At 39.4% G+C, this 70,191-nt stretch overlaps 6 protein-coding genes across 9 annotated transcripts; 2 read left to right on the top strand and 4 right to left on the bottom strand.

Moving 5' to 3' along the window:
- Positions 1–17,140: 17,140 nt before the first annotated feature.
- LOC122026498 lies at positions 17,141–20,193 on the bottom strand. Its single transcript, XM_042585237.1, has 4 exons — positions 19,876–20,193; positions 19,384–19,755; positions 17,784–18,104; positions 17,141–17,653 (listed from the first exon to the last, which is right to left on the bottom strand). The coding sequence occupies exons 1-4, from the start codon at positions 20,191–20,193 to the stop codon at positions 17,270–17,272; spliced, it is 1,395 nt and encodes a 464-aa protein (XP_042441171.1). The 3' UTR covers positions 17,141–17,269.
- A 4,382-nt stretch (positions 20,194–24,575) lies between these two features.
- LOC122026266 lies at positions 24,576–40,177 on the top strand. Of its 3 annotated transcripts, none has more exons than XM_042584933.1 (16): positions 24,576–25,147; positions 26,266–26,380; positions 26,485–26,522; positions 28,187–28,289; positions 30,351–31,990; positions 32,102–32,233; positions 32,362–32,434; positions 32,709–32,748; positions 33,197–33,269; positions 34,299–34,364; positions 36,596–36,673; positions 38,074–38,246; positions 38,805–38,851; positions 38,953–39,187; positions 39,272–39,672; positions 39,798–40,177. In XM_042584933.1, exons 1-15 carry the CDS (start codon positions 24,903–24,905, stop codon positions 39,586–39,588), a joined length of 3,375 nt encoding a protein of 1,124 aa, XP_042440867.1. In that variant the 5' UTR covers positions 24,576–24,902; the 3' UTR covers positions 39,589–39,672; positions 39,798–40,177. The 3 variants fall into 3 exon arrangements, with proteins under 3 accessions (XP_042440867.1, XP_042440866.1, XP_042440868.1); XM_042584932.1 differs by having other exon boundaries at positions 32,099–32,233; XM_042584934.1 differs by lacking the exon at positions 24,576–25,147 and having other exon boundaries at positions 26,279–26,380; positions 28,187–28,284; positions 32,099–32,233.
- A 231-nt stretch (positions 40,178–40,408) lies between these two features.
- LOC122026900 (peroxidase 72-like) lies at positions 40,409–41,860 on the bottom strand. 2 transcript variants are annotated; one of them, XM_042585629.1, is made up of 4 exons: positions 41,588–41,860; positions 41,320–41,511; positions 41,061–41,226; positions 40,409–40,952 (listed from the first exon to the last, which is right to left on the bottom strand). In XM_042585629.1, exons 1-4 carry the CDS (start codon positions 41,804–41,806, stop codon positions 40,540–40,542), a joined length of 990 nt encoding a protein of 329 aa, XP_042441563.1. In that variant the 5' UTR covers positions 41,807–41,860; the 3' UTR covers positions 40,409–40,539. The 2 variants fall into 2 exon arrangements, with proteins under 2 accessions (XP_042441563.1, XP_042441562.1); XM_042585628.1 differs by having other exon boundaries at positions 40,421–40,948; positions 41,057–41,226; positions 41,588–41,853.
- Positions 41,861–42,477: 617 nt separating this feature from the next.
- On the bottom strand, positions 42,478–48,887 carry LOC122026898 (DNA replication licensing factor MCM4-like). Its single transcript, XM_042585625.1, has 18 exons — positions 48,760–48,887; positions 47,948–48,649; positions 47,718–47,846; positions 46,148–46,229; positions 45,922–46,054; positions 45,769–45,840; positions 45,512–45,640; positions 45,284–45,397; positions 44,964–45,176; positions 44,798–44,896; positions 44,506–44,666; positions 44,330–44,426; positions 44,004–44,165; positions 43,495–43,575; positions 43,338–43,416; positions 43,108–43,244; positions 42,981–43,031; positions 42,478–42,866 (listed from the first exon to the last, which is right to left on the bottom strand). The coding sequence occupies exons 1-18, from the start codon at positions 48,785–48,787 to the stop codon at positions 42,792–42,794; spliced, it is 2,544 nt and encodes an 847-aa protein (XP_042441559.1). The 5' UTR covers positions 48,788–48,887; the 3' UTR covers positions 42,478–42,791.
- Positions 48,888–49,187: 300 nt separating this feature from the next.
- On the top strand, positions 49,188–54,154 carry LOC122026899 (AP-1 complex subunit mu-2-like). Its single transcript, XM_042585627.1, has 11 exons — positions 49,188–49,613; positions 49,744–49,890; positions 49,981–50,043; positions 50,119–50,295; positions 50,389–50,492; positions 52,720–52,827; positions 52,975–53,071; positions 53,181–53,278; positions 53,405–53,546; positions 53,663–53,785; positions 53,863–54,154. Exons 1-11 carry the CDS (start codon positions 49,485–49,487, stop codon positions 53,959–53,961), a joined length of 1,287 nt encoding a protein of 428 aa, XP_042441561.1. The 5' UTR covers positions 49,188–49,484; the 3' UTR covers positions 53,962–54,154.
- Positions 54,155–54,313: 159 nt separating this feature from the next.
- On the bottom strand, positions 54,314–55,530 carry LOC122026497 (mitogen-activated protein kinase 4-like). The gene is made up of 2 exons (XM_042585236.1): positions 55,102–55,530; positions 54,314–54,994 (listed from the first exon to the last, which is right to left on the bottom strand). Exons 1-2 carry the CDS (start codon positions 55,528–55,530, stop codon positions 54,314–54,316), a joined length of 1,110 nt encoding a protein of 369 aa, XP_042441170.1.
- Between the last annotated feature and the right edge of the window lie 14,661 nt (positions 55,531–70,191).

Here is a 70,191-nt window from a genome sequence, read left to right as displayed (position 1 = left end):
TACTTTGATATTTGTTTTGGCGTTTTGTCGTGTCTATATATTGTGCCTTGTGTTGCTTTAGTGCTACGCATGTATGTTGACATCAGAAGTGTTAGACATGTCTGTTGTTTATACTGTATAACTTTTTTTTTTATTGGGAGCTTGGAACTAAACTAGGGAAGAGGAGGTTTTAGGTCAAGCATGTAATTGCTGAAATAGATTTGATACCTATCTAGTTATCTGAATTCAAGATAGTATTAGATGATCACGTAGCCCTTGATGCATTGCTAAGTCTATATGCTGTAAAATCTAATGTTATAATGTTTTTACTGAATGTAGCTGAAACATAAGCATGTAACAAATATAGGAACAAAGTTTATAACTTACAACCGTTGTATTCGTTGTGCTACTGTTGTTTCTGTAATATGCATGTTTAGTTATGTAACAATATTGTATATGAATTTATTTCACTTAGTGGCATATTTTATGTGAAAAATATAATATGCTTTATATCTAGTCTTAATTCTTGCATACATTATTTGCTCAAGCTTAATTGATTATTTGCATACATTAATTCTCGCAGATCATAATTGATGATTCGCATTGATGAACCAAACTTGGAGTTTTAGATTGCTACCTCATGTAATGCGATGCTGTAATGGGATGCTGATTTTGTTCTGATTTTAGGCATAATTGTATTTTAATTCGTGTAAGAAAGATGTACATAAGTTGTTTGGCTACACTGGCAGAACCTTGTTTTCTTTCTTCTAGTTGTGATGAAATGATGCTGTTTTCTTGCATTAATTATATTAATCACGAGACTTTTGATTTTATTTTGCTACATTAGTTAGTTAAAGCTCCTAAAGAACTTTAACCGGAAAACTTTTAGATGACATTTTGCTACATTTTGCTATTTTCTTCTAGTTGTGTCAAATATTGTGTACATTTATCATTTCAAACGTTACAAATTTTTATTATGAAGTTTGCTATCTTGCATAAATGTTATTCGAACCTATTGCTTGAATATTTTGGATGACTGTGAACAATGGTCCTTCATTCATGATTCTAGTGGTCCGATTCTAGTGAAACAAACGACAGCAGATGATTTGATCAGGTGAATCATAATGAATCAGGAAAATCAGAGAAACAGCAGAAACAAACGACAAGTTGTGGATCGGTCAACCGACCGATCCATAGCTCTCTGGACCGATCAGGACTCATCCTGATTGGTTTGGGAAGAGTCTGATCGGTCTGTGGACCGATCAGACTATGGGTGGATCGGTCCACAGACCGATCCCCCTCTCGCTTTGAGTCCAGCGTCTTCTTTCTGATCGGTCTGTAGACCGATCAGATAACCCACAGAATGCTTCTGTGTGGTTACTGATCGGTCCACAGACCGATCAGATAACCCACAGAAACTTTCTGTGTGGTTCCTGATCGGTCACGAGACCGATCAGATGACTAATGTATCACTGGATCGGTCTGCCGACCGATCCAGACAACTAGAGTATCACTGGATCGGTCAACAGACCGATCCAATGTCCTTATGTTAGTTTTAGAGCCTCCCAGCCCTAAACCCTAACGTCTTCCTGGTCCAGAGAACGAGCTACCAAACCCTCTCTGACCTAGTCCGGAGAACGAACTGCCGAGCCCTCTCCGACTTCGTCCGGTCCAGAGAACGAGCTACCGAGCCCTCTCTGACCTAGTCCGGAGAACGAGCTGCCGAGCCATCTCCGACTTCGTCCGGTCCAGAGAACGAGCTACCGAGCCCTCTCTGACCTAGTCCGGAGAACGAGCTACCGAGCCCTCTCCGACTTCGTCCGGTCCAGAGAACGAGCTACCGAGCCCTCTCTGGCCTAGTCCGGAGAACGAGCTGTCGAGCCCTCTCCGACTTCGTCCGGTCCAGAGAACGAGCTACCGAGCCCTCTCTGACTTGCGTGCCAAGTATCCGTACTTGGACTTCTCCTCTCCTCATGATCAACCTTGATCATTAATCAGTCTGAGTTTAATTACTATCTGATACAAACTTAAATCAGTGTCAATATCAAAACAACAGCCAGGTCAGACTGTATCAACAAAGCCATCGGAAACATACTTTTCTCCATTCATGGTCACCTTGTTAAGCATACAAATATAACAAAATTTAGGCAAACAAACAATCAACCTGTCCAATGGATTCGATCTGTTGATGACCTTTCAGGCAGCAGTGCTCATGTGTTTGACATAGATGGAAGTGCCTACTTGCGCAAGCGGATGAAATCTACTAGTTGGTCGTCAAGCTTGTCCATCACCTTCTGGAAGAATTGCTTAGTTAAACATGCAATTGTGTTGGCTAAAAACATGGTTGTAGCTGAACTTAGTCTTGTAGAAAGAGCAGCTTTGACATGTAAAGAGAAGAGTCAAATAATGGAGAAGACTCGAGCAACAATTGATGCCGCTATGATAGAAGGGATCCCAAGCAATATCGATCTTTTCGAGGTAATAGTTTCCGTCCAAAACCTATCAATAACTTGTGTTGGAGCTCATGTATTGCGATGCTGAGTTTTCTCATGCTCTATCATGTTCTGCCTTTGGATCCAGGAGCTTGTTCTTCCCTTGGTGGCCATTGGTAAAAATTTTAACAAATTTAGGCATTGGAATACTCTATTGTGACACATCTAAAGTTACATGACAATTTATATAATGGTCCTCCATTCATGGTCACCTTGTTTACTAGTTTAGCAGCAGAATAGTGGAGACAAAAGGGATTCATAACTTTACTTTGAAGTGTAAGTGTTTCTCTACAACCAGAATCAAATACATTCAAATACATTCATTCAATTAAATAAAAAAGTTTACTGTCAAATACATTCATCCAGCTAAATAAAAAAGTCTACCGTCAAATACATTCATCCAACTAAATAAAGTCTATTAATTAATCACTGATATGAACAGAGTCCAATTTTTTTTGAATCTCTTCACACATCTTGGCGATCTTAGCTGTATTACGACGATATTCATCAGCTAAATCTAGTTGATTTTTTATCAACTTCGCTAGTTCCTCTGTTTGCTTCATTTTTTCACCACAATTTGAAGATGCAGTTGAAGTTGAACTCGAAGTTGAGCTTGAACATTTTTGGACAGTAGGGGCAATGAAAGCATGTTGTTTCTCCTTGTATGAAATAAAAGCTCGAAATGCTTCCTCTTTACTGAGATATGATCTATGCAATGCACCGCTATATTTGTTAACTTGAGTATGAGTTTCTTCCCAACTATCATAAACACCGGGGTTTCGTCCAACAAATACCACATATGTTTTTCCCTACATTACAATAAATAAACATTAAAACATAAATTCTAATCTTAAAATATAGATTGTGAAATTCAAATAGGAAGCTAAAATCAAATCAAAGGGTTTACCATTTGAGTATTGAAATCCAGCTACAACACCGACCTGTTTTATTCGATATAAAAGTTACAAAATTTTGAATCAAACAACATGCAAACTGATGTGTATTATAAAAGATAAAAAAAGCAAGAAACAAATATAAAAAGGGCACACAATATGCAAACTTATCATAAAAGATCAAACAACATGCAAACTTATCATTCTCTCCGCATAACATGTATTATAAAAGGTAAAAAGAAAAAAAAGAAACAAATATAATTTGCATCTAATTATATTTATTCAATCTCTATGATATTATAATCCAAAAATGAAAAAGAGTATTACATGAGTTCATCTCTTTCAGGTATCATAGTTCTTAGTGCCATAAACGTAAGTATTTTTACCCCAAATTGAATTCATTTATCGAACAGATCTTAATTGTAAAAGTGATCTGAGTATCAAGATTGTACCCATTTGGATAGGCATGAAACATCTTTGTCACAAATAGATAATAGAAACTTGAAACAGGAAGAAGCTTTCTCAATTAAACATAAAAATTTAAAGAGGTAAGTGTGCGGAGAGTCAAACAGGAAGGTGATAGCCGATTCTGCTAAGGTTCGAGGAGAGGGAGGTGCCGGCGCCGCTTCTGCTAGGGTTCGCGGAGAGGGAGAGCTTGCAGCTGGAGATGGCTCGACAACCAAGAAGGAGGTGGCTCGCGAAGAGGAAGGTGGCGGAGAGGAAGGAGATGGCTCACAGAGAGGAGACGGCTTGCGGCAGGTTTCGAAGAGGGAGAGCTTGCGGCTAGAGACGGTTGAGCGGCGCCGCACTCTGTTAGGGTTCGCGGAGAGGAGACGTCTCGCGGAGAGGAAGGTGGCTGGCAGAGAGGAGGTGGCTCGCGGCAGGGAGCGCGAGGGGGTTCTCTTCGGCGGCTAGGGTTCGCGTGTTGAGGTGTTTTGAGACGAGGAGAGGAGGGCGGCTCTGCTTCGCGACGAGCTTCGGCGAGAGAGGAGGGGATTTGGAGAGGGAGGAGAGGCGCGACACGAGGAGAGGGAGGAAGGAGAAAAATCGCGGCGCCTCTTATGCTAGGGTTAGCGTAGAGGAAGGAAGGAGAAACGCTCGGCCGCGATTTTTTGTTTTGTTTGAAGGCTTTGACATGCCTTATTCTCGCGATGACGTGGAACTTGCCATGTCAGAGCCTGATCGGTCCACAGACCGATCAGGCTTCGAAGCCAACTCTGAGTTGGTTGATCGGTCTGGGGACCGATCAGCCTAGGGCCTGATCGGTCCACAGACCGATCAGGAGACTCCCAGACCGATCAGGTTGGAGCCTGATCGGTCCAGGCCGATCAGGAGGAGAGCAGCGTTGATTTTTTTTGTGTTTTCTCGCTGACGTGGCAAGTACCGCAGCAACCGCACCGCAGGGTAAAATTTCTCTCTCTCTCTCTCTCTCTCTCTCTATATATATATATATCCCTTTGCGAGTAAAATTTTTTATTATTCTTGATAAAAATTAGATTCACTATTTTAATAGTCCCCTAATATTTTAGTATTGAACCTATTATAAATTTTTTTATTAAAATACTTAACCTATTATAGAATAGATATTGTGTCTATTTTGATAACAAAGTTGTTATCAAGAAAAATAGAGAAGTTATATATTCTGGTATATTGGTTGACAATTTATAATCCAATAACTCCCACGATGCAATAAATGGAAATTATAACACATCTTCTAACTTTAAGAAAAAACAACCTTCGGAAATGAACCAATTATATCTTTGACATCTAAGGCTAGGTTATATTAACTTGAGTATGATTCATTGGTAGCTGATGAACTTTTGGGTTCATTGGTAGTGGAAATCTTTCCAACCTGCGAGTCTTACTTGGAAGGAAAAATAACCAAGAAGCTTTTAAGTCTAAGGGGTATGGAGCCAAAGATATGTTGGAATTGTTTCATTCTGATTTGTGTGATCCTATGACTATCCAGACAAGAGGTAGTATCGAATATTTCATCTATTTTATAGATAACTATTCAAGATACAAATACATTTACTTAATGTGCCGCAAGACTAAGTGCTTTGATTAGTTCAAAGAGTACAAGGCTGATGCGGAGAAACGTCAAAGTAAAAGTATCAAGACACTACGGTGAGATCGTAGTGGCAAGTACCTCTTGGGAGAATTTAGGAGTCACTTATCAAAAGTAGGGATTCAATCCCAACTAACTGCACCTGGCACACCCCTACAGAATGATGTAGAAAAAGGAAGGTATAGGACTCTGATGGAAATAAGTAGATTGATGATGAGTTATTTGGAAAATTACCAAATTCATTTTAAGGATATATTCTGGAAACGGAAGTGAACATAGTACCTTCCAAAGTCAGAACTCTCTACTCATATAGAATTGCTAAATAGGCATAAGTATATTTTGAAGCATATTCGGATTCGGGTAGTCCAGCACATATGCTGAAGAGAGACAATGATAAGTTGGACAGGAATTTACTTGTTTGTAAGTTATCCTAGAGAAATGAAAGCAGATTTATAGTCTTAAAAATCAGAAGGTCATTGTTAGCATCAAAGATCGATTTTTAGAAAAGGACTATGTAATAAACCACAAGCTCATAAGTAAATTTGTTCTTAAAAAAATTATAAAGGACATGTCAAATCCAGTACCAACTGTACAAGATGAAATATCACAAGAAACTGCAACATGTATCACAATTGATACACAATTATAGACAGTACATCATCATAGTGGGAGGGTTGTCAAACAACCAAAAGGATTCATGTTTTGGGAGAGTTTTTGGACTTGATCCCAAATGAACATGAGTCTGATCCCGGAAATATGATGAAACACTCCAAAATAAAGATGCAGCATCTTGGCAAAAAGCAATGAATACAGAATTAGAATATATGTATTCTAATCAAATCTGGAAGCTTGTAGAACCACCAGATGGTGTAAAAGCCATTGGGTGAAAATATGTCTACAATAGGAAAAGATGGATAGACAGGAAGGTGGAAACTTTCAAAGCAAGGCTTGATGAAAAAGGAAACTTTTTCACTGGTAGTCATGCTTAAGTCTATCCGGATTCTTTTATCTATTTAGCAAGTGGACGTCAAGACAGCATTCCTTAATGGAAGTCTTGAAAAAAAGCATCCATACAAAGCAACCAGAAGGGTTCATTGCAAAGGGCAAAGAGCATTTTTGTGTGCAAGCTCAATCAATCTATGGACTGAGGCAAAGCTTCAAGGTCTTGGAACATCCGGTTTATCAAAGGAATCCAGACCTATGGATTCATTTAGTAACTGGATAAGTCTTGTGTATACAAAAGGTGTGATGGAAACGTGGTGATATTTCTTGTACTATACGTAGATAACATTTTTTGTAGTTGGAAACAATATCAAAATGTTGTCAGAAGTAAGGGTATGGTTGTCCAAACAATTCGATATGAAGGACTTGAGAGAATGAATATATTCTTGGGATCAAAGTAATAAGGGATCGCAAGAAAAGAATATTTTAATTATCCCAAGCTTCATATATCGAAAAAAATCCTTGCTCATTTTAAGCATGCAAAACTCCAAGAAAGGTTTCTTACCTTTTTAGCATGGAGTAATTTTATCTAAAGAAATGTCTCCGTAGACATCAAAGGAGATAAAGGACATGAAGTCAGTTCCTTATGCTTCGGCTGTGGGAAGCCTAATGTATGCAATGCTGTGTACGAGACTGGATATCTATTTTGCCGTGGTCTTTATAAAAGGTATAACTAGTATTTTTCCTTTCCGCATCATACTAGTTATTTTTCGAAATAATATCAAATACAAGAGGCATGCGATTCTAGTATTTCAAATTTATTTTCGATGTTGTGTTCTTTTATTTTTTTTTTCCTTGTGATTTGATTGTTCTTTTCGGTTGACCTAAAGTTATTTAAGGAAATTAAATATTAACTTTCCTTAAAAGGCTTTGTCTAGTTGGTGGTGGTTGTTCCCATATCCAAGAAGGTCATGTGCCTCGCCACGTCAGTACTGGAAGCCAATTTTGGAAATTAATATTTAATGAAATTAATAACCTAGGTGATTTGGATCGAACGTGTTAAGTTCCGCAGGAGATCCGAGTCTAAACCTAAAAGAACAAATAGATTAAACTTTGGATCAAACGTGTTAAGTTCCGCAGGCGATCCAAGTTTAATTTAAAAGAACACATGGTAGCTAGGAAAAGGTTCAGACCTTTGTACAAAATTTTTGTACAGTGGAACCATTAGGTTTTCCTAGTAGCAACCAACATTATTACCACACTACCGCACCAATCCCAAATTATATTATGGGCTCCTTCTTATCATGAGTGTGTTAGTCTCCCTGTGTTTAAGATTACGAATGTCCACTAATTAAGTAAGTTACTGACAACTTACTTAATTAATATCTAGCTCCAAGAGTAGTACCACTCAATTTTATTGTCATGTCGGACTAGGTCCACCTGCAGGGTTTAACATGGCAATCCTTACGAGTTCCTCTTAGGGACATTCTCAACCTACATAACTAGGACACAGATTTCTTCTATAATCAACAATATACACTATAAGTAATAACATTTCCCAACTTATCGGGCATATTGATTTATCGAGCTAAACCTCACCCTTTGATAAGTTAAAGAAATAAATATTAAATATATGTGCTTGTTATTATATTAGGATTAAGAGCACACACTTCCATAATAACTAAGGTCTAGTTTTTTTTCTAAGTCAGTACAAAAAGAACATACCTAAATGATCCTACTCAATACACTTAAAGTGTATCAGTGTAATTTATTAGTCAAGATAAACTAATACTTAATTACACTACGACTATTCTGATGGTTTGTTTCTTTCCATTTTAATCGCGAGCAACTGTTTATAATTTATAGAGAACCGACAACATGATCTTCTGAGTGTAACACCACACTCCATGTTATCTACTATATAAATTAATTGAACAATTACATTTAACAAATAAATGTAAATATTGACCAATGTGATTCTTTTATTTCAACAAATAAATGTTTACAAAAGCTAGGCTTTTAGTATACACTCTAACAACACATTCGTAAATCCAATCACATAATTAGTGGGGAAAACCATAACAAATAATAGTTGCTATAAGAAAATCCCAATCTACCGTATCAAAAGACTTCTTCAAGTCCATCTTAATCATGCATCCAGGAGAGATCTACTTGCGTACATATTTTCAAAGTAACTCTTGAGCTAGATGAATGTTTTCACCTATGGAACGATCTTAGATAAAAGTTGATTGTATCGGATCCAATAAACAATCCATGACTCCAGCTAGGGGCCTTGTTAGCACATTGGAGATCACTTTGTAGAAAATTGTATAACAAGATATTGGTCGATAATCACTATCATTGAATGCATGATTGAATTTTGGAACAAAGGCTATCAATGTATAGTTTCATTGTTTGAGTAGTTGCCCATGTAGAAAAAAAAAATCCTGCGCTACATCTATAACTTTAACACCCACTGTATCCCAAGCGGAGGTGTAGAACTTGACATTGTATCCATCTGGACATGGGGGCTTTGTCCCTCCCAATGCTAAAGACTGCAACTCGTATCGTACTAGACAGTTTGCAGCCTGGCAACCTCTCACTGTGCAGAAGTAAAATCTACTCACTTCTGCCTAATAGCTCCTGCAAATGTCCACAAACTCTGCTATGACCTCCCCAAGGCTGGTGGTCTGCTCTCCAGATTATTTGGTGATGATGACAATAGCATTCCGCTTGTTATTATGTTTCACTAAATTGTGGAAAAACTTGGTGCATCTATCACTATTCTTGAGATAATTCCTCTTCATCCTTTGTTAATAGAACTCTTCTCCATCTCTGTAAGCATAATAACACATCATCTTAGCAATACATAATCTGTTGGGCCCCTTGACAATAGTGTGTTGGGCCGCCTCCAAAGCTTGTTTGACCCTCAAAACTTGCTCCAAAATATGATGAAAGTGTAACTTATCAAGATAGCGCAGGCAACCTTAGCTTTGAGCCTTGTGAGCATGAATTGAACAGTGTTATAAACTAGCTCCCCTCATAAATCGACCACCAAGTTCTAGAAATCTCCATGCAAAGTCCACACGTTGTAGAATTTGAAAGGGTGTCGAAAGGTACAGGACAAGTCGAGCATAGAGACAATACCACAAGAATGGTCTGATAAACAACTAGGGGCGGTGAACTCCGTAAAACTATTATAATCCTTCAAAGCTAATATGAATTAACTAAAGCATGATCAAGTTTACAAGAAACCATAATATTTGACTATGTTAAGTGGTATCTGATCGAATGAAGGTCCACTAGTCCACAAGCTTAAATAAAAAGCTTCAAATCATGTAGCTTGTAATTCATAACCATCTGCCCTTCTTCTTTATCATTAGCTATTAATAACAAGTTCAAATCCCCCATAAGAAGCCATGATTCTGATATGCCCTCCCCAAGTATAGTAAGATCACTCTATAAAGGGCAAGGAGTGGTAATCGTGTGAAAACCATAAAGAAATGTGGTTGCATATCCTCCAAGAAATCTTGCCCCGTGATATGACACCGTATGTGACAATACATAAATTGTGTTATCATAATGAGAACCTCCAAGAAACCCCATTGCATATCCTAAAGAAGAAAAATGCGATAATGATTAGAAGAATGAAAATTATTTGCTGATCTGATACCTATGGATTGCCTTTAAACAATAGTATCTAGCTCACCTTTAGTGAGTTTCTTCTCTAAAAGCGTCGTCACTTGAATACTGTGGTGCTTGAGGAGGTGTTGCACCCCCCCTATGTTTTAGGGGAGTAACTTGGATACCATAGGTTTTGATATTTGGGCAAAGGTTTAAGTTAGATTTATTGTTGTATTTGATATGCATTGTGAGTGTGCAGGATACAAGTACAACAAGAAGAGTCTAAGTGTGATCTTGGCAAAGGAGGAAAGTCCAAGGGTGAGTCTTGTTAGTGTAAATCCAAGCATGCAGTCTTGGCAACGTAAGTCCGAGTGTGACTTGGCAATGTATAAAGTCCCGAAGGCTTAGCCTCTTGGCAAAGGAAGACCTGACAACAATGACAAGACCGATGGAAACTTTAAAAGGTAAGACATGAAGGATGGGGAGACATCCGAGGGACGCGAGGCTAATGGATGAGGCTAGAAGGCTAGGTCTAGGTTGTGTGGGCAAGGACGGGTGCATGAGAGAATTGTACTCATGGTAAAATCCTAGGTTTAAGATTTTATTATAGCAGTTACTGTAGTAATTATTATAGCAGTTGACTTGTGTTTTCATCAGTCGACTAGTAGCAAACAGAATGTCTCTGTTCGCTCAACCCATGTGGAGCAATCGAATGATACTTTCACCAGTCAACTGGTATCGAGCCATTGGCGTGTAACGATTGAATTTTACTTAAGACTAGTCGACTGGTGGTAGGGAAAACAGTAGGTGTTTTCCTCTCGAGGTCTATTCAATAGAGCTCAGAGTGCTTGGGTAAGGTTGAAAAAATAGAAGTGGTTAACCCCTATTAGTAGTCTTCTAAGTGCCCTAGATTCTGAAGAGTTCTTGTGAGAGTTGTGGTGAGATTTCTCCACCCACAAGGAGCTACGTGAGCTAACCGAAGTTTGCCGGAGAGTCATCCACCAATGGATCGAGATCGTCCACCTTATAAACAATCGTGGAATAGGAGATTTATCTCCGAACCATGTAAACAAGCATGTCTTTATGGTTTTCTTATCTTCATTCTTCTTGTTTTAGTTTAGTTTTCTATTTTTTAGTTTGTTTTGTATTCCACTGTGCACTAACATTATAGGAAGCAAACAATTTGGGTGAGATTCTATTCACCCCTCTAGCGATGTCAAGGTCCCAACAAGTGGTATCAGAGCTAGGTGAGCTCTTGTTGGACTAATCGCCAAGAGAACGGCTAGAGGAAGAAGAAGATGGAGTCGAAAGACTCGCTAGGATGGGATATTCGGATCCCACCTCCATATGATAGGAAGATTTTGGATATTGGAGGTCACTCTTGGAGACATGGTTCCAAATGGATTGGAATCATTGAATCGCATTGGAAGATCCTTTCAAAGCTCCAATGGACAAGAAAGGGAAATGCCTTCGACCTCGGTATTGGACCAAGGAATAAAGGGAGCAATCAGAGACAGATAAGAAGGTAACGAAAATTCTATTGAATTTATTATCTCCTAACATTTGGATGAGTGTAGGTAATTACGAGAATGCAAGTGATCTTTGGAAAAAGATCATTGCATTCCATGAAGATCCTGCAAAACTCCAAGGAGTGGAGAAGCCCAAGGAGAAGGGCTCATTGGCCCAAGAGGAGAAAATTAATCGGATGTTGACACATACTCAATATCTGAGGAGGAGAAGGAAGATGAGGAGGTATCATCCACATCTTCAAGGGAGGAAGAATGGAACCATCCACATCTTCAAATGAAGAGGAAGAAGGGCAATCCAAGGAAGAGGAGATCTTGGAAGCTCAACACTCCACCTCAACTACTAAGAAGAGCACAAATGATCACATCAAATGCTTTGAGTATGGTAAGATGGGGTACTATAAAAGTAGGTGTCCTTCGCTCAAAAGGTAAAGGAGGTAATCCCTAAATCTGGTAAAGTTGCTTTGAGAACTAACGTGAGTTATAGGAATGAAGTTAAGGAGAAGAAGCACACTAGGTGTTTCACATGTGGTGAGTAGGGACACTACCACACAAAATGCCCAAGGAGAGAAGAGCTCAAGAAATTGGTGCACTTGAAGAAATGGGAAGAGAAGAGGAGCTCAAGTCAAGTAGGAGCTTCAAAGGTAGAAGGGAAGATAATTCCTATTTTGAAGTTTAATCCAAGTTCAAATTCCTTGATTTTTATTAGGAATACTGAAAGTTATATACCAATGCATAATTATGGATTTAGATACAATGATAGGAATATAGTTAAGATAGTAGATAACTCTAGGAAATCATGTAAGGTTAGACCTAACAAGAAACAACCTACCTTATCTAAGGAGAGGAAGGTGGCTAAAAATCTAGGCATTAATCCCAAGAAGGGGAGACATATGACTAGGAAGGTGAGTAGGTCTAGGAATGTCCAAGGTGGACAAGCTGACTTTAGGGTTAGAACCCTAAAGTTGAAAAATCAAGCCTTGAAGTCAAGGCTTGAGGAAATGGAGAAAGTCCTAGATATATTCATTATTGGACCTAAAGGACTTGACATGTGTTTGGATGGTTAAAGACTCAAAAATATCAAATTTGGTCCCTCTAAAGTCAAGAGAAGGTCAAGTGCTAGGGTGACACATGACAATGACAAGGGATGAGTGACTAAGGGTAAGGGAGAATCATCCAAGGTCTATGATAAGAAATATGCAAGAGTTGCATATGATTATGGAAATGATGAGGTGTTCAAGGTTAAGAAAAAGAAGTCTACTAAGGTACACCATGTGGGTGTAGACATTGGTAGATGAATCACCTAGGGAGGTGATTAAGGTTAAGAGTCTTAAGGTTAGGAAGAGCCTTTGGAACCCATGGTAGATGGGCTATCAAATGTGCTAAGTGATTTAGAGATGAACTTGAGTATCAAATCTAAGAAATTGGCACGATTGGGTTGATTTTCATATATGAAAATATAAATTGGGTTCATATTGCATGAAAAATAACTTTTGATGTATAGATGCCATATAAATTAATACTATGGATGCATTATAATTTAGTATAGGCAGATACATCAAAAGGAAGTCAAAGCTAGGACTTTAGGCTAATGTTCAAATAAATCATTTAGCTAGTTTTAGATTTTGTATTAATCTTGGGATCCATGATCAATATATTTATATATATATTTTTTCCAAGTATACATTGGTAAAATAGACCTCTCCATAAATTTTGAAAATTTTTAGAGGTTTTTGAAAATTTTGGTGCATTTATGAAGTTGGGTCAGAAATATTGATTTTGGCTAAAATAGAGTGTCAGTCGACTGCAATATTTGTCAGTCGACTAATACTTTTATTAGTCGACTGGTAACACTGTTCACAAGTACAGAATGGTTCTGTGAGTTCATTTTGAAGCGGGCAGTCGACTGGGGTTAATGGCAGTCAACTGGGTTAATGGCAGTCGACTGATACAGTCTGAAAATATGTTTTAGCAATAGAAAATGACCAAAAAGATAGTGAACATGTATGTAATCTTATGGAAGATTAATATATAATGTTTATGGTCATTAGAGGTTAAAGAGTCCAATAATTGAGATATTGTTGGAGCTCTTTTTAAAGTATGGCAAAGGGGGAGAAGTGTTGGGTTTTAAGTGGGAAACTTATTCACCTTTACAAGAAATCCTAGCTTAAGGGGAAGGTTAGGTGAAGGGAGAGCAATTGTTCATTTATTGGCAAAGGGGAAGAAGTTAATCTTTGTGGGAAATCCTAGCTCAAGGGGGAGCTTAAGTGAAGGGGGAGTCTAGGGATTTAGGTTCCATTATTTATGCATGAATTGATTTGCATATTTATTTGCATTGTTATTACATCTATGTTTCCTTAACTTAAACGAGTTGCCAAACATCAAAAAGGGGAAGATTGTTGGAGCAATCTGGGTACCCTAGGTTTTGATGTTTGGGCAAAGGTTTAAGTTAGGTTTATTGTTATATTTGATATATATTGTGAGTGTGCAGGATATAGGTACAACAAGGAGAGTTTAAGTGTGATCTTGGCAAAGGAGGAAAGTCCAAGGGTGAGTCTTGGCGGTGTAAATCCAAGCATGTAGTCTTGGCAACGTAAGTCCAAGTGTGACTTTGCAATGGATGAAATCCTGGAGGCGCGACCTCTTGGTAAAGGAAGATCTCACAATAATGACAAAGCCGATAGAAGTTTCAGAAGGCAAGACATGAAGGATGGGGAAGCATCCGAGGAACGGGAGGCTGATGCAGGAGATTAGAAGGCTAGATCTAGGTTGTGCGGGGCAAGGACGAGTGCATGAGAGATTGTACTTAGGGTAAAATCCTAGGTTTAAGATTTTACTGTAGCAGTTAATGTAGTAATTACTGTAGCAATTGACTGTGTTGTCATCAGTCGACTAGTAGTGAACAAAATGTCTCTGTTCGCTCAACTGATACTTTCATCAGTAGATTGATATTGAGTCATTGACCTATAACAGTCAAATTTCGCTTAGGACCAATCGACTAGTATTTTTACCAGTCAACTGTTGACGGGGAAAATAGTATGTGTTTTCCTTCCGATGTCTATTTAATAGAGCTCGAGGTGCTTGGGGAAAGTTGACGAAATAGAGATGGTTAACCCCTATTAGTAGTCTTCCAAGTGCCCTACCTTCTCAAGAGTTCTTGTGAGAGTTGTGGTAAAGTTTCTCCACCCACAAGGAGCTACGTGAGTTAGTCAAAGTTTGTAAGACAGTCATCCACCGATGGGCCGGTATCGTCCATCTTACGGACAGCCGTGGAGTAGGAGCTTTATATCCGAACCATATAAACGAGCGTGTCTTGGTGGTTTGCTTGTCTTCATTCTTCTTATTTTAGTTTAGCTTTCTATTTGTTAGTTTGTTTTGTATTCTGCTGTGCACTAACATTATAGGAAGTGAACGATTTGGGTGAGACACTATTCACCCCCTCTAGCGGCATCAAGGTCCCAACACAATCTTCATGGAAGGGTGGCCTGGGTTGCTCACACCCGTCTTTGTCGTCCACTCACCCACACTGTTAGCTACTAATCCTCTGTATTTCTCTCAGTAGAGCCCGATGTGCTTGCTTCCGCATAGCCCATTCTTGCTAGTTGTGCTGAGGAAACCGTGGAAGAATAGCTCAAAGTCTAACTCCCGTCATCAGTGCTATCTTGCTATAAGTTCATTACCATAGAAGAGGCCCACGTCACAGTTGGCACTACTGAATCATCATGCATTATTGGGGCATCATGCACTGGTGGAGCAATGCCATGTGTAGATTGTTGCGGTACAACATCCAAAACCGTATCTTCCTCTTGTTGAGTTGTTTCCTTCACCACGCTCAGATTCATTGTGTCCGCCCCATGTGAGGTAACCTGAACATCTTGTGTAGACACTAAGGCAATCAGCTCTGGATTCTCAATTACTACCAAGATTATATCCTTTCCACCTGTAGTTGTCATTGTGTTGGGTGCATCATTCATATTAGTTTTCCTACTCGGTGCTCTAGTCCTCCGTCAGTACCTTGATCAAAACCATCGACGAACTGATTGGGAACGTCCGAGCCTCTCTCCTGCATGTGCAACCTCAGGGGAGTTTGTTTCCTATATCCTCCTTATTTATGACCAATCCGATTGCAAGTTTCACAAAAATCTGATGTAACTTCATCAGTGACCTTCAACTCAACTTGTGCTCTGGTAGGTAAAGCAATTGACATTTCAGACACCCTCTCCGTTTGGACATCGATCTCTACAAGAAGACGAGCATATGTGAGCTACTCTCGAATCAGTGCAATCTTGTCCGTATACAAGGGCTTATCAATTTTTGAACCGATCAAACTAACCACCCTCAGAGTCCAACCATCTAAAGGAAGACCATGGATTTGAACCCAAGCTTGAATATAACGACTATTTTCATCAAAGAGGAAATAACTTGACATTTGTTTCAATAATAGTGGAATACCAAAAACAAAGTAGGACCATTTAAGCAAAATACGATCCCTATCCTCTAATTTATCAAATTTGTAAACAACTCATCTGTTCTTATGTAGGAAAAAGCTACTAGGAACACCCCAACGATTCACAATGATTTCCACTCCTCCACGTTCTAGATGGCTCCCCATGAAACATCCCACCAAGCAATATCCCATCAAACGCTCCATGGTATTAATATCATCAATCTCGATTTGAATATGTTACGTCGATCGTTCAAATTGGTATAGAGAGGCAGCCATAATTGCTTTCTGATTATCTTTGAATAGATTATTAGCCCAAGATTTGTCACGTCCATGACCATGATTATCTATACTTATAGCTCCACCCGACATCGAGATCGCATCCTCATTCTGTCCAACAAGTTTTACATTATTTGGTCCAGTTGTGCCAACAACATCAGCAACCATTTCATTATCCCTTAAGTTGGGTACAACTACCTCAACAATATGTGGCATCTCAACATCCTTGTTGGCATCCACATCAGTTTGGTCAGCAACAGACTTGCCAAATAGCGGGGATGGATCAGCAGTAGACTGAGTCAGCAGTTCCTGATGGGATGTTAATTGATTCCGATATTAGGTCAAAACCTTTTGCCTTGCCATTTTGATAAGGAAATATTGGGAAAAGGATCTGAACAACATGCCAAAATTAGAAAGAATAGGTGCTTATTGCCTTGCACAAGATTACTATAAACACCTACCACCAAATTTAGTATACCTTTCTCTTTTGCTTTGCCTTCCTAAACGAGTGGCAAGAAAAACTCCTGTGATCATCGAAAAATCTTGAAAATAGAACCACAACGGCGTACACCTTTACAGACCTCCCAATAATTGCTCCTCCAACTTTGGCCACTATCCTCACTAGAAAAGACCGCCAGCTCAAGAGAAAGCAAACTGACAGTTGTGAGCAAAGTCCTCACCATCGATGGGAAAAAACAAACTTACACGACTGCTGATAGTATAACCCAAATCCTCCTAACAAACTTTCAAACTATCGTCCCTCTGGTAATCCTCTGAGTTGGAAGGGAGATGAATTTCCGCTAATACCTAGTGATTTGTCAAGAACATTCACGTAGAAAGGGAAAAAAATCCTAGATTTCTAAACTTTTAGCACAGTAGAACAGTTATGCGCCGAAATATTAAATTGTTTTTCAATACAGAAAATTCAAACAGACAATATTAATCAAAGCAAATTAAAAGGGCATGGATTGCCTTATTCATTGTCACCGAGATCACATTCTGTTTATATTCCTAAGTGTTATTTAATTCCTTGCGGCGGCAGCGTCCTTCTTCCACTTTGCCTGAAGAATCTTCAAGAACTCGAGCACCTTCCCGCTATCCGGCATCGACTCCTTCACCGCCTCGTGCTCGCGGAACCTCACCGCCCACCCGTGCAGTGCCGGCGTCGTCGCCTCATCCAGCAGCTCCACGCTCACCAACTCCTCCACCGCCTCGATCCAATTCGTAAAGCTCCCGAACATGATGTCCAGATACGCGACGCGATCGCCGCCGAAGAAGGCTTTCCCTTGGCTCAGCTTCACGAAGGCCTCCTCCAGAAGCAGAAGCCCTGCGCGGACCTGCTCCACCGCCTCCGCCTTGGCTTCCTCTGTTTCAGCCTTTCCTACGGCGAACAATGACGGGAACCACTGCAGGCGCAGAATCATCAATTTAGCAGACAGAATATAAGAGAAATTCATGGCAAAATCAACTATACGGGTCTTCTCTGTTTCTGTCTTTCCTCTGTTTCTAGCTGGTTGATGCATTTTGCTAGCTAACCTTGTCATCGACATAGAAGCTCCAGAAGCGGTGGAGAGCGCGGTGGTAGGCGTCAGCCGGAAGGATGGCGCCGCAGCCGGACTCTGGCCAGACCTCGTCGATGTACTCCACGATGATAGCCGACTCGCAGATGGGGCGGTCGTTGTGGATGAGGACGGGGATCTTCTTGTAGATGGGATTCGACTTGAGGAGCAGCTCGCTCTTCTCGCCGAACTTCTCTTGCAGAAACTCGTACTCCACCTTCTTCAGGCTCAGAGCAATTATCGCTCGTCGCACGTAGGGACATAGCGGTGTGCCGATGAGCTTCACGTCCGCCATTAACTGTTACTGGATATTCTCCCAATGCGTTCGAAGGAGGAATCAATGTGTCTTGATGAAAGGGAGCTCGTGGCCGGTGTCAAGTTATATAGTTGGCGATGGTATGAACGGGTCGCAGTTGAAGGCGGTGACGGAAGCGATGTCGTCGGTGGATCAGATATGAGGCAAGCAAAGACGTGTTCTCTAAAACCGAACCAGCGTTGAACGCTTTAAACGAAGTAGGAAAAAATCTCCCATCATAATTTAAATTTTACATATAATTCTCACTCATAAAAAAATTTTATTTCCACTTCCTGCATATAAAATTTTATTTGCTTAATTTTTTCATGCAAATATTGTGACATAATTACCCCCTCAGATTTTTTTAGGTATAAAAGGACCATAAATGAATATAATTCCTCTTAAATTCAGCACTTTACATTAGAATCGAGTATATTTTCTATTAAATTGAGCATATTTTTTTCCATTTTAATATAATTCCTCCTAAATTCAGCACCATGTAAAAAGAAAATCTAGTATATTTTATATCCAATTAAGTATCATTTAAAAAAAATCTAATATATTTTGTATCCAATTGAGTATCATTTAAAGAAAATCTAGTATATTCGAGTATGTCCTTCATATTTTTTTAGGTATAAATAGTCTAAAAATGAATATAATTCCTATTAAATTCAGCATTTTAAACTAGAATCAGTATATTTTCTATTAAATTTAGTAGGACTTTTTCCCTATTTAATATAATTCCTCCTAAATTCAGCACCATTTGAAAAAAAAAATTAGTATATTTTTCATCCAATAGTATCATTTAAAGAAAATCCAGTATATTTTCCATTCAATTGAGTATCATTTAAAAAAAATCTAGTATATTTTCCATCCAATTGAGGTGGAAAAAGAATCATACTCAATTTGATAGAAAATATACTAGATTCTAATTTAATGTACTAAATTTAAGAGGATTTATACTCATTTTTAGACTTTTTATACTTAAAATATCAGGAGTAATTAGGTAAGTAAATTAGACTAGGGAGTGAAAATAAAGAATTTTGTCAATGAAAAGTGCATATAAAATTATGTTTGTCAATAGGGATTGCATGTAAATTTTTCCATATTTAAACTTTTTCAAAAAATAGAACTTAAAGAGCCCAACTATTAAATTGTTCGAATACAGAAAATTCAAACAGACAAAATTTTCATATCAAGTTAAAAGGGCACGCCTTCGCCTTATTCATTCTCCCCGATCTCAAATGTTCTGTTCTATCCCGAGTGTTAATTAATTCTTTGCGTCAGCAGCTTCCTTCGCCCACATTGCATGAAGAAACTTAAAGAACTCGAGCACCGTCCCTCTGTCCGGCATCACCTCCTTCACGGCCTCGTGCTCGCGGAACCTCTCCGCCCACCCGTGCAGTGCCGGCGTCGTCGCCTCATCCAGCAGCTCCACGCTCAGAAACTCCTCCACCTCCTTGATCCAATTCACAAAACACCCGAACATGACGTCGAGATACGCGAGGCGATCGCCGCCAAAAAAGGCTTTCCCTTCGCTCAGCTCCACGAAGGCCTCCTCCAGAAGCAGATGCCCTGCGCGGACCCGCTCCACCGCCTCCGCCTTGCCTTCCGCTGTCGCAGCCCGTCCTATGGCGACCAACGACGGGAACAACTGTATAGCGCAGAATCATCAATTTAGCAGACAAAATATAAGAGAAATTCACGGCAAAATCAACTATGTATACGGGTCTTCTCTGTTTCTGGATTTTGCACATAACGATAGACGACAAACCTTGTCATCGACGTAGAAGGTCCAGAAGCGGTGGAGAGCGCGGTGGTAGGCGTCAGCCGGGAGGATGGCGCCGCAGCCGGACTCTGGCCAGACCTCGTCGATGTACTCCACGATGACGGCCGACTCGCAGATGGGGCGGTCGTGGTGGATGAAGACGGGGATCTTCTTGTAAACGGGATTCGACTTGAGGAGCAACTCGCTCTTCTCGCCGAACTTCTCTTGCAGAAACTCGTACTCCACCTTCTTCAGGCTCAGAGCAATCATCACTCGCAGCACGTAGGGACTTAGCGGTGAACCGATGAGCTTCACGTCCGCCATTACTAACTATTACTGGATATTCTCCGAATGCCTTCGAAGGAAGAATGGTCGTGGATCGATGAAAGGGAGATCGTGGTGGGCGTCTGAGTTATATAGTCGGCTATGGTGCGATGACGAAGAAATAACGTCATCGGATGAGATATCAGGCAAGCGACAACGTGTTCTCGAAAATTTGACTGGCATTGAACCGATTAAAATAGTTTCCAATGTTAGGTCATCTCCATGGTAGATTTTAAAAGAGATTTATAAAATGGAAAAAATATAAAAAAGGCATGAGATTTGTAATGTGAGCTAGTTATATTTCAAAACTATTTTTTAATTCAAAATTAATAATATGGATGGGGTTAGTAAGTAATTATGCAAAAATAAAAAATATAAGATTGATAAACTTTTATATTGATGTGCCATTAAAAAAAAAAAAGTCTATTGAAGATGTCTTAGAATTGATGGAGTCTAGTTCCGGCCCGGAAATGAATGGGCTCGGTTTAAATGGTTTAATGGTTTAATATTACTATGGAGTGTAATATAGAATAATGCAGATAATTAAATAAATATTATAAAAATATTGAAGAAAATAAATTGATAAATTTTCGATTAGATCATTGACAATAAAAGAAGGAATTTGAAAATCTTTAAAAAATAGGAAATATTTAAGATTGATATATTTATAATAAATGGAAATAAATTAAAAATCTTTAAAACTAGGAAATATCTAAGACAGGTGTATTTGTAATAAAAAAACTTTAAAAATATAAAATATTTAAGACTGATATATTTGTAATAAATGGAAATAAATTAGAAAATATTTAAGATTGTTGTAATAAATTAGAGATTTGATTATACAAATACCGCATTGCAATATGAAAAAAAAAATCAATTTAACTTAGTAAAAAAATATACATAAAACATTTTATATTGAAATATTTTCGCAACTCGTTTGATTTAAATAGTATCAAAACACTAACGTCACAAGAAACTCAGAAACTAGAACCCTAAACCCTTACCTTGCTTATCATGGTGAATATGAATCACTAAAGCCAAGCCAACTCGATTACATTCGTAGGGCATCAATTAATTCGTCATTAGCCATGGAGGAGGGGAAGCAATACAAGAGTTGAAGTGCTAGTAACTAAAAATAAATAAAAAAATTATCCTCAGGTCATGGTGTCGCAGTAAGACATCCATATTATCATCCAAATATTTACGATTTGAACCTCAACTATGATATATTTGTAAGAATTTTTCCTCCAAATGAAAGGTGTAATCAAAAGATGTTGCGCTTCTAAGCTGGCCACAGCACACACTTCTCGATTTATTCTAGTGGCTGGTGGAAAACTCGATTTACTCTGATGACGGATGGTAATCATAAAAATTTAAAGAAGATTTAAAGCATTTTTAAAAAATAATTTAAAGAATTACAATATAAAAAATAAAATATTTATTTCTGATTCTCCAAAAAAACAAGTCACTCTTTATTTATTTTTCCAAAAAAGTCACGATGTTTATTGTTAAAATTATAGGGGTCATTATTATCAAAGTTTCATCAAACTCGAATATACCATTATATACATTTTTTTAATCTTTTAAAATTGTTGATTAATTACTCTAATTCAAATGATAAATTGTTCTAATTTTTCAAATTGTTGATTATGTATTTATTTGTAGCTGACTATATATGTTAGTATTCTATTACATTGTGGGGGCGAAATACTTCTTTACTTTTCAATAATATATCTGTAACCTCCCCATAATTCACGCTTCCCATGGTAGGTAGTCATCATTATTTATTTATCAAAATAATTTCTATCTTTATTTATTCTTATCAATTTAATATTTGATATAAAAAATTAAATTAATTTTTTTACAAAGATGATTTTATTATCCTTACGTATTCATATATCACACACAATTAAAGACGGATCCATTTATATAGTTTTAATGGGATAGTTGTTCCATCTTAATTTTTTTTATAAGTACCCTTATAGATATAAAATTATAAAAATATTACAATTTTATCCTATAAAAAAATAAAAATAAAGTATACTTAAAAATTAAAAATATTTTCTATAGTTTAATTCTTATTCCTCTCTGCTCACGCAAAGTGTCTGCATAATCACTAATATTTAATAAATTTTTAGATGAACACAATACCATCAAGTTGATTTTATAATCATTTCTTCAAATCAAGAAAATAATTTCTTTGTGATTGAACAATGCTATATTGACACTTCTCAGTTTCTAATATATTTAAGGATTTTGATAAATTAAAGAATAAATTTTCTGTAATAAATAATTTAACTAAGACCACCAGATGGATAGATTATCCATTGCAAGTATGCGGATAAAATTTGCATGGAGGCTAATCGATATATAAAATAAAATTATATATCATATATTCTAACATAGGATTTCACATTGACAAAAATTTTATTCACCCAATAATTTATAATTATTCTTATTTATAAATATATATATATATATAATTTTTAAAAAAAAATTATTTTGACACGACCTATTTAATATAATACAATATTAACTTCTATTTATAATTCATATTGATTTTTATTTAATATATATATATATATATCTATTCTAAATTTGTTTTAAATTCCATCAATTTTAATATCATGTTTATTAAAAGAATGATTGTTAATTTCGTAATAAATCCATATTTATATAAATCTAAAATGGGCATTAGTTTTCTCTCAAAAATCCATCTTTAATTTATGGAACAAATTTTTTTATCAAGAATTTTATTATAAAATTGTAAAACTAAAATTTTATTGAAAATTAAATGAATAAATTAATTTTTATTTATTAGATAATATTTTTAAAATCTAAACGTATTTAATGAAGAGATTTTACGATTTTCATTAATTTTTTTTAATGATTGATTTTTATTGATTTTTTTATAGAATTGTATAAACTTGTGAAAAAAATTTATGGAGTTCTATATTTTTTTTTAGATTTTTATAGATATTTATAAATTTTTTCATGGAAATTTATAGATTTTAAAATTTAATAATATTACTTATTATCTAATACTCTCATCAAATGTGACTATCATGAAGAAAACTATTATTCTCATATGTTTTTTAATTTGAAAACTATAAAAAATAAATAACAAAAGACTAAATTAAAGTATAATTTCTCCATGATTACTTTTATCATTTTTTTTATTTCACACATTTTAATACTTTTTTGGCGGCAATGGGTCATTTACAAGAAGATAATAGACCATTTTTACAAGAGTTCTGTACCAATCAAATAACGACTTATAGTTATCTACTACATGACGTGAAGAAAAACTGATTATCCCATGTTGCACACTAAAAATTCATCCAATTGATAGAAAAAGAAAAATATGAGAAAGGATCAATTTCTGCTATCATATATACATACAAAATACGTCCACAAATAAAATATGCACGTATAAATTAGCGACCATGCAATAATCAAGGTAGTTGATGCTCATACGAGAGTGAATGCTACCAGCAGAAGATTCAAAAAAATATAAAATGCAATGATTTCTTCCAAACAAACCAAAACAACAAAGTCAAAAGGTGTAATCCTAATAGATATTCACCTGCTTGTGAGAGAGATCGAAGAAGAGCCAAGGAAACAGAAAGAGAGCGCTTGATTAGCAGATGAAACTCAGATTCAACGACAGAGGAGGTCAATCTAGGAGCAAGGAAAAGGCAAAACCGTGGAGAAAGGGAAAAGAGAGGCGATGGCGGGCGAAAAGTGAGAGACGTGTTAGGTCAAAGTCCATAGAACTCTCAAAAATGAATAGATGATTTTTTTAATTTTTTTTTTAAAGTTTACGAAGGGTTTAAAAAGATAGATCTGCTATCTTAGTGGTTCCCTAATGCCGCCCCCCACAAATATGGAGGAAGGTAAATGTAAATACACATACATAGACATATAACGAACTTCTCCTTTTAATTTAAAAAGCTGAGAAAAGTATGTTTTCTAACATTGTCGGTCTAAGGTATTTATAAAATCTTCTCTGCTTGTAGTGTTGCCAATTAAAAAAAATGTGAGATTAAGATAACTCTAGATTTTTAATTAATTCCTAAAAAAAATTCTCAATAATATGTTGCAGCTAAATCTTGAACTCTAGATCATTGATTGATTAATAATTTTTTTTAATAATATATCGAAATTGAGTCTTGAATTTTAGATACCTAATTGATATTGATGCGTTTATGAAAATTACTAATAAACTTTAAAATTTTATTTAGTGAGAAAAAAATATAATAAACATATAAAAAAATAAAATTACTACAGAAGTATAAATGATTTTATTTTAAAAATATAACAATATTTTAAAAATATATTAGTTATATATCTATATTTTTTCTGGTGATATAACTCTCTCGCTTCTCCCCTACCCGTCTCTTTGTCAAGGCAAGGATCAGGAAGGTAATACAAAACCTAACTTTTTGTTTGCACAACCGCGCGTCTCTCACGGTTGCCGCCGCGGTCGCCTTGCGCCGCCGCGGCCACCTCGCACGTCCGCCGCTGCGGCCACCTCGCACGTCCGCCGCTGCGGCAGCCTCGAGCATCCGCCACCGTCGCTCTGTTCCGCCTCGCTCCGTCCTCAGCTGTTGCCGTGCACCAAGGGAGGACTGAGTAGGCGTGACCAACGGGAACAGTTGCAGGAAGAAGAACCGTCAAGGGAAATAGAAGGGAGGAGAGAGGCGTAGATGGGCCAAGGTACGGAACCGAGGGATAGAAGCGCGGAGCATGTTGAGAAATCAGAGAGGAGGGAGTCTGTCGAGTGTATGGAGCAGATTTTGGATCCTCAGGTTGATGTCGCCGAATTCGATTACTCGGTTGAGAATTTCTTCGCAGCAATGGACAAAATTGGCGATCTATGTGGAACGTCTGCAAAGGAGAACTTTGACTCCAGAGAGATCGAGCGCTTCTCTCCCATGGTTACCTTCCTCAAGTGAGTGCCTTTTCATTCCCGCACTGGGTTTCAGGGCTTAGCTTCTCGACTGTTATAAGTCTTTGGAGAGATGGATTAAAGAAATGAGATGCATTGTGGTTATCGAATTTGATTTTGATACTCATAACTGATACTCCTTCAAAGTATTTTTTTTTTTTCACCATTTCTTGTTACTTTGTCAGGTAACTAATTATTGGGATCACAAATGTCTTTAGTACTTACTAAAATTCACCTTAAATGATTCTCTTATATATATATATATATATATATTCAAATATGGTGCTACTGGAGCAATGGTGCAATGGTTAGGCCCTTCAACAGATAACCATGGGATCTTAGGTTTGAGTCTCAACTGTGCAATGAGGATTTTCCCTTCAGTGAGAAGCGGGCCTAAGAACACTGCCCATCTAGATGGGCCTCTACGTCGAGTGCTTCCTGATTTACCCGGCTCCAACTAAAAAAAATATATGATGCCTTTGGAATGCTTAATAATCTCTACCGTAAGCTTATGTGGTGAAAATTTTGTATTCTTTGATAGAAAAACACAAACTAATAAAGAAAATCATAAACAATATAACATGATTTAACATAGCCTATGCCTACAAACAGAATCTAAGTCAAAAGCAAAATATAAAAAATAATTTAGAGAAATGGACGTCCACCCCTTATACAAGAGGTCTCTCAACCCTACCTACACTTGTCTCTCAACAATGATGGTGAAAAATAGAAAGCTTCACCTCTAAAGTTCCCTTGATATAGAAGCCTCTGCTCGAGTAGAATTTAGAAAACTATCCCTTCAACAAATATTTTAGTGTCCTACAGCGTTCAAACGCACTCCCACGGTGTCTCATAGCTCCAAAATGCTCCACTGATGAGAAATTCGGAGCTCTAACATCACTATGCAAAACCATATTAAAAGCCATCCCAAATATCCTAAATAGTATTTATTTGACATAGGTTCATAGCTGGGTCTGTTAGGTCAGTATGTGGCCAAATCCATCACTAGTAACATCTCTAATATTTGAATAGGCATTAGCCTTCGTTGTTATTTTTGACTTCAATTTCAATTGAACATGCTAATCTTTGGCAATGACACCATTAGTGTTTATTTATCACAGAGAGTGGAAGTATTTCTACTACGATCCAAAAATCATCAATTTTACAAGTGAACAAGTTAAAGATTTACCTAAAGATATAAGATTGCCTCAATTTTCAGCTGCTTCCGTTCCAAAGGTTGGTATAATCAGTCCTGTTCCATTTCTTTAATTCACTATCTTGTAGCAATTTAGTTCACTGAACTCAGGCATCTCTCTTACTCATGGATTAATTTTGTGCAGATGACAAGATTACCTGAGGAGACTAAGCAGTCTGACAGGTAGTCTCAGTGTTTGTCTTTAATTATTTGCCGATTTTGTTGCATTTTCTGTATGTTAATGGTGACATCTTTTTCTATGTATTTGTTAATTAATTGATCAGTAATATCTGTCACGTTTGATCTAAAGCGATATATGGGTCACTTACTAAAATGATATATTCAGAATTTTTAATTTGTCTGTATATATGAGTCACTTATAGAAGGTTAGAATCATTGTGTATTCTCTTCGCTTGGACATACAATTGCTTAATGAATTTTAGTCACAAGCAAGGAACTTATTGTATATACCATAACAGTTAGTGATTTGATTGGTATGAGATTTGTGCTAATTCATGCTGACAGACTGTATGAACCAGCATCAGGATGCCATGTTACAGACTCTGAGCTCTTTTCCTATTTTTGCTAGCAAAAATAAATTTATTAATAGTTAATATGGGTTACTATTGACAAAAGCAAGATAAAACACAAGAAAATCAGCTACTGTACCTTACTTTGATTGTAGCCCCATAGCTTCTATTAATAAGTGTGTTTTTTTTGGAGGGTGATAACTTGCAAAGTTGTGTGTACACTCCTGTGCTAAGTTCAATGAAAATTTAGTTTTATATGGACTACAGCATACAGGTTTTCCTCCGGTGCAATGTCATATGGTTCATATCTGAACTTTTTCCTATTCTCTTCACATATAGTGATTAGTGGCTCTGGTTTCCTAGCAGTTTGCCTTCTTATGGGAGTTATCTTATTGATCTTTATAGGTTTTAATATTGTTCTATTTTTAAATGTATTTTTTAACCATTACTTTTGGTTACACACTGTTTCTTGATATTAGATTGGAGGACATTTATTAAGTTTCCCTAATAGATCTCTTGGTCAACAGCCTTGGCGCAACGGTAAAGTTGTTGCCTGTGACCTAGAGGTCATAGGTTCGAGTCTCGGAAATAATTTATAGCTTGGTAAGATTGCGTACAATAGACCCTTCCTCGGACCCTGCATTGGCAGGAGTTTCGTGCACGGGGTTGCCTTTTATTTGCTAGAATTTTAGTACCAAACATTGATCTATAAACCCTTGAATTTATTCAATTCTCAATATGACTTTGAGCTATTAGTTTTTGTCATCTCCATATCTAGCTTTTCTTTCCATCAATGAAAGACAATTATTTTGCAGCAATGAATTCATTTTGCATGTTGGTGGACTTGTTTGGGCTCTTGACTAGTGTCCTCGTGTTCATATCTGAACTTTTCCCATTTTCTTTGCATATAGTTGTTCTGGTTTCCTAGCAGTTTGCCTTCTTATGGGAGTTTTCTTATTGATCTCTGTAGGTTTTAATATTCTTCTATTTTTAAGCCTAATTTTTAACCATTACTTTTGGTGGGATCTATTAAGTTTCCCTGGTAGATCTCTTGGCTGGAAGTCTTGGCGCAACGGTAAAGTTGTTGCTGTGTCGAGTCTCAATAACAACCTCTTGCAAAGCTAGACTCTTTCCCGGACCTACATTGGCGGAAGCTTCGTGCACTGAGTTGCCCTTTATTTGCTGGAATTTTATTACCATACATTGATCTATAAACCCTTGAATTTAATCAATTCTCAATATGACTTTTAGCTATTAGTTTTTGTCATCTCCATATCCCACTTTTCTTTCCATTAATGAAAGACAATTATTTTGCAGCAATGACTTCATTTTGCATGCTGGTGGACTTGTTTGGGCTCTTGACTGGTGTCCCCGTAATCAGGAACAACAAGGACAGGAGGACTGCAAAATTAAATGTGAGGTATCCTTTTTATGCTTGTTCTTTTTATGACTTTATATATTTAGTTCAGTTGTTAATGACTTCATTCTGCACTCATGTTAATTGGATTAATGGTTCTTCATTATTTTGCTATCATTTTAATGAAAAAAATGATTTTGGATTAGTATTATAGTGAATTACATTGCCATCCATCATCTCAGTTATTCCTTCCCTTCAATGTGTTGCCTTTTCTTGGCAGCTGAGAAAACGCTGATTATATCCGAGTTATTGTTCCCTGTTCAGTTTCTTGTATTTCATTTTAACTAATCTCATATGAGCTATACCACATATGCACTTATGAACTCTTGAGATCCTTCCCTTTGCAAGCTCAATTCTTGTTAATCACCAATTGCTTTCATGGATTTCTCTTGTTTGCACAACTATTATGGCATTAAATTTCCCATGATACTTTACAATAGTAACAACAAATTTATGGTGAAGCTACATCTCACATATTTTAGTTTTACTAAAATATCTGTAAGAGGCTTCTCTACTTAATGAATAGTAAATTTAAGATACTAAAACTTTTAGTTATAAAAAATCACGTCCATCAATCTTAACTATCATTCCTTTATTATGGTGTAGCTACATCTCACATATTTTAGTTTTACTTAACACCTAATTTAATGTCTCTTGCACAATTTAAACTTCAAATTTAATCTATTCACACTCATGAACTAGCATAATATCACAGGCAACTAACATACACTTTGAGATTTTTCTTGGAATATGATTAGTGTTCATCTAGTAATGTAAAAGGATAGAGAGCTAGAACTTTGTTATATGAAAATCATTTGTCACTCTCCTAAAAATAGTAACACTAGTAACTACACTATGATACATATTGTTTAGCATATTAATATGATCACTAGATATTTTTTTTTTCCTAAAATCATATGCAAATTCTGTTTCTTTCTCTGTATTTTTTCATTAGTTGTTTATCAAATAAATAGCATCTTTTATAAATGATTTTGTGGACCTTTTATTTAACAAATTGAAATAATTTTTCTAAAGTGATGAATGATGATCACATAAATACACTTTATATATTCCTGCATAACACATGTACTATGCGGTGATTCCACTACATACAAACTACTTGCACAAGTTTCAAAATATTGACGCTAGTAAAAGTCATAGAGCGAGTTTGAAGTCTGAATTTCAGTGTGTCAAGATGGCCTTTTTTATGTGTAGAATTCCTATCAATATTATTACTTAGATTCAAACATTAAACAACAAACAACCAAGGAAATTAATAAAAATCATAGGATTTGTTTTACTTTCTTTTACACAACTCCCATTATTGTATGTTTCAAGGATTGAAACAATATTTTTAAGGTTTATTATGAAAATTATTATATATTTTGAAATTCACTCTAGCAGCTTTGAACATTCAAGACTCTCCAGATTGATTTACCTAAGCCAACTCAATAAGAAGGCCATAATGGTAATTGGACTATGATAAAAAAATACAAGTGCATCACCAAGTAAAAACAAACTGTGACGGGCTAAATCGGAAAGCATTTTGGTATATTTTGCATCTTTTTTATGACTTGAAGAAATGCACACTAGTAGTCTGATTCTTGAGTAGCACAAATGACTCAAGTTTACAAAGCTAGGTTGACTAATGGGGGCCTTCTTCTAAAATAAAATTGAACAACTATGGGCAAGGTTAGCTCCAGTAGCTTCCTAGGGTGCTATTGTTGATGGCAACTTTGGGGGTCAAATTAAAGTTTAGCAAGTTTGTTGAATATTGACTAACTCTGATAAATGGGATCTTCCAGTTGACCAGTATATCAGGGGGTATGTAATGTGATACTAATTGATCATTGTTTTTTCCTGTTTCTCTAGTATTCTACGGATTTCCTGTCAAATGGCTTGAAGCTGTCAGGTCATGAGTAGATTAGGAGCAGGAATGCTAATGTAAAAAAGAGAATATATTTGATACTACTAATTAATGATTATGTGGTTCAAGATGCATATAAATTTTATTCTATATTTATGCATGACAGATTACAGATCTTTTTTTTCTTTGTCAAGCAGTATCTTGCTGTTGCTGCTCACCCTTCTACTTCTGCCTATCACAAGATAGGTGCTCCTTTGCTTGGTAGAGGTGTGATTCAAATTTGGTGTCTCTTCAATTGTGATGAAGATATTGAGATCCCCTTAATGAGAACCCAAGGTCGGGGAAGACCAAGAAAGGAACCTGTCAAGCCAAAGTCAGGCACAGGCAAACCTCGAGGAAGACCTCGAAAGAAACCTGTTGAAGAAAAGCCAACCGCTCCGAGACCCCGGGGGAGACCTAGGAAAAGACCGGTTTCTTCAAGTGATGAAGAATATACTTTCACAGGATCCAAGAAGTTGCTAGGTACACTTGATCAGAATGGTTTGAAGGACTTATCTCTACTAAATCCTTTAGTGAGTCCAGAAAGAAGTTTAGCAGAAACTTCAATTAGTGAGACTGTAACATCTACTAGAAAGTCCAGAAGGGTACCTAAGAAAAACACTCTGGTCACAGTTGATCTAGATAGCGAGGAAGAACCATCTAGTATCTCGAATGGGAATGGGGGCACATCTGATTTGGTTGGGTATTCATGTGTTGATTCTAGATGCACTTCTTCAACAATGAACTTGTCTTTTTCATCTTCTATAAAGTGCACAGAACAACTTATGCAACCAAGGAGGAGAGGAAGGCCCAGAAAGAAACCAATGCTAAGTGCATCTGTTTCTGCAGCATCATGTCTTGCATTAAGTACTGGTGACACTGTACAGTGTTCTTCAAAGGAACCTAGCGCTGTAGATGGGAAGGAATTATCTGCATCCTGCAACAATGTTATTATGACACAGGATAATGCACTGTCGTTGACTGGGCCACAAGTCAATTCATTATCTTTGCATGATTCTGTTCCTGAAAAATATAACGTGACAGATACTCAAGCAAAGCATCGGGGAAGACCTAGGAAGAAACTTGCTTTTAGTGTGCCAGAGCCTAGGGGAACATCTGGGGATAAACATGCCCATAATGACAATTTTGCTTCACCGTCTGTAGCTCCATCTGAAACTGAAGTCACTGTACTGCCGTACCTAAGTAGATTTGAAAGCTCCATGACAGTAGAGAATGCCTTATCTTCCTCTACTGAACCACATAACAAATCAGCAGATGCACAATGTAAAGGGGAAACTATCCAAGCAAAGAGTAGAGGAAGGACAAGGAAGAGACCAGTTTTGAAGTTGGATACATTTGATCTGGTAAAGTGTACTGAACTGACAAAAGATATAGATGAGACATGTAGAACTATTAATAAAGATCAAGAAGAGTTGAATTCTGTATCATTTGGTATCAAACAAAGCGGAGAAGATAACAAAAAGAATGAAGAAAGGTGTGGGTTTGAGAATCCGGTCTCGTCTGATTTTTGTAGAGACCAGAAGCTACCAGATGATTGTTCGCCGAACCAAGAAAATCATTCTGAAAATTCAATCCCCCTAGAAAAGACTATATCTAAAGAGGAAACAGTTTGCTCTTCTATTGCACAAGGCCTTACTTTGCCGAGGGTAGTGTTTTGTTTGGCACACAATGGAAAAGTTGCATGGGATGTGAAATGGAGGCCAACAAATGGGAATACCACTAGCAAAGAATGTATGGGATATCTAGCAGTATTGCTGGGAAATGGTTCTCTGGAAGTGTATGCCAATAATTTGACTTGATCATTTTTTTCATCATTTATCTTAAGTCAATATCTTATTGTCCTTCTCTCTCTTCTGATGTTCCTTTTTCATTTCTTCTTTTGAAGCAGGTGGGAAATTCCTCTGCCTGGGATGGTCAAAACTTTATTTACTTCTAAAAATGAGAAAGGTACAGATCCTCGTTTTTTAAAATTAACACCTTGGTTCAGATGCTCAACGGTGAAACGTGGAGATAAGCAAAGGTAGACTGTTATGACATCCCAACTAACCAAATATTTGTTGCTAATTTAAAAATATCAGTTTGATGCTTTATTAACTTTTGGGCTCTCTCTTCATGTCTAAGCATTGCATTTTATCTTTTCTTTTTCAGCATTCCTTTGTCCATGGAGTGGTCACCAGCTTTCCCTCACGATCTAATTTTAGCTGGATGCCATGATGGGACGGTAATAGGAATAACATTTTACTGCATGCATTTTTCCATTACATTTCATTTATAAATTGAACATTGAAATGGTAATCTATATTTGTGTTCAAACTTCAGTCTTCTTTGGTAGATTATCTTGAACCTTTAAGCTTAATTTACTTGGTAGTTAGTTCTGGTTTTATAGTGACACTACGTAAGTTGCATTTGAATCTTGAATTTTAAAACTTCTATAATGGTTATCTTCTTTTGCTTAACTGTTTCAATGGGAACTGAAGTAGCTATTATACTTTCAGGTCCTCGTATGGAAATTTTCCACACAATGTTCCACTCAAGGTATTAAACATGGTTATGTGATTTTAAGTTTTGTTCCATGTTACATGCTACAACAAGTTGGGTTATGTCTGCTAAAATATATCTGAAAAACTTACAAGGAGTATATAAATCATATTGGATTTGTGTCTTTTTTCTGGACAATTTTTTTTTTCTCCGAACAAATGACTAGCTATTGAGTTTAAAAATGACTTGTTAAATTCTGTTCTCTGCTCTGGAATTTTTTAAGATTCTCTCTGATTGCAGCATGATTGATAGTCCCTCAATCCAGCTTACATTATCTTGGAAATATCATAATGAGAATGAACATGAGGATTGTATTGTTCCTCTGTCCAAATACAAGAAATCTTAGTGCCTTTGATAAAATATTTTCCAAAAACTCTAAATTTTACCATTTTAATCTTTTAGCAGCAACAATATTTAGTTCCCAAACTCAAATATTTTTTGACAGATGCCAGGCCCTTGCTTTGTTTCGTGGCAGATTCTGCCCCTATAAGAGCTCTCGCTTGGGCTCCAGAGACAAGGTACTCAGTAGTTTAATTAGTTCTTTTAGATTCTATATTTCCCCAGCAGAACTCTGATCTCTTTAAACTTATGGAATTGTTTGTTATTTTAATTATCTTTGACAGGAAACACTACTCATGGTTAAAAAATTGATATTTGAAAGTTTCAAATGTTTTTTCATGCTGGCAACTTGGTCTTCTATTGTTTAAAGTTAGTGCAATAGATGGATATCTTTTATCACTACAGTACAACCTTAGAGAACTATGCCATATTGCTAGAGACTTAATGAGCGGAGATTTAACCTGGGCTGGAACAACATATGTATCATTCACTTTTGGAATTCAACATCTACCATGCTCATTTTTCATGCCTATTTAAGGTGGGATCATCTGATTCATTATTCACTACTTTTGTATCATTCATTATTCATCGGAATGCTAGTCACACTTCCCTTCTAGTGAGCTAGCTATCTACTGATGCTCTGCTCTGTTGAGCTCTCTAATCCAGCCCACTTTTGACTAACATTAAATAAAAGAAGAAAAGCTCCAGTGTAGCATAACTAAGCAAGTTTCCTCAGTAGAACCCTACCATTTCTTTCCCTCTTCTGATCAGGCTCCAAATTGGAAAGAATAGACATGTACAAGTGTGCACTTACCTCATAGTGTAGGTAGGTCAAACAGGAAGTCAAATGAGGAAGGTTGTGGGAGTAGGAGAATCCACCTACTAATGGACAATTGATCCTTGAGATTGATTATCCTTCTAACAATGTTGGAAACCCTCCTTTTAAGGTTATCATCATACCTTTGATTGCATTGTAATTGGAATGTCTATTGCTAATATATCTACTTAAGCTTTACACTGCAGAAGGATATCAAACCTAGTACAAGTTTTGACTCACGTAATGCATCTAATCACCTTTGACTACACATCCTTATACTGCAGAAGTAACTTTTAGTGCCAGAACAATGATTGATCAGTATCGTACTTATTGTTTCATCTTCTTTTTTTGCTAAGCGATATAGCCATTAATGCAGTTGCTTATTGTACAGTCATGCAAAGAGTGAGAATGTGTTTGTGACTGCTGGAAATGAAGGATTGAAGTTTTGGGATTTACGGTATGTTTGCTCATCATCTTTTAGTATTACATCTCTAGGTCTCTGGCCATTCTTTAGTTAAACTTCTTATTAAGATGATGGGATCACATGTAACTGATGATGATCATCTTATCTTTCATAAGCGTGTAGGAATGTTTATTGCACCTAAGAAAATTTCTCTTTTATGCCTTGGATGATGTTTTTAATCTATATGATAGTTTACTTTCAAGAGTATTTGTTGTAAACACACTTATGTACATTTCAAACTATTTTCTTTTATTGTGAATAATCATTGTATGGTAATTTAGTATTATAGTTGGTCTTAACTACTGGTTCTTAGTTGGTCAGACTTGTTTGAAGGGATTCTCATGTTACATAATGAAAATCGGTAAATGTTATAACGGTGCAATCTCACAAATGGTAGATGCATGCAAATATCTAAGTCTAATTTCATATTACTTAATTGATTAGTCTACTCTTTTCTTATATTTTTTATGATCTATGAAATGATATAAGCATCTAGATTTAGACCCAATCATAGTTCGGAACTACCGGTTCGATGGTTCTTGAACGTTAATCCTTAACCTTAATCCTCCAAGACGGTTACAGTTCGTGAACCGCCAGTTCATGGTTTGGTTCACGATTCACGATGGTCAAGACGGTTCAAGATTATTATTATTTTTTTAAAAAAATATTTTTAAATTATAAATTTATAAAAAATTCAATGGTTGGAAGCGACCTATTGACGGTTACAATTCTGGATCGAGTTTATATATATATATATTGTTAAATAAATTTTATCTCTTTTTCATAAAAAAATATTATTTAAGTTAAATAATTTTTATAAAAAATGTTATTTTTTTATAAATTCAATATTAAATAAATAAAATAATATCATTGAGTAATTAAGAAAGTTAAATAAGATTCATAAATTTAATAAGTTAAAGATAGAATAATCCTGCATAAATAAGTTGTGAATTAGCTTTAATACAAAGAATACTCCTACATCAAAACTTCAATGCAAATAGGTTAAAAAGTTAGTTTAAATAGATAGGTAGAATAGTCCCATATCAAAGAATTCAAGGCAAATGTGTAAAAAAAATAGTTTAAATAGAAAGGTAGAATAGCTTAATTGAACCACGCCATTAATACAACTTAAATATTATAAATATATTTTTAAAAATTAAAAAAACTTGCCAAACCGGCGGCCGCCGGTTCTGCAGTTTTTAATCGGCCCAGTGTTATGGTTCTGGCTAGCAACTAGGTCAACACATACCTGATGGGTACTCAACAACCGGGTCAACGGGTACCTGACAACCGGCTCAACGGGTATTGGGCCCGTTGTCTAGTTTGGATCCGGCATAATCCTTTGGATCCGGCCTGGGATTATGCGGTTCTTATTGGGCTGGAACCGTAACCGGCTCAGTCCCCTGCCTGGCTGGTTATGGTTCTGGCTTGGCAACTAGGTCAACATGTACCCTACGGGTACTTGGCAACCGAGTCAATGGGTATCCGGCCTGTTGTCCAGTTCGGACCTGGCCTGGGATCAGGCCTATCTGGCTTGACTGGTTTTTGAAGCAATATTCAATGACTTGGTACAAATTGAACATTTTGGCCTTCAATATTATTCTGGTATCAACAAGATTAATGCTTTATTGCACAATCTATAAACTATTGTGATTTCAAGTTATGCTTATAATTGAGAAAGATAACTGGTTAAGTTTGGGCAGTTATGAGGGCTTTCATCATATGAAAGTCATCAAATAGATGATCAGAGTTGACACTTATGTCCCACTAATGACAGGTAGTGCCATAAGGCTCATTAATGTACTTACAAAAATTCAAGTAAATTTTCTCATTTTATATAGTTGCATTGTTTCTAGGAATGACTGCTTTCCCAACTTATATGGTATAAAAAGAAGCTTCCCTTTTAATAAGCTTCAACTTCAATTTTTTGAATTAAAATGATTTCTCTGCCAATAGCATATGACGTGTGCAATGTTACATGTTAGTTGTGCCCCAAGTTTTTTTTTTTGCTCATAACTTTGAGTTATATATTTTTGTTGATTTACTTAAACATAGTTTGTCATGGTAAAAACATTTGTAACTGAGTATTGGTAATGCATATGAAAAAAGGTGCAATAAAAAAATAATTTTAGGGTGAAAATTACATTAATGTACCATGTATTTCTCTTTCTTACATCATATTAAGTTCTCTAACTCAAGTTCTGTTGAATGGTTGTCTCCTGTAGCGACCCATACCGTCCATTATGGGAACTTAATCCTATACAAAGAGCAGTACTCAGTCTTGATTGGGTAAAAGACCCGAGGTGATTTTTTATTTTTATGCAATGTAGTAATATAATTTTTAGATTTTCTGATGTTTTTCTCTTTATTGTAGCTGCCATGAATACTACTTATGATATCACATTTTTTTTTTCCATATTGTTTCAATCCATAGTGTAGCCAACATATATGGTTGATTCAGGAAATGTTACGTAGCATTTCTGTGCTTTGGGTAAAGCATAACTAGATCAGATAAGTGTTTAGGGACTACAGATTACCCAGATAAATGTTTGGGGACTACAGATTACCCTCTTGTGCATAGCACATGCATCATTTTTTAAAAGAAAATGAAGGAACAAACTGTAAAACTCATTTTGATTCTATGGAAGAAGCACAGGAAAATACTCCATCTTTACAGGCACATCTCCACATACTCGACCAGTATAGAAACAATTACATTAACACCAGTACAGAAACAATTTCATCACTGCCACCCTTGAGTCGCTACAACTACAGCACAATTCAAAACCTTATGCACAACCCAAGATTGCATAGTCTAAAGTTTCGCTACAGTCTAAAAATGGAAATTTGTATCAACAGAACATATGCCATGATACAACAATCAAGGAAAGATACAAGATCTGTAGGGTGCCCAGTGTTTGGAAGCTGAAAAGAGCAACATACAATGGACACACAATATTAATAAGGTGTAAATAGTACGCCAAATTTAAGATGAGCATTGGTTGTTATCTTCACTCCTACCAACCCAAGAAACATCAAAAAATGATTCTTTCCCTCACCCTCGCGTTATAGCACCACAGTTGTAATTGCTTATTATTCAGATGCAATATAGTATCAATACTAAAACTTGAGTCCTCAAAAATAACTCCACACATGGTCCTCCATAAAGAATAAAGTTACTTGGATGATGATGTTTTACAATAGACTAACTGATCTTGAAAGAATTAAGGAGAAGAAAATAACAAGCTTTTCATCCCAGTTATTTGAGGATGACTACTTGAATCTTATCTCACTCTTGAACTCTATGTTAGGTTACATCCCTAGTAATATTCAGATCTTTTAAATGATTCTTTGTTATGTTAAATACAGAATCTTAGTCCATCTCTAGCCCCTCACATCTTCAAGTCTAGTCTACTTTTTTTGGGAGATAATATAGTGATTCATACAACCAACAAAATACATTGAAGTCATATATAAGGTATTAAATTATTAACTGATTATTTTTACATTAGGTGCTATATGCAACAAATTTTCTATATATACCTTACTAGCAACATTGTGTTCTTTAAAATGAAATTAATTTGATTATTATTAATCATATATAAATATGCAGTATAATATTATTGATTCACATGTAACACAATGCCCAAGTGATTTAGTGGATAAATGTATTCTGAGTTCTGAGGCCATGCTTCTTTTGCAGATGTATAGTCATGGGGCTTGATGATGGAACTATGAGGATCCTCAGCTTGTGCAATGCAGCAAATGATGTTCCTGTTACTGGGCAACCCTTTGCTGGTTCAAAGTATCAGGGACTTCATAGCTTCTCATTCTCACTATTCGCAATTTGGAGTGTTCATGTCTCAGAATCTACTGGTATCAACAATAATTATGTTTTATAGATATGGATCCCAGTTACTAGCAACATTTGAGGCATAGATTTTTTTTTTTTGCATTTTATTTTTTTTTACATGGATATGAACTGAAAGTAACTCTTGGTAATGCCTTTTGGATTGGCCTCCAGCAAGATAACTATAACAACCTTCCTTTGTCTTTTGGTTCTAATGGGAACTTCTAGTTCCATCCATGTCAAACTGACTATTTACTTGCCTATGATTGTTGATGCTGTAATGATTATTTGTGAGATTATGGGGAAAGCTATGCTCTTGATATGATGATAATGTATAGACATGTTTTATATCCACCTATTTACTTTAGTTATCTGGTTTATAGAGACAATAATTAAAAAAATATACTCACTATTGGTTACTTTCATTCATTGTATGACCTAAATTAGCTACTATAAAGCATTGTGATTGGCATGTTTAGGCTCATTAACTGTTGAAGTCTCCTCTTCTCTGGATCTTCCATGTTTTTTTGTTCGAAGCATTTTCAAATTGTTTTAACTGTAACTTGCTTATCATTAATGTATAGGTTTTGTTGCTTACTGCTGTGCAGATGGTCGTACAATTCGCTTCCAGGTGACGTGCATTAACTGTGGAGCCTCACAGTTTATGCCTACATCTTGATTAAATGTGCAAAATAGTTTTTTAACATTTTTTGCTTTATTCTTCATCATTAGCTTACTACTAGGTTTGTGGACAAAGATCCTAGTCGAGGGCGTACACCACATTTTCTCTGTGGTTCACTCCTAGAAGAGAATGGTTCTCTTAAGATCTACACTCCGTCATCTGCGCCACTTCAACAGGTTCCAGTTCCACAAAAGAAATCTTCTAACGGCTTGGGGACTGCAAACAGCGGCGCCCAGTTAGTCTTTGATAATGAACAGACAGAACTAGCACTTTCTCAAATTTCAGGTACAAAGCAAAGAAAAAAATATATCTTCTGGTCGACTAGCTTTTTTGGTATTTATTCTCATTTTCAAGCATCATGTTCGTCAGGTGATGGTGCTGTTCTATCCATATGTAGCGCTGCTCAGGCTCCACAGATAAAGGCCACACAGAAATCCAGAGACAATAAAAAGAAAAACGAACCAGGCCAAATGACAAATCAGTTGACCATAGCTAATAAAGGGCGAGGGCTATCAGTTAAAAGCAAGACCAAAACTAAAGGATCCGAAGAAGAGTTTCAAGTATTCCCTCCAAAAATTTTGGCCATTCATAGAGTGAGGTGGAACAAGAACAAGGGGAGCCAAAGATGGTTGTGTTATGGAGGAACTGCTGGAATCCTCAGATGCCAACAGATTCCTTTGGTATAGCTTATTTTCACAAACAAGTCAACTTCAGAAGTTTATTTCTGGTGAGAAACCCTTGTTGCAAGACATCCGCCTCCCATTTCAAAGGTCTGTTTATTGTATTAGCCAACTCATTCTCAACTAGATGGTTGTCAGTTAATCCTTTTTAAAGCTTTATGTTCAATACATAATTAGATACAATCTAAAGTACTCACATAACTAGATGGTTGCAGCCTCTTGATTTGAACCTATGTGCGACTGTCATGGAATCTCCGATAATGAGGACTGAAGGGATAGCCTTCAAATTCACAGTTTCCTGGAAGATCAATTCAGCACGGTTCAAGGAACACCTTGGCACTGCTTTGTGTCAAAATAAGTGGTGCTGTCTAATCCTCCTAAGGAGGAGATTCTTGGTGTTACCTTTTGTCAAAGTTCCTGGACCCTCCTTTATCGTGGTTTTTCTACAGCTCACTGATGTTTATATCGTAGTCATAATTGTATTGGAATCTTAGTAAATTAATGAAAGTAGAGAGAAAAGCTAGCTATACTTCCTAGTCGTTGCTATCACTATCATCGTTAAATAAAGCTTTCAAGCTCTCAATTGAAAGAAATATGCGAGTTTGTCACTAGATATTTGATAAAATTGGATTATCCAATTCAAAATGAAAACAATTAGTTTGTGAATAAATGATTGTCTAATAATGAGCCATGGTTATTCGTCTTTCAGCTAAACGACATCTCGTTTACCAAAGTCAAAGTGTCGAAGGTTCCTTCGTTTTTCTCGTCTCTCTCTCACAAAGAAAGGAACTATCTTTCCCTCTCGGATAAATTGAAAGTCCTAACCCCTGTGCGTTCGTACGAGTAAACAAACCGGATAAATCGAAAGTCCTAACTCCCGGTGCATTCGGACGAGCAAACAAACAATAAGCAGTTATTAATCACCAAACAATTGTAGCTAACGGCGTTCTTAATTAATTATTTGTTAATCCTCCTGCAGTTCTTCCTGATCTCTCCTCTGCCCCCAGTCAGCGGCGCGATGTTGCCCATCCTCACCATCGACTCGGCGTACTGGTCGAAGAACGCCGCGTTGCTCCTCGCGAACTTCCTCACCAGCTGCGCGGTGGCGGCGCCGCCCGTGAAAAGGACCTCGTCTGAGCCGAGGAGGCCCTTGTTCGCCACCAGGTTCTTGAAGTACTGGTTGTCGAACCTGAACTGGGTGACCGGGTCCAGGGCGAAGAGCGTTTGGTCACCGCCCGACCTCGGGCAGCGGCCCCGCAGACCGGCGGCGTACGCCGGATCGAGGGTGGAGTCCGGCCGGCCGTCTACCGTCTGATTGTACAGTCTCTGCCGGAAGCTGGTGCACCGCGCATCTCCGATCGTGTGGCTACCTATAACCATCATCATTATCAACAACAACAACAATTTTCAAGATGACAGTTCTAACAGTCTCAGTTTATTATGAAAATAAAATACAAGAGAGAATTCTTTCAACCCACCCGAGAGCGCGACGAGATCGACGAGGTCGAGGCCTTTGAGCTTGAACTTGGTGATGATGGTTTGAAGGGTGTTATTGGGAGCCGGAATGTTGTTGTTAGAACCCTTGATACTTGCTCCCAAGGAATCCCTCCTCCCTAATGGAACCACCCAACTCGGCCCGCCAACCTTTTTTTTCCCAGAAAAAACACACACAAAAATACATTAAACTGAATTCAAAGAAATTTATTTGATATCCTCCAAATGGAAAGATCGATTCACCAAGACAGTAGAATCCCTCGCGGCAAGCGCTAATATGTCGGCGCAGGAGACAGTTGCCGGGCATTCCTTCTCCACTGCGTGCTTGATCTCATCGACGACCTCAAATCCCCTCGCGGAGTCGCGGTTCGGGTTCGACCTTTTCTCGCTGATTATGGTCCCGCTGCTGTCCAGCAAATTCGATGCGTCACACCCCTGCCAAATGAGCTCGATCGCAAACGAATGATCATGCATGCGCAGGCCATGGAAGTTAAAACTGAACCGATCGAACCTTAACGAAGCAGTCATGGAAGTGAAGGCGGAGCAGGGAAGCGGCCATTCGAGCCTCTTTTGCAACGGCTTTGGCTACAGCTGCCTCGACGATCGCCTGGACTTTCGGGCACGATCGGTCGTAGAACTGCGGGTGCAGCGACTGACCTGCAGCGAACGAGCAGAGGAGATACGCAGAGAGAAGGGAGGAGACGGTCAGGGAAGCCACCACAAGTGCCATGTTGTTGATGTTGTGGATTGCGTCGTCGTCGAGATGTTTTATTTACGGAGCTTAAAGATAGTGTTTTTAGGTGGTTTCCATATCTAATTTACATCTACTAATTCTTAATTTTACGATGACAACTATCAATCTAACATTCTTAGATCTTAATTCATCAAAATTAAGACTTATATTTAAATACCGAAAAACTAAAGGCGTCATTTTAATAATTGAATCATGCATCTAATGCGTAGACCAAATTATGTACCTTCAATAAATTACAGATAACCGACATTTTGTTTTTGGTAGTGACAGTTTTCATGCTGTAAATATCCAGGCTGCAAATTTGGATTTGAAATGTAGCTATCTGAAAAACAATAGATTCTCATTGAATGAGTTCAATGCCATTCTAGTCTTCTTGGACAAGTACACTCTAAGAATCGATTACACACAAGAATAGGAAATTGAATTGTAGTTGGCTGAAAAAGCAAGAAACTATTAATGAGATCGGTAAGAACCTAAAGAATGCATCATTATTGAACCCTTAAACACTTGATATTTATAAAATACTGTTGATTTTAACTTTTGCTTTGTCTATCTTTAATACTCCCAAGATATGCAATGGAGCTTGCTTCCAACTTGAGTTATTCCTCTACTTTCATTCTTCTCTCAATTCTAAACAATTTTCCAACTTGAGTTATTCCTCTACTTTCATTCTTCTCTCAATTCTAAACAATTTTTTTTTTCCCATTTTGTTACTCAAATAAGATGAAAACTTGCAGTTTTTACATTATCTTTTTCAAAACAATGAAAAAGGCAGCATTAAGCTCTTGACACACTTATAATCCAAAGGGAAGAATTAGTAATATAAAGAAGTTACTCTAAAGTAAATACATTAGACAATGAGATGAACTGGCTTGTTTTGCATGCGATGGAACATGGCACCTGATTGAATTAGTGATCTATCTCTGAAAAACTTAACAAGTAGCTCTACTCAGTGGCTTCATCATATCCTCTTTACATTGTCTCCGTGAAGAAGAACAACTCCCTCAGTGGCCAGAGTTGCAAGGGCGGTCCGCACCTATCAAATTAGGATTATATTAAATTAACATTGAATGCAAAATACTAAGTTTTGATTTCTATACTGATTGTCCATCTCTAAATAAATAGATGGATGCATTGTGGTTCAACTTACATCATTGAGGTGAACTTCCATGGAACTTTGCTTATTGACCTCCTCCAGCAACTGTACATATTGACTCCTCTGGATTAGTAAGTGAAAACACAGTGATAAGCTGGTAAGAGTACTTGAATTAATATACCTCTACTAATCGAGCGGAGTGACCTCCAATTTGCAATTTCTCCATCACAAGGTTACGCATGGCTGCAACTAGGTTCTCCCGTCTAATCCTTTCACTTGCAGATATTCCAGTCATGATAAGATCCATATCGATGGTTCCTTTAGCAACCAGTACATTGTTAGTGGTTGGCATTACTGTCATAAACTAAGTATAGTGGCTAAATGAAACCTATTGTTTTGAATTGTTAGTACCAGTGGAATGGTCTGTTGCTGACTGCTGCAATGCAACTTCCAACAATCGAAAAGATTCTGCTATATCTTGCACTTCAACCTGCAAGTATCATCAGAGCCCATTAAGCACACAATTCTACAAAATTCTGAAATGACACAATCTCATAACTCTCATTACCCATTCTGAAAAACGCATACGTGCAAGTGCCTCACCAAGGCGGATTAAGCTTTCAATTTGCCTAGCTGTTGCTGTGATAACCTACCATTGGATTATAATGATATGAGAAGGCAAATCACAATCAAGGGGAAGTATACCAAAACCATGGACTGCTAAATTGCAAGATAAAACAATAATTTGGTTTCTATTTTTATTTTATGAAAACATGTATTTTTCCTTTTCTTAAAATATGACTTTTAGACATTCTCTAGTTTCCCATAAAATGATACCTTTTCTAGAAAACAAATATGGAAATTGCCCACTAAAAAATGTTTTTTATTTTCTCAAAAAATAAAAATAGAAAATTTATAAACCAAAAGCTGCCTTAAGCTCTTGAGAAAAGTCACAATCTATATATTGCCTTAATAGTAATCATGGTTTAACTAGAACACTTCAGCAGAACAATTCTGTTTAATTAGAATAGTTCAGCAGAGCAATTTTATATAGAAAAAAATAGTAACTTTAAATACCTTCTTCCTGCTTCCTGGTGCATTTCCTCTTTTCCTCATTTCCACATATCGGCGTGTCAACTCTTCAGCAGCTTCATCAGATATCTGTGGATGAATATGCTTTCTAGCATAGCTGATATATGCAACTAAGGTAGGGAGGTCAATAAACTCTTGCACTTGCGTCTGCATATTATGAAGGCATAATAAAAACCCACCAAGAAAATATCAAAACATAAAGAACTTGAGAAAGTTATTGGAAATTCATATAGCTTTCAATTCTTTTGTGCCCGCTAAAACAAAATAAGCTTTTCAATTGCAGATCATCAAAAATAAAGAAAACATCCAACCTCTGGATCTGCAAAATGCAAAGCAACCATATGCTTGGCTAGACGTCTGTCAGTTTGTTCATCTGCCTTGTCCAAAATTAGATAAATCAAATCAAATCTGGCAAAAAAGGATTGTGCATCAATGGCAAAGTAAGTGTGAAATTTTTTTCAATTGGACTACTAAAATGCCTTCTTACCTTGAAAGCAAAGTTGGAGGAAGATGGATGTTGTCAATCACAGAGAGCTGAGGATTGTACCGAGATTCACTAGGGTTTGCACAAGCTAATACTGAAGTCCTAGCATTTAATGAAGCAATTATTCCAGCCTTTGCAATTGATACAGTCTGTTGTTCCATCACCTGCTTGCATCCAGAAAACAAAGATATTCAGTATATTTTCAGAAGAGTAAATTGCTAAAGTGCTAATGCAGACAATTTCTCCACAAGCTCAAGAGAAGATAGACTGTGTATTGTTCAAATGTATCGAGTACCTCATGCAACATGCTGCGTGCATTTTCAGACATTTTATCAAACTCATCAATACAGCAGATGCCCCTGTCACTTAAGACAAGTGCACCACTTTCCAGTACCTGGACATAGATTTAGAGGTCAAAATTAACTTCCAAAATAACAGCATAAACAGCAGTTCCTGCTTACAGTTTCACCAGTCTCAGGGTCTTTTGAAACATAAGCAGTTAGACCAACTGCAGAGCTCCCCCGCCCACTTGTATATATTCCACGAGGTGATAACTGGTGCATATACTGGAGCAGCTGAGATTTACTGGTTCCAGGATCACCAACCAACAAAATGTTAATGTCACCTCGGAAGCTTGCTCCTGAATCAAGCTTTAGAGCATTGCCTCCAAAAAGCTAATGTGAGAATTAAGCCAAAGTCAGCTAGGTTTATGTGTATATAAATACATATTGATATTTCTGTTCTGTCAGTCTAAAGACGTGAAAAGAATAAAAGAAACAACCTGGCAAAGTAAACCTCTTTTCACATCATCCAATTCCCATATGTTAGGTGCCAAAGACCTCGTAAGCCTGTCGTAGATATCTGGCAATTTTGAAAGCTCCTTTATTTTATCAATCTAAAAGATTCAACAAACAAATTCCATTAGTTGTTATAGAGATCTCCAACATAGTGAGACTTCATAATTCTTTCACAAATCAAGAAGATTCATAATGTTTTTGTAAATCAACACCTTGTCCCGATAATCAGCATTTTCATCTTCAACAGTCTTGTTAGTGGTACTATTATCACAATCCATTTGATCAGAAAGGAGGAGACGAGACTTGTCTGTCTTCTTTATGTGAAGACAATCTATGTAAGTCTGCAATTAATAATATAGAAAGATACATTGTGAATTCACTAGTCTGTACTCAACTAAGAGTCAAATCAGATAAACTTAATAATATAGATAGACAGAGAAACAAATACTTTGACAGACTACAGAATTACCTTAAATGTAGACTTCACAGTTCTCTGAGTTTGTCCTACTCTAACACTCATTGCTCTGTATATACCTGTAATCTACAATGATAAAAAGGAGATTGGTAGTTCAAGAGATAAAAGTTGTATATAAATATCTTATTTTATGGAACTTCCACCAACCTCAACCCTATCTCCAGGTTTTCCAGAGTCTACAAGTTTATCATGCATCAAAATGCTGACAGTGTGTGGGGTCCCTCCTTCTGGAATTTCATCAGGTGTCTCCTGCAACTTGATAATCTGCTTATCTGCAAATCTGTTTATTTTGCAATTCAACCATTATGAATAATTAGTTTGATGTTTCATTTAGTTACACCGATAAAACCAACTTCATGTGGGAAAGAGGCACCTGCATCGATTGTGAACCAGTGTCATTGAGTTCATGGCTAAACATTCCTGTCTTACACACCTTGTTGGTTCATTTATCCTCCCTAATTCAAAAAGAGGAAAAAACAACATAAACCAAATGAAAAGAGTGAAGCAAAGAGATTGCCAAGCAATACAGAACAACACATTGAACATAAACTATGTAACACTATGGATCCACAATTGTTTGAAAATATCATGAATCCACAAATAGTATTCATAATCAATTTTTTAGCCTATTCAAAATTATAAAACTTTTTTTTTTTTTTTTTTTTTTGCAAAACCAGTGCTCTTAATGATGTTGAGGCGTTGCAAGCATAACTCAAATGACTATATCGTTCCATAAAACAGTATTCACATGAGTATCCAAAAAACCAAAATAGCTAGCACCACAAGTTCTAGTTGGGTCTGCTGAAGGGTGAGTGATACAAGATAGCAAGAGGAAGATAGGAGAGAAAATAGGAGCACGTGCAGATGGCTCAATCAGCATTCTAGCAAAGAATCAGATTTGTTATTAATATTCTGAATAAACTCAATCAAAAAAATAAATGTGAATCCGCTATAATATATCTCTAGCATAATGATGTCAGTACAGCATGAGAAGCTCAGGACAAGAGGGCCTGGCCTAGTCCACCCATGCCCAGTACAGCATCAACTCCAAACAAGCCTTGCTAGGCATCACCAAGATGGTCTTTGCCTAGGCCTAGTATGAGCCTAAGCACAATTAAGGCCGAGCTAGGTGATTGACCCATCAGGACAAAATTTTAGCAATAAAAACTTTATAAAACAAATTAATTTCCAATAAATAAATAAAAATAATGATATGATGATATTCATAAAAAATTAAGAAAAGTTAGTATTGAAATTATTTTTTTGACAAGAAAGGATAATAAAAAAAATAGAATATGGGCAGTGATAGGCTTGCAATGGACTGTGCTTGGCCTAGCACATGAGCTGTACATGACCTGGAACAGTGTTGAGCCTTACACCAACCAAACCTCTTGCAATGTGGTGCACAATGCCTATAACCATAAGTTTGAACTTTGGATCAATAAAAACTTAAATTTTTAGATGAAATTGTGATAAATGGTAACCACAGCCAACCTACAATAGCACATTGTAAAAAAAAGGGTGATCCTCACAGAGTGGAGAAGAAAACATCTAGAAACTGCTTAAAGCTCATATCCACGCATTTTATGATCACTGTGAGATAGCAAAATCGAAGGAAGATTGGACACAAATAGCAAACATGTTCATATTTTCCAGAGCACAGATTGTATAAATATAGTAAAACATGTTCATATTTAAACTACTATTGAATACAAAAAAAATGTGAGAGGGCTCACTTTGCAAGCCAATATCACTGATCACTACGGCATTTCAAAAACTGGCAAGAACGCATGACCATAGGATTTTGATCCCCTAGATTTAAAACACATTAAACCCGTCGTCTAATCTCCAATGATGACTACTGATGGTATGATTATGGCTGATAATAGAAATGGGACAACAATAGAATTTAAGTATACCAGTAGCACGCCAAATGTATTTACCTCTGTCAACAAGAATGGGATCTGAGTAATGACCGCAGACTAGACAACGAAATGTAGCCTCTTTGACGTCTGGTATGACAGAGCTGCAACGGATGATCATCCCTTTAACAGACACCATCTTTTCAATGTCTGGATCAATAGAAACCGATCGTGCAAATTTGAATAATTAAATCATTCATTAGATACTAAAGTTAAGAGATTGGTAAAGCACGTGAGCAGTTCGGATATACCAGAAGGATTGAGATTCCTCATGCAGACGGAGGATTTGAGATTATAGATTCGAGTTTGGATGTGTTTCTCAAACAATGGATCGATTCGAGCGACCAAATCCATGACCACAATGTCAAAGATGGCCAGGACCTCCAGCGGGTACCTAACCATCTTGGTATAGAGATCAGGATCGTAGTCGAACACGTCATGGGCGTCGATGTCCAAAGACTCCCCACCTTCAAGCTCCATGATGCGGTGGACGGACCGCATGTACTTTCCATCGTCCAGCAGGCCGTTCCCCCTGCTAGCCTCCCTCGGGTCACGAAAGTGGCGAAGGAACCGGAGAATGGCGGCGTTCACGTCCTGCACGCTGATGTTGGTACCCCAGACAAACACGGGAGCGGAATCGGCGTCATCGTGGTCGACCGCGTCGTCATCCCCGGCGTCTGACGAGGGAGGAAGGTTCTCGTCGGCGGACATAGGGGTGGAGGGGGTTGCGGGGTGACGGCGTGTCCACCGGCGGCGGAGGCTGGAAGGGGTAGAAGACGGAGGGCCGCTAGCGGACGGCGTGGCGGATGGGGTCAGTAGGGCACCGGGGGAGGGGGAGGGTGTGGTGGAGGGGGTACGACGCCGTCGCCGGCTGCTACGCCCGGCGGGTCCAAGAGCAGGGGAGGAATTAGTGTTCGCGATTGGACTCGACCGGCCATCGGGGGACGAAGCTCCTGCAACGAAGCAAATCGAATTAACTTTTCAGAAGACAAACACAATCGAGACGACCAGACTTCGATGCAAAACGCACAAATCACAGATGAGACAGAGAGAGAGAGTTCACCGGAGGGTGAGAAATCGGAGGAAGCCATGGCGGTTGATTCTCGACGCAGAGATGAGGCGGGAGAATTGTGAAGTGGGGAAAAGTAGAGTGGTTATGGCGGGAAAAAACACACTGTCCCGCCAAAAAGACCCCGCGGTCTCCGTTAACCCGAACTGCTATCCAATACTGCATCCATTATAGTATCGGATCGGGTGCGATCCGCAACTGGACTGGGCATTGCTAAGTCACCCGTTTCAATAGCGATTTAAATATCGGCATTCACATATTGAATTTTTTTAAAAAAATATTAATCCTCCACGTGTCCATTAAAAATCAATTTCCGAAGAAAAAAAAACCGTGGAGAACTATTGTAAATGAAGCGTTAAATTATAAATTAAGGGGAAATTAAGTCGTCGAATTCGAGTTCCGGTTCGATTAATTTGCGGTCGAGTAACGTTACCACTTCGTCGTCCATTTCCCATCTCACGGACTCAAAAGTAGATGAGCAAGAGGAAGCGAGCGATTCGACGACTTCTCAATCCGTTTTTCTCTGGTCTGGTTTCTCCCTGATCTTCTTTCATTGATCAATTATCTTCTTCTTCTTTTTCTTCGATCGATCGCTGCTTCGATTGCTTGATCGGGAGGTTTCAGTGGTCTCGGTGATGTGATGTGACGCCAGATCTGTATACCCGACGCTGCTTCCGATCCGATTCTGATCCGAAGAGATCTCGTGTCGCCGTGCTTCGATGGCGGGCGCCGTCTCGGCGCTGTTCCTCCTCGACATCAAGGGCCGTGTCCTCATATGGCGGGATTACCGCGGGGACGTATCTGCAGTACAGGCCGAACGCTTCTTTACCAAGCTCATCGAAAAGGAGGTGACACCCTTTCCATACCCTATTTCTCTCCGCTCCCATCTACATCCGTTTCCAAATTCCGGATTTGGCTCGCGCTGTTCGTTTATTTGGCTCAAAGTTGAAAACTTGAGCACCTGCTTTGGCGTTATAGGGGGACTCGGAGTCGCAGTCGCCTGTGGTGTTCGATGGTGGGATCAGTTATATGTTCGTCCAACACAATAATGTCTTCCTAATGACCGCTGCGAGGCAGAATTGTAATGCTGCTAGCATTCTTCTCTTCCTACATCGCGTCATTGATGTGAGGATTCCTTTGTAGTGATATATATAACTTTCGGTTCCTCATACGAATTCTGTTCATGTATTTTTCCTTGAATTCTTATCGATGCAGGTGTTTAAACATTATTTCGAGGAGCTGGAGGAAGAATCCTTGAGAGACAATTTTGTAGTTGTGGTAAGGGAAACTCTTTTTTTATTATTATTTTCTGCTTGGTCTTGTTCGCGCGTTACCAAACTGTGTTATGAACAGTATGAGTTGCTTGATGAGATGATGGACTTTGGTTTCCCTCAATACACTGAAGCTAAGATTCTGAGTGAATTCATTAAGACGGATGCGTATAGGATGGAAGTCGTACAGAGGCCTCCAATGGCTGTCACAAATGCAGTATCATGGCGCAGTGAAGGCATTCGTTACAAGAAAAATGAAGTAAATCATTGTTCCTTCATTGCAGGTTCTGTTCATCACTACACATTAAATTGACCTTGTGTAAAGGAGTGGACATTTTTGTTTTTTTGTCAGGTGTTCTTGGATGTTGTTGAAAGTGTAAATATTCTTGTCAACAGCAATGGACAGATTATCCGTTCTGATGTTATTGGGGCGTTGAAGATGAGAACATATTTGAGGTGAACTAATGTCTTGCTTCTCTGATCTCCTTTAATTGCCCGCTCTAGGTTCTGTTATTCTGAGATCGTCATTCATAAGTTCACACTAATGTTGTTTTTGTTATTGTTTTCACTTTTTTGTTACATGTAATTGATTTTTTTTTCTTGAATTCAACATTCTACATGAGTGAATCTCTCAAATATTAAAAACTATATCAAAGAACTGAACTATAAACTTATGTTAATATGTTTAGATGAGTGTTCTTTTAGTCCTTTGTTGTTGAATCCTATTTCTTTTATTTTATAGATTTAATATATTTTATTGACTAATTTGCTTACTGTTCTTAGATGCTGACTGTTATCGAAATATGTTCCCAGTTTGATACCATCCCGGTTTTTTTCTATGATTTTCATACCTAATGCATGTCGTATGTCATTTTTTATCAAAGAGAATACATAGAGATAGTACACCTCCCTGTGACTTGTCTACTTCAGATGCAAAATGATCTACTAAGAGTTGCAAGCATTGCATCCATAATTGAAGTTTAACTCAAGATTCTGCTTGTCAAAGTTCATCTCTTATTGGATCTCAAGTTGTTGAATTTTCTCTTGCATAGAACGGCTAAATCTCTGATTAACTGTGTCAGACTTCATTATTGGTTTTATTTCTTTATGTGAGTTTACACAAGTGACTTTGCATTGATTCCCCCTTGTTCAGTTGTCAAAATAACTGTAATTTACATGAGGGAAGGTATACCACATGGGATGTGATCATTGTATTTTAGGTTGATAAACATGGAATTTCTTAAATATAGGACGTATTTATCCAATTAACTTGTTGCTCAAGTGAAGAACATGAAAAACAAATTTGGTTATTTAAGTGAAATTTCTGATTCTACATTCTTGTATTTTTATGTTTTGGTCGGTTTAGATCTCCCAAGTTATATTCCTAGATATACGCATTGATCATGTCCTGTTCCAGTTGTCAAAATAACTAGTTTGCACAAAAAAGGGTAGTAATGTCGCATGGTGAGCTATCATTCTATTTGAGTTGATAAACATGGAATTTTGTGAATATAGGCTATATGCATCTATTGTTTCGAATCAATATTCTCATTCTACAATCGTCTTTTTCTTTCCCTGTGAGTTTGAGGTTTAACTTTGAATCTGGAAAATGAATAATCTATTGATTGTGTACTGTATCCAGTTTTCTTAATAACACTAGTGCATCTAAAGAAGAGAATCATCAGTGGTGTGTGGTCATTCAGACCAGGAATCCCCCTTCTAAAAATAAAATTAGCTGGTAGGCTTTCTGTGGGATCCAGTCATGACTGTTTATAATTTGATTGGTTACAGAGTTTATAAGTTCATTTAAACCCAATTTACAAAATCAATATAGAATTTCCATTAAAGGCTTCTTTGATTGGTTGGTTTATCTAAACTCTCCTTGATATGGAAATTGTACGTGTATAAAATTAGGTATTTGCAACAATAATATTCTCACTTAAATATGGCAATTGTGCTGTTGAAAACTTTTAATGCTTTGAAACCATTTAAATGGAATCATAATGTTGTAATTTTTATAAAGTAGATGTTAGCAATTCCTAAGATTAAAAAATAAAGTATTCTTTATCTTTTTTCTGTGTCTTGACCAGTAGCAGGATATTTGTGGCTCTTGGTTATATAACTCACTTTCTCCATCTTTCTCTCTGGCTTTCTAGCCCTATTTTTCTTGTTTTTGCTCTTTCAAGGTAAGCAATACAGCTAGCTATCTCATTGCCTTGTAAGTGGCCTTATTGGCCTAAATGTTTCTGTATCAACATATTTTATTATCCCTATCTCCTGTAGCAATCCCCCTTTACTAGAAGACTTTATCTTCTTCCAGATACCTTTTGTACTTTGGCCGAGGTGACACCAGATATTTATATCAATCATGTGTTTAGAAACATGTCAAACATCATAGTATGGTTTTTTGTTTTCCACTTGACTCTGAATCCGTTTTCAACATTGTCCTTCGAAATCATAATTGCACTTTTTTCTTGTATACAAATCTCTACTAGTTTCATTCAAGATGAAAGTTTGGTGCTAGCTTCTTTGCCATATGTCACAATTGAAGCTCTTGAAGATATTCGTATCTGGCTAACTTGATTGAATAGTTGTTTGAATGGTTTTTTTGCTTGGTTTTCTTGTATGAAATTATTTTTTTGATTATCAAGTTTCAAAGTAACAGATCACACCATTTTTACAGTGGCATGCCTGAGTGTAAACTTGGGCTGAATGACCGAGTACTATTGGAAGCTCAAGGGAGGACAACCAAGGGAAAAGCTATAGATTTAGATGATATCAAGTTTCATCAGTAAGCGGTCTTGAAACCTTCTTTTTTCTATCCCTCTCTCTATTACTGTTTTTCTTGAAAGAAAATTTGAGAGGACCATTCGACCGCTCTTCTGATTGTAGAGACATTATTTGTCTAAGTACTGAGGATTTTATACTATCATTTAAGGTGTGTGCGATTGGCACGTTTTGAGAATGACAGGACAATATCCTTCATACCACCTGATGGGTCTTTTGACCTAATGACATACAGACTCAGCACTCAGGTTATCGTGGATTGTTTCTTTTACTCGGAAAGAAAATTGTGAAAGTTTAGGCTTCCCTGTATTATAGATTATTTATTTTACCTGTGTGGGTGTTGTCCTGATCATTCAGGTAAAACCTCCAATCTGGGTGGAGGCTCAAGTTGAGAGGCACTCAAGAAGTCGCGTAGAGATCACAATTAAGGCAAGAAGTCAGTTCAAGGAAAGAAGGTGCTGGCTCACTGACCTTTGTGAATTATCATATGGATGATCACACCTTCTATTCTGCATTTTACATATGAGAGTTCATTGCGTTCATTTTTGAGAAATTTCGATCACCATTTCCTTGCCATACAGCACTGCCACAAATGTGGAAATTGAGTTGCCTGTGCCTTCAGATTCCACCAATCCCAACATTCGGACATCCATGGGTTCTGCTTCATACGCTCCAGAAAATGATGCGTTGGTCTGGAAAGTAAAATCTTTTCCTGGTGGCAAGGTTTGACGCAATTTCTTTTTTTTTTTTTTTCTGGATAAAGTTAATGATGCCTCTAATTACTGTGAAGTTCATGTACATGTTTTCATGACCACACTGGTATTCTCCTCTGTACTTAGGAATACATGTGTAGGGCAGAATTTAGTCTTCCCAGTATCACTGCGGAAGAGGCGACTCCAGAGAAAAAAGCTCCTATACGTGTGAAGTTTGAGATTCCATATTTCACCGTGTCTGGTATACAGGTACTTTTCTCCTTCACACTAACTTTATTGGATTATGTTAACCTATGGTTAATGCATTATTGGCGTCGATTGTTTAGGTTCGTTACCTTAAAATCATCGAGAAGAGTGGATACCAAGCTCTACCTTGGGTGAGATACATCACAATGGCGGGAGAATATGAACTGAGGCTCATCTAATTAAGAACGCCCAACTGCTTGCCGTTCGGCACTTGCATTCAAGATTTCAAGCTTTTTTGTAAGGATTAAAAGCTTGTTCAAAATGCTCTCTGTTCATTTTTTTTTTCAGAGAATGTATTGATAGCTTGATTACAATTATTCCCAATTTCCTTTCCCTTCATGTCAGTAAATAAAATGTTCTTGTATTCGACTATCTCTTTTTACAATTGTTCAACAAGTTCATGTCAAAAGAAAAGGAAAGAAAAAAGGTAGCCACAAAAACTACGTTGTGGCACAGCTGTGTGCTAAATACATACATAAAACAGCTAGCCTCAAAGTCTTCCCTTCTGTCAAGACATGCAAACGGTCAGAGTCAGAGAGCAGCTTTTCCTGGGCGATAGCAGAGCGTCTCCTCCCATATCATCTCTCTGATCTTGTCTTCCCCGAGATCATCATCGAAGCCAAGATCAATGGGGCCCTTGGCAGCGGGGTCGAGCAGAGGGTCATACAACTGAGCCATATAAGGGTGCTCTAATGCCTCCGTAGCATTGATTCTCTTTGCCGGATTAAAAACGAGCAACTTCTTCAGCAAGTCGACGGCCAGTGGATTGGCATCGGGGAACATACTGGCGAAGGGAACGCCTGGACTATCCGGGAGCGAATCGATGTAGTCTCGAATTGGCTGGTAAGTGACGAAGTCGAAATCAGCAGCATCATGGTTAACGCCGAGAGTGTTGAGAATGAGCTCGAGCTGGTGGGCACTGTCAGTGCCCGGAAAGAGAGGTTTGCGCCCGAGTATCGCAGCGAAGATGCATCCAACTGACCACATATCAATGGCAGCGTCGTAGCTATCAGAGCAAACGAGCAACTCCGGCGCACGATACCAACGCGTGACGACGTAGCCGTTCATTCCTTCACCCCTCGGACTTTTAGTGCGAGCCAGTCCGAAATCGCCAATCTTAAGTTCACAATCACTGTTGACTAGAAGGTTCCCTGGCTTCAAGTCCCTGTGAATTACGTTCGCCGAGTGGAGATATTTCAGTCCTCGAAGCAACTGCATGCACAAATGATAATTAAATTCATTGTACCTTAGGCAACATGCATGTAATTAATATTGAATGTGATTCTTCTACTTTAATTTCGTTGTTATATAATTCATACCTGAAAAATGAAGCATTGACACTGCTCGTCGGAAAGTGGCTGAGGTGATCTGATGATTTGCCCCAGATCAGTATCCATGAGCTCAAAGACAAGATAAACGTCGACGAATGATCTCTTGGTGGAAGGCAGCATGATATCCTTCATCTCAATGACGTTTTCGTGCTTGATTTTCCTCAAAAGCTTCATCTCCCGAAGAGTCCTCAGCGCATCGATGCGATCTTCGAAGACATTCCTTATTTTCTTAATGGCGACGTTCTCGCTTGTTTCGCGGTTGATGGATGAGCAAACGACGCCATAAGCGCCTTCTCCAAGGAGCTTCATAGGCACATACTTGGCATCGATCTCGAAAAGTGTGTTTGAGATGGTGTAAGATCTCATTTCTTCTTTGTTCCCGAAATCGGCGGGGGGATTATTTGATAGCATAGCCATGGCCTGTAATCCAATTAAAACAACAAAATATTAGCATAAATTAAATCGGAGATTAGGGTTTTCAAGAATATATATAATTAAAGTCGAACGACTTTAATTCAAGTCATAGATATAATTAAAGTCTAACGACTAGGGTTTTCAAGAATATATACCAAGAACACCAAGAAATATCAGGACAAGAACACGTGATGATCCAAGAACTGGATTATTCTTTCCTTTTTAACATTCGTTGCGTTCTCTGGATCTCTTTTTACATATGCCTTTGCAAAGAACGGAACAAGAAACATGTTCGATGATGGGGAGGATCAAGAATACGATTGAAACGCTCAAATCGCATGTTTCTTTAATTATTAACGCACACACATCTGTCTCATGGCAAGGCGAATAGTCGACTTACTGGTTACGGCGGCTGCGAGTCGTCGGGATGGTCCGACCGTGGGCAGGAAGACAAGTGGAACGGCGGCGGCGGCGGCGATGGAGTCGAATGGAGTCGAGGAAGGTGGGTAAAATATGGATTCGATTGCATGTGTTTAAATAAATAGGCTTCGTTTCCGAACTCCGCTTTCAGTGACCGCGACATTTTTTAAATTTTATAATTTTTTTATTAACTTTTCTTTTTTGTACTTTTAAAATTTTTTATTAAAATTTTAAAAAATTACATGGATAAATTTAGGAGATTATAAAATGAATTTTTTAAAATGAGTTTTTAGGGTCATCATTTTTATATGAAATACTTAATTAAATAATTAAGTTTTTTTATTGATTTGGTTCAATTAAATTTAGTTTGATTAAAAAATTATTATTATTTACTTTAATGTAGGATTTGAGGTTTAAAATTACGGCGCGCCTTTCCTTTGGTAATGATTGTAAATTAAATATTCTTTATAAGCTATATATTAGTAGAGATTCAAATTCATTTAATTACTCTAATTTTTTTTAATATTTTATAATGCAAATTTAAACTATAAAATTTTAATTATTTTTAATAAAAAAATATTTATAACCCTATATTATGGATGAATAACTCGTAATGAGAATCAATCTAAATTTACAATTGAATAATAAAAAATTAATATATATGAATTTTATTGATATGGACTGTTATTAATTGTGAAGTAATATGATAATTAATTTTTATAATAAAATTGACACATTATGACTTCAATTTTAATTTTGAATCACATTTTACTTCGTGATAAGTCACTAAATAAAATTTATAATATTGAAATAATAAATTTGAATAAGTTAAACCACTTTTCCCTCTACACTTTTAACATTTTCTCAAGGTTTGAAATTTCGCCATGGTAACCCATCTACGAATATGAGCTCCCCACACCGCGGAGCTCCACCGAGCCAACACGGTTGTCTCCGTTCTTTCGAGACCCCACCTCACCTCGGCCATCGCTCCCCATCGCCGACCCACCGGCCAATTCTCCGCGCCCCACCAAGGCGTCGCTGCTGCCTCCACCCTCCCTCCGCCCTTAGTCTTATGATGTGGTCACTGACCACTACGTCGTTCTGTGCCTACCTTCTGACAAAGAAGGTGCAAAGCTGACCTTAAAGTAGATCGAGAAGGCCTACTGTAGTCGGTCTCAGATCTGCCATCCAAACAAACGACCTGACTATCCCAACGTTACCGTCGGATCACTGTCTATAAACGTTCAATTGATCCTTGGTCGGACATCTAAACCTTTGTTTCTCTGTTGGGTTGGTGCTCGTGATGTTGATCATGTACACCTGATCATCGGCGCAACTCTTTGCCCACACGAAGAGCAGGGATGCATTGTGCTGCTATTCGGTCATCGCGTTGGCCTCCGCCTCCGCTGGAGACGCTAGAAATCCCTACAAGCCATCGTGAGCAGACGTCCCTATTGTCCTCGCGTGCTCACGCCGTAGCCGCCCCTACTCATTCGCGTGGGCTCTCTTCCCTTTGTTTTCGTCGCCACCGACCAGTGGCCTCACCGCTGTCACGATTATTAAGGTAATTAAAATAATCGTGTATTTGATTAATTAGTTTCATGATAGGCAATTAATCTGATAATTAGTTTTAGAACATGTTTAAGGGTTGATAATTAATTAGTAGTGGATTAATTTATGAATCAGTTGGTTATTGAATAGATTGATTAATTGTCCAATAAAATTATTAGCAGATTTAATTAATGGGATTAAGTAAATAATTGATTATGAATTTATTCACTTAGCTTGATGATTAAGTAACGTTATGTAATTAATAGTGATTAATTACATATATGTCGAGTGATTTAATTTGAGTAGTCTGGACTAATTAATGATTAACCAATAGATTAATTTATTGTTAGATTAAATTAAGAGATGGATTGATTAATAGATAAATTCAGGTTATTACTCAATGTAACTTTAATTAGTTAGTAAGTAATTACTTAGCTATGTTGTTAATGTTTAATTAATTAATTGGTTTAATAACTGAATAAGTAATTTATATTAATCCGAATTAATAGGTTAATAATTAATTAATCAGAATTAATTGATGTACTATTATATTGGTTAATTAATTGATATAAAGGTTGGTAATGGACTAATTAGGAAACATTATGATTAATATTGATTTATTAATATGAATTAATTAGTAAATCAATTAATTAAGTGGATTAATAATGAGTTAATCAACAAGTTGGTAAACCAATTTGACTTTATTATAGAATTACTCTGGTACTTAGTTTGAGCTTTGTTTCTGATACTTGTAGGATTGTAGGATTTAAGTTTGATGTAGACCATCGATTTACGACCATCGATTTGAAGATAGGACGAACAGTTATTGAGGTAGATGGTTTATGCTTTAATCTATATAGTATATTTGACATTAGTGTATGATTCTATTACTTATATAATTTTTTAGAAATTAATCAGAGTTATCCTAAATATTTAATTATTGGGCAGGAGAAAGTCTGTTTAAACTATTCTATTTGAACGAGAAAATATTTAATTTCTTTATTTCTTTTCTTTTTTTTTTCTTTTCCTTCGTTTCTCCCGCGCCCTAATCTCGCACCGTCTCCGCCTCCTCTGCTCTAGCTTTGACGCCACTTCCTCTTCCCCTCGTCGAACCTAATCGCCTCTCCCTCACTCGGCGTGGAGCGCCGACCGCCTTCTCATCTTCTCTCCCGATTTTCCTCAGCCGTCGCCTCTCTTGCTTTCGCGAAGGTTGGCCGACGACGCCATAGCCGTCGCCCTCTCCCTTGCCCCGTCTTCTCTCTCGCGACACCAGATGCCACTATCGACTCCCGATCCGTTGGCTCCCCTTTCTGCTTCAGCCATGTCTGCACGGAGCAGCGCCAATGCCACTACAACCTCCCTCTCCCTCTCGTGGTGGGGAGCCTTTATCCTCTCTGGCCCTTCTCACGATTGAGCTACGGTCGGCCGTCGAACCTGAGCCCTCTGCCTAAATCTTCCCGGCCGGTCTCACCAGGAGTCGGTCGACACATTGGCTGTCCACAGGCACTGTTGAGCAGAGCCCTAGCCGACGATCCTGGGCATTGGGCACTGTCATCCTCGTCACAAGCGTTGGGCCTCCAAGGAGCACTGATCACCGGGGTATCCAAATATCGGCTGTCATATTTGAGGTAACGATTATCTCCAACATACAGTTTAAGAATAGGAGCTATACTAACTTTTGCCTGTGGATGAATTACATAGAGGGCAGTAGCTTCATCGTTGCTCCGACTAAGGTTTCCAGCAGCAACTACTCTAGCTGTGATTCAACAGAGAAGGGCTAAATTGGGTGAGTTGTTGAATTGGATTCTTATTTTAGTTTAATCCAAATTAAGCTAGAAAGATTAGGGATAATTGGTCCAAGTGGTTGTTCGAAAACAATTGAGATTAAATGTTGAATTTAATCTAGGTTTCGAGTTAGATCAGGTTTGTCGAGCTAATATATCGAGATTAATGAAAGAATTAAGGTTTTTTGGTTTAATAAAAATTTTGGATTTAGCTATTGGATTAATTATATACACGTTGTTACAGGACTTTGATTTGAGACGAGTTTCTCAACGTGGGATCTATTTCAAATACGATCTCCATTTTTGGCAGCTATTGGATACTTGTTTTGTAGAGCTGTTACGTACTACAAGTGTACCATTACGTCGTCAGTAATACAAAAGATATCGAACCCACAGGGACTGATTATAAGCACTAGCTATCGCTCACGTAGAATTAGTTAAACTATCAATGGTCTAAAGTTATCTATTGAGAAGGAAAGATGAAACCTAGAAGAAAGATGAAAGAGCTAGAGGTAAAGTTGTTTATCTCGGTTTGGGGAGTATTCTAGGAGTTCGGTTTCATTGTGGCGTGTACTAATGTGTCACGATCTACCATTTTCCTATTTTCAATTAACGTGCCCTTATAGGAAGTGATCCTATCCAAGTGCTAAGTCGATGGACGCTGAGGACATGGCGCTCTCTGTTGTCCTCTGATGATGGTGTATACCTTCGATGAACCTGCAAAGAAGCCGAGCCGGGAGGGGTTTCCCGGCGACGACCCTCCGACGCTCAAGTCAGGCAGTGAAGAAGAAGAGGAACGAAGTAACGCTACTGTGGCTACAGTAATGAGAATCGCATACCTCCGTCGAAGTCTGGGGGTCCTTATATAGGACCCCGGGGAGGCGCGGGCACGCTTCTCGATGCATGCACGCTTCCCCAAAACATATCTCAGTAGGGTTGTGTCAGAAAAGCATGCCTGACGCCATTCCGCAATCGTCCGAGCATATCCTTGATGTGACGGTGGAAACTTCCACCGTACGATACTCTGTCCGCTCCGGCCGCTGACCATGCTGTTTGTCAGTGACAGGTGTCTTGAGGATGATGTTACCAGCTGTCCTTTTTGTCCCTTTACGCTCTTGCCTGTTCCCGGGCCGAGCAGACCAGCCGCTCGGCGCTCATGGCCTCCGGGAATGCGCATACCTCGGTATGGGCGGGGAAGCCCTGCTCATGTGCTCGGATGAAATTGCGCCTTATTGTCCTGTGGCTCGGCCCATAGACTCTTTTACCTTGAGCATCGGAAACCCGACCCCTGGTCGGGCTATCTTTCGTCCGGCCTGGGAGACCCCTGGCCGGATGTTCGGTCGGCCCGCCATTCCGCTCGGCCCGACCTCTGTCCGCTCGGCGCGACCTTGGGGTTGACCTTCTTGACCATTGACCTCCACGTGTCGTTGACCTCCCGCCAACGAGGGTCCCCCGTCCTTACCACCGGATCACATGCCTCCCCCTCAAGTCTAGTCGAAGGAGGCGCTGAGTCCGACTGACTGGACTATGAGTTTGGCCGAGCGACAGCCATCCTGCCACTCCCGAAAGTGTACCTCCGCTCGGCCACTATGGGGTCGAATAGCGCCGGTCGGCTAATTGCCGAGGGTTGTCCAACTGGCTTGTGATGATGTCCGCGGGATCTTCTCGGAACGCGTGCAAATCTCCGCCATTATGGTTGAGCACGCGGGTTCTGCCTCGTGATGGGGCTCATTAAATGCCCTCCTCAGACCGAGTGCCACGTGGCGATGTTGATGTTGGAGTGTATACTGAAAGCCTAAGCTTTGTAAACATTCATTATGAATAAAGAATCACATTTGGTCAAATTGTCTACATTTAGTTGTAGTTGTTCAATTAATCTATATTGTAGATAATATAGTATGTGGTGTCACATACAGAAGATAATATTATCAGTACCTTATAAATTATAAACAGTAGCTCACGACCAAAATGGAAAGGAACAAACCATTAGAAGGTCGTAGTGTAATTAGGTATCAGTTTATCTTGACTGTATAATTACACTAGTACACTCAGAGTGTATTGAGTAGGACCATTTGAGGTCGTTTCTTTTATACTGACTTTATAAAGAAACAAAGACCTCGGTTATTATGGAAGTGTGTGCTCTTAATCCTAATATAATAACAAGCACATATATTTGATATTTATTTCTTTAATTTATCAATGGGTGAGATTTAGTTCGATGAATCAATAAGCCTGATAAGTTGGGAAATGATATTACTTATAATGTGTGTTATTGATTATAGAAGGAAACTGTGTCCTAGAGATACTAGGTTGATAATGTCCTCAAGAGGAGCTCATAAGGATTGTCATGTTAAACCCTGTAGGTGGACTTAGTCCAACATGATAATAAGGTTGAGTGGTACTACTCTTGGACTAAGATATTAATTAAATGAGTTGTCAATAACTCACTTAATTAGTGGACATTCGATATCTTAAACACAGGGAGACTAACACACTCATAATAAGAAGGAGCCCAAAAATGTAATTTGGGATTGGTGCGGTAGTTCAATAATAGTTCTCTAATGGAATGAATTATTATTGATAAAATTAAGTTGTGTGTTCAGGGCGAACACGGGATGCTTAATTTTATTGGGAGACCAAAACCAATTCCTCCTCTCGGTCCCTATCGTAGCCTCTTATTTATAGAGTACTATACCCACCTATACCCACCTTCTATACCCACCAATGGGGGGCCGGCCAAGCTAGGCCGGCCTAGGTATAAAATTGGGTGGCTGGCCCTAGCTTGAACCCAAGCTAGTGGGGGCCGGCCAAATTAAATTAGAAAAGAAATTTAATTTTAATTTTTTATTATGTGGAAGATATAATTTATTAAAGAGAATTAAAATTAAAATATCTCTCTTGTAAAAGATCTACAAAAGATTAAAGAAAGAAATTAGATCTCTTTCCATATTTGTAGATTGGTGAGATATTTTATTTTCTCTTTAAAAATTATTCACATGTTGTAAAATTAAAATTATGGAAATTACTTTTTATCAACCATGAAGAGATTTTTGAAGAGAAATTTTAATTTTAAAAATTTCCGGAAACAAATTAGGAAGTTTTAATTGTTGATTGAAACTTGTCCAATTTGTTTACATGATATGGCCGGCCACTTGAATTTAATTGGGAAAATTTTATTTTATTTTTCTCAATTAAATCATGTCAAGGAAATTAAGGAAATTTTATTGTAATTAAATTTCCTAATTTGCCTAGGCCAAGGAATATAAAAGAAGGGGTGAGGGTGCCTTCATGAGATACAACCTCTATTATTTTCTCTCTTTCTTTTGTTCCTTGGTGTGGCCGGCCATCATCATCATCATCATCTCCCTCTCTTCCTCTTGTGGTGGCCGAACCTCTCTCAAAGGCTTGGAGCTCTTGTGGTGGCCGGATACTACTTGGAGAAGAAGAAGAAGAAGGAGAGGAAGCTAGCATCTCTTGAAGCTTGGTTAGTGTTTTGATTTTCTTCCTTGGTGAAACTTCTTTCTTTTTGGCCGAACCTAGCTAGGAGGAGAAGAAGGTTGATCCGGTTGTAAGAATGGGGGACCCCCATCTGGTGGAGTCGACGCCACGTGGAAGTCAAAGTGGCAGGTGTCCGGCCGGAGAAGGGTGAGTCCGACCGGCCTGCCGGTGTCGTATCGGTGGTCAAAGGCGCCCTGACGGGAGTCAGGGTTTCGACGCTCAGTAGACAGATTGCAAGGCCGAGCGGACGTCACGCTCGGCCAAAGACATTAGGAAACATACTGCTACCGGTCTCCACAGAACACGCTACCAAGAGTCTCCAAGTAAATTATCGTATGCGGCCGGCTGGAAGTTGATGAGGCCGGCCGACCGGACGACAGATCAGGAGCAGGGGAGGACAAGAGACGTCTCTCTGACAATGGTCATGTTCAGGCCATACTCCAAATCTTATGACCAGGGGTTCCGATGTCCCATCGAGGACATACTGGTGCTGTAGCAGTATGGGTCAGGTAAGCTCGCTGACAAGCCCATACCGGGATATGGGATGAGGACACGTGTGTGCCTCGATCAGTGTACTCACGCTCCTTCCTAGCTCTATATAAGAGCCCTCATACCTTCGCCGAAAAATGGGGGTTTTTTTGAGGTATTCTACGATTCTCGGATCCACTTTCTTGCTGTGAGCTTTGCCTGACTTGAGCGTCGGAGGGTCGCCGCCGGGAACCTCCCCGGCCCGACTTTTGTGCAGGATCGCCGGAGCATCGTGCAGTTAGTCGGAGACCCACATCAGCAGCAGGGGAGCGCCACGTGCCCAGAGTCCGTTGGATCATCATTCGGACAGGATCAAATTGGCGCCGTCTGTGGGAACGCTCCTGCATCCGATCAGAAACAATGGACGAGGCTGGACGACAACACACGGTGACGCTTTCTAGGGAAGAACTCGACGCTCTGGTCGAGATAAGGGCCGCCAAAATTGTTGAACAAAAACAGAAAGCAGCGGCCGAACGGCCGGAGCAACAAGCAACATCTGCGTCGGGTGGCCGAGCGGAAGCACCTCCAGCCACCGTCGCATTCCACCGGGCCTTATTTCGCACCCCTGAAGCCGGACCAGCTCGGAGAGATAGAGACTCTTCTTCAGACGAAATGCCAAGGCGAGATGACAGAAAAGGGAAAGCTCACCGGGCGGATTCATCTCCCGAGCGGACCAATCGCCAATTCTCGGAGGCTATTCTACGAGACCCTCTACCCAAGCACTACGTGCCTCCGACGATAGGCGAGTACAATGGAACAACGGACCCGGATGACCATCTGGGTAAGTTTGACAACACAGCCACGCTCCATCAATACACCGATGGAGTGAAATGCCGCGTCTTTCTTACCACTCTCTCGGGATCTGCTCAACGGTGGTTCCGGAGGTTGCCGGACGGATCCATCACGAGCTTCAAGGAATTTCGAACGGCCTTCCTCCACCACTTCGCCAGTAGTCGGCGGTATCAAAAGACAAGTGTCAGCTTGTTCGCCATCAAGCAAGAGCCGAGAGAATCGCTTCGAGCTTACATTCAGCGATTCAACCAAGTGGCGATGGACATCCCAACGGCCACTTCGGAGACGATGATGAACGCCTTCACAAAAGGCCTTGCGGATGGGGACTTCTTCCGGTCGCTCATCCGAAAGCCGCCCCGAGATTATGATCACATGCTACATCGAGCCAACGAATATATAAATGTGGAAGAAGCGCAAGCCGCTCGGAAAAAGGAAGCTCCAGCCGAGCGGGCATCTACTCATGCCGAGCGGAAACAGCACACCGCTCAGCAGCCCCCCAGAGGACCGAGGGCCGATGCAATCCGATCCCCCCATGCCAGATCTCACGTACAAGAGGTGGCTGCCGCTCGGCCCAAGCCAAAGAAGAGGTGGACCCCTATGTTCTGCACCCTCCATCAGACGGATACGCACAACACGAGGGATTGCCGAAGCCTTCCCTTTGTATCCAATCCTGTTCCCAGGAAAGCCGAACGACGGTCTCCCCCAATCGACAGGCGACAGAGAACAAATGAGGCCGATCGGACTCGAGCTGATAGGCCACACCATCAACGGACTCCTGATCGGCACCGATCCCCAAGACAGGAGAGTCGCCGGGCGTCCAGAGAAAGGTCCCGGCCGTCCACTCGGGAGGAGGAAAACAGGAGCAATACTTCCCGGGGCGAGATCAACGTTATTGCTGGCGGGCCGACCGGAGGAGACTCCAACCGAGCCAGAAAGGCGGGCGTCCGGCAGCTGCAGATCCACGCGGTCGGCTGTAGCCAAGAGAGGGCAAGTGGACCGGAAATCACTTTCGGGCCCGGAGACTTAGAAGGAGTAGAAGTGCCCCACGACGACGCGCTGCTCATTAAAGCGGTAATAGCAAATTACACCATCCACCGCGTATTTGTTGACACAGGGAGCTCGGTCAACATCATATTTAAGAAGGCGTTCGATCAGCTGCAAATTGATCGAGCCGAGCTGCTCCCCATGACGACCCCGCCTCACGGGTTTACGGTAACGGTTCACCTTGACAGATCCTACCGGCCACCTCACTGGAGAAGAGCCAGAGGACCAGGACAATAAACTTCGTGGTGGTCGACTCCCGTCATCCTACAACGTCATTTTGGGACGACCGGCGAATTCCGAGCGGTTGTCTCAACCTTCCACCAGAAGATAAAGTCCCCGTGGAGGACAAAGTAGGAGAAGTGCGTGGAGATCAGCTAGCAGCTCGGCGGTGTTATATAGAGATGATCCGAGCAGAAGCTTGCTCCGCTCGGAAGGCGCCCCGAATTGAGGTACACGCCATAACCGAGAAACCTCCTGCTTTAATTTATGATGAAAAGGAGGACGTTCAAATCCATCCGACCCGATCGGAAGCCACGACTTTTGTCGCCTCTGATCTGGAGGAAGAACAGAAGGAGAAGCTGATCCAATGCCTCCAACGAAATCATGATGTCTTCGTCTGGTCGACACATGAGTTACCCGGAATTTCGCCAAGCCTGGCGCAGCATGAGTTGCATGTCCAACCGGACGCTCGGCCAGTAAAACAGAGGAAAAGAGATTTCAGTGTCGAACAAAATGCCATCATCCGGGCGGAGATAGAAAAACTTCTGAAGGCCGGCCACATACGCGAGGTGCAGTTCCCGAGCTGGCTGGCCAACGTAGTATTGGTCTCCAAGCCGGGCGGCAAGTGGAGGGTCTGCATCGACTTTCGAGACCTAAACAAAGCATGCCCCAAGGATTTCTATCCTCTGCCCCGGATAGATCAGCTGGTGGACTCTACGGCCGGCTGCGAATTAATTTGCATGCTTGACGCCTACCAAGGATATCATCAAGTGCCGCTCGCCCGGGAAGATCAAGAAAAAGTAAGCTTCGTAACGGCCGACGGCACATATTGCTACAATGTGATGCCGTTCGGATTGAAGAATGCCGGGGCCACATATCAACGCTTGATGAACAAGGTGTTTAAGGAGCAGATCGGGCGGAATCTGGAAGTTTATGTGGACGACATTCTTATCAAATCCATCCGAGCGGCCGATCTTTTCAAGGACATGGAAGAAACCTTCCGAACACTGCGCAAATATGGAGTCAAGTTAAATCCCCAGAAGTGTTTATTTGGGGCGAAAGGAGGACGTTTTCTGGGGTACATAGTGACCGAGCGGGGAATCGAAGCAAATCCCAGCAAGGTGAAGGCTCTACAAGACATGCCGCCTCCAAGAAATACAAGGGAAGTGCAGCGTCTGACCGGTCGGATAACTGCACTGTCCAGATTTATCTCTAAAACCGCCGACCGGAGCCTACCATTCTTCAAGATACTGCGCAAGGCTACTAAGTTCCAGTGGGATGAAGAATGCGACCGAGCGTTCGAAGAATTGAAGACATATCTTAATTCTCTGCCTGTACTTGCCAAGCCGGTCGGGGGTGAGTCACTCTATATTTATCTGTCTTCAACTGAGCATGCTGTAGGCTCAGCACTTGTGAGGTCGAGCGGTGAAGAGCAGCCGGTGTATTTCCTGAGCCACATTTTAAAAGACGCTGAATCTCGTTATACCGGGCTCGAAAAGCTAGCTTTCGCTCTAGTTCTCGCCGCTCGGCGACTTCGTCCATACTTCCTGGCGCACACAATCGTGGTCAAAACCAATAGCCCGCTCGGACGTGTGCTATTAAATCCAGAGGCATCAGGACGGCTCATCAAATGGACGACGGAGCTGAGTGAATTTGATATCCAATATCAGACCCGCTCGGCGATCAAAGCACAATCCTTGGCCGATTTTGTGACTGAGGTGCAAAGGTCGGAGCCAGAAGCCATGTGGAAGATATTTGTGGACGGATCGTCCACTCGGCTCGGGAGCGGTATTGGTGTGATACTGCTATCTCCGCAAGAAGAAAAGATGCACCTATCCGTCAGGCTAGATTACAAAGCTACTAACAATGAAGCAGAGTATGAGGCCCTCGTAGCCGGATTGCAGGCAGCACGGCATGTGGGAGCCGGTCGGGTGACACTCTACTCTGATTCACAGTTGGCCGCTCAGCAACTTTCCGGCACCTTTGAAATCAACTGTGTTCGGCTCAAGCTCTACGCTGAGGCCTTTGCAAAACTCAAAGCTACTTTCCGAGAGGTGCTTATTCAGAAGATTCCCCGAACAGAGAACCAGGCGGCCGATGAGTTAGCCAAACTCGCGAGCTCAATAACGCCGGTCGCCATGCAGCAACCAATTGAAAAAACGCTGCTGGTGGCACATGTCGACCGGATGCAAGGCCTCACGTTTCCAAGTGATTGGAGGACACCTGTTATAGAATTCCTCCGTTCGGGCACCACACCATCCGATGAATATGCAGCCCGGCTCCTCCGAAGAAGAGCCGGTCGGTTTACACTCATCGGAGATCAGCTTTACAAGAAAGCTTTCTCGCGCCCTTTGCTGAAATGTGTAAGCTCGGAGGACTCAGCTTACATCCTTCAGGAAGTACATCAAGAATCATGTGGGGGTCATCCGGGCGGGCGCTCATTGGCCAAGAAGATCCTCTTGGCCGGATACTTTTGGCCAACTTTACAAACAGATGCCGCTCGGACAGTATCTACCTGCCTTTCATGCCAGAAGTATCACAACTTCTCCCACCGACCGGCTGAAGAAATGAAGGCGTCAAGCGTCTCATGCCCGTTCGACCAATGGGGAATGGATATTGTAGGTCCATTTCCGATGGCAACCGGGCAGAGGAAATTCTTATTAGTGGCGGTAGACTACTTCTCCAAGTGGGTGGAGGCCGAGCCGCTGGCAAAGATCACCGAACAAATGGTTAAAAAATTCATCTGGCAACACATCATCTGTCGGTTCGGCATCCCGCGGCGACTTGTGTCCGACAACGGGCGGCAATTCACAGGGAAGTTGCTTAAAGATTGGTGCAATAGCTATGGGATTGAGCAACACTTCACATCCGTGGCTTATCCCCAGAGCAACGGTCAAGCCGAGGTGACCAACCGGGAAATTCTCCGCATTCTGCGCACTCGGCTCGACAATCTCGGAGGAAGCTGGCCAGATGAGGTACCGGGCGTCTTGTGGGCCATCCGAACGGCTCCAAAGGAAGGAACAGGCGTCACCCCTTTCCACCTGGTATATGGTGGCGAAGCGGTCATTCCTGTTGAAGTCGGGGTCGAATCTGCTCGGATTCAAAGCTATGATGAGGATAACGCCGAGCGGAGAAACATGGAGCTGGATTTGGTCGACGAAGAGCGTGCCAAGGCATCCGTTCGGCTGATGGCATACCGTCAGCGGGTGAAGCAAAACTACAACCGGCGCGTCATTCCCAGATCATTCCAGGTCGGGGACCTTGTCTGGAAGAAAGTCAAGCCGGTCGGCGACGTCGGCAAGCTTGAAGCCCCATGGGCAGGTCCCTTCAAAATCATTGAAAAGCTCCGCTCGGGCGCGTATTACTTGGAAGAAGAGGACGGTCGGCAGCTAGACAGACCGTGGAGCGCGAACCACCTCCAGCCTTACCGGGCGGGGTGAAAGGTGTATCACTGTAAATCACCCTGTGTACTTCATTTTTCGACTGAATGTTTGAAATGCAGAAATGAAAAATCAAAGGAGCGAATACAAGGCATTATCATCGTAAATCGAAGGCCCCGTACCGTTCGGACGGAGGTAAATTATCTGAGCCAAAATGTTCGACGAAGCGGACCCTGAGCCGTCCGGCCAGAAGTACGTGCTCCACGCTGGGTAAGAGGTGCGCTAAATATAAATTTAGGTATTTTTTGGTCGCCTATATGCTTGCGATGCAGGAAGCACAAAGATAAAAATACATTGAGCATTCTCCGCTGAACGGTTCACCGTTCGGCCAGGGCATATTTATTGTCCGATCCAGTGGCTCGACATCGAAGACCCCGAGCTGTTCGGCCGGGCTGCATACTATTATGGCAGGATGGGAAACCAAAACCCTGCGCTGGTCAGGATGATAGAGGGAGGTTATTGCCAGATAACGAAGGCCTGAGCCGCTCGGCCAGGTACATTTTAGCCGAGACTACCTCGAGGAGAATTATATACGAGAGCCGCGCCGACCGGCTATAAATATCCGCGCCGACGAGCACCGTCGTTAAAAATCGAGAGCCGCGCCGACCGGCTATAAAAACCGACCCGTCGAGCTCCGACGATAAAAATCAAGAGACGAGCCGGCGTCTATAAATAATCCGAGCGGATGAACCGACGAGCACCGTCGTTAAAAATCGAGAGCCGCGCCGACCGGCTATAAATATCCGCGCCGACGAGCACCGTCGTTAAAAATCGAGAGCCGCGCCGACCGGCTATAAAAACCGAGCCGTCGAGCTCCGACGATAAATATCAAGAGACGAGCCGGTGTCTATAAATAATCCGAGCGGATGAACCGACGAGCACCGTCGTTAAAAATCGAGAGCCGCGCCGACCGGCTATAAATATCCGCGCCGACGAGCACCGTCGTTAAAAATCGAGAGCCGCGCCGACCGGCTATAAATATCCGCCCCGACGAGCTCCGTCGTTAAAGATCAAGAGCCGCGCCGACTGGCTATAAATATCCGCGCCGACGAGCACCGTCGTTAAAAATCGAGAGCCGCACCGACCGGCTATAAATATCCGCGCCGACGAGCACCGTCGTTAAAGATCAAGAGCCGCGCCGACCGGCTATAAATATCCGCGCCGACGAGCACCGTCGTTAAAAATCGAGAGCCGCGCCGACCGGCTATAAATATCCGCGCCGACGAGCACCGTCGTTAAAAATCGAGAGCCGCGCCGACCAGCTATAAAAACCGAGCCGTCGAGCTCCGACGATAAATATCAAGAGACGAGCCGGCGTCTATAAATAAGCCGAGCGGATGAACCGACGAGCTCCGTCGTTAAAGATCAAGAGCCGCGCCGACCGGCTA

Source organism: Zingiber officinale, chromosome 10A (genome assembly GCF_018446385.1).
Source record: "Zingiber officinale cultivar Zhangliang chromosome 10A, Zo_v1.1, whole genome shotgun sequence".
NCBI lineage: Eukaryota > Viridiplantae > Streptophyta > Magnoliopsida > Zingiberales > Zingiberaceae > Zingiber > Zingiber officinale.
This window is presented reverse-complemented; position numbering and strand designations above follow the sequence as displayed.

What these genes read in the sequence shown, in the direction of transcription:
- LOC122026498 (XM_042585237.1), bottom strand. Translation starts at nt 20,193, where the DNA reads ATGGCGGACGTGAAGCTCATCGGTTCACCGCTAAGTCCCTACGTGCTG. An exon ending in CCTTCTACGTCGATGACAAG is followed by an intron (nt 19,756 to 19,875) that starts GTTTGTCGTCTA and finishes TGCGCTATACAG; the next exon opens with TTGTTCCCGTCGTTGGTCGC. An exon ending in GGGCGAAGGAAGCTGCTGAC is followed by an intron (nt 18,105 to 19,383) that starts GCAAAGAATTAA and finishes ATCCAGTAACAG; the next exon opens with TTAATGGCGGACGTGAAGCT.
- LOC122026266 (XM_042584932.1), top strand. Translation starts at nt 24,903, where the DNA reads ATGGGCCAAGGTACGGAACCGAGGGATAGAAGCGCGGAGCATGTTGAG. An exon ending in TTGAAGTTTTGGGATTTACG is followed by an intron (nt 34,365 to 36,595) that starts GTATGTTTGCTC and finishes TGTCTCCTGTAG; the next exon opens with CGACCCATACCGTCCATTAT. An exon ending in GTCGTACAATTCGCTTCCAG is followed by an intron (nt 38,852 to 38,952) that starts GTGACGTGCATT and finishes CTTCATCATTAG; the next exon opens with CTTACTACTAGGTTTGTGGA.
- LOC122026900 (XM_042585629.1), bottom strand. Translation starts at nt 41,806, where the DNA reads ATGGCACTTGTGGTGGCTTCCCTGACCGTCTCCTCCCTTCTCTCTGCG. An exon ending in CGAGGGATTCTACTGTCTTG is followed by an intron (nt 41,227 to 41,319) that starts GTGAATCGATCT and finishes GGGAAAAAAAAG; the next exon opens with GTTGGCGGGCCGAGTTGGGT. An exon ending in CGATCTCGTCGCGCTCTCGG is followed by an intron (nt 40,953 to 41,060) that starts GTGGGTTGAAAG and finishes TGATGGTTATAG; the next exon opens with GTAGCCACACGATCGGAGAT.
- LOC122026898 (XM_042585625.1), bottom strand. Translation starts at nt 48,787, where the DNA reads ATGGCTTCCTCCGATTTCTCACCCTCCG. An exon ending in AAAGAGGTTTACTTTGCCAG is followed by an intron (nt 45,177 to 45,283) that starts GTTGTTTCTTTT and finishes TTCTCACATTAG; the next exon opens with CTTTTTGGAGGCAATGCTCT. An exon ending in CACGCAGCATGTTGCATGAG is followed by an intron (nt 44,667 to 44,797) that starts GTACTCGATACA and finishes GGATGCAAGCAG; the next exon opens with GTGATGGAACAACAGACTGT.
- LOC122026899 (XM_042585627.1), top strand. Translation starts at nt 49,485, where the DNA reads ATGGCGGGCGCCGTCTCGGCGCTGTTCCTCCTCGACATCAAGGGCCGT. An exon ending in CCAAGCTCATCGAAAAGGAG is followed by an intron (nt 49,614 to 49,743) that starts GTGACACCCTTT and finishes TTGGCGTTATAG; the next exon opens with GGGGACTCGGAGTCGCAGTC. An exon ending in AAGATGAGAACATATTTGAG is followed by an intron (nt 50,493 to 52,719) that starts GTGAACTAATGT and finishes CCATTTTTACAG; the next exon opens with TGGCATGCCTGAGTGTAAAC.
- LOC122026497 (XM_042585236.1), bottom strand. Translation starts at nt 55,530, where the DNA reads ATGGCTATGCTATCAAATAATCCCCCCGCCGATTTCGGGAACAAAGAA. An exon ending in GTCAATGCTTCATTTTTCAG is followed by an intron (nt 54,995 to 55,101) that starts GTATGAATTATA and finishes TTGTGCATGCAG; the next exon opens with TTGCTTCGAGGACTGAAATA.